This window comes from Cyprinus carpio, chromosome A15, assembly GCF_018340385.1.
Source record: "Cyprinus carpio isolate SPL01 chromosome A15, ASM1834038v1, whole genome shotgun sequence".
Classification (NCBI taxonomy): domain Eukaryota; kingdom Metazoa; phylum Chordata; class Actinopteri; order Cypriniformes; family Cyprinidae; genus Cyprinus; species Cyprinus carpio.
The window spans coordinates 5,987,870-6,059,958 of NC_056586.1; the positions used below are offsets into that span (position 1 = coordinate 5,987,870).

Below are 72,089 nucleotides of genomic sequence, written 5' to 3' on the forward strand. Positions count from 1 at the left end.
ACTGTACTCATCCAGAGTGAGCAAAAGGGCTAGTATAATCACTCTGGACCCCTCACATCCAGCACACTTCCTCTTTGAACTGTTGCCATCTGGTCAACGCTACAGAGCTCTGAGCACCAGAACAACCAGACACAGGAACAGTTTCTTCCCTAAGGCAATCCATCTCATGAACACCTGACAATAATTGTTGAACACACACTATTTATACACTTACACACTTATTTATCTAACACACATACTTAGTCTACATTTCAATTTGCACATAATATACCTGTACATACAACTGTCTATTGTTAAATATCTGTACATACAATTGTCAGTTTGTATATATTTTTTTATTCCTGTCACTGTCATTCTGTTACACTGTGGAAGCTTCTGTCATGAAAACAAAGTCCTTGTATATGTAAACATACCTGGCAATAAAAGCTCATTCTTATTCTGATAACAGGACATTACCTCCTCCATGATTTACTGGAGGAATGGTGTTATTTTGATGGTGAGCTGTATTGGATTTCTGCCATACATATCGTTTGGTGTTGAAAAATTTTAGTCTCATCTTCCTCAGAATCTTCAAGGTGTGTTTTGGCGGACACTAGCGGACTCACGGACGCGGAAAATATAACACAAGCTTTAGTCGGACTGCATGTGGCCTTTCTTGATGAGTGGCAACCCTCCCCTATAAGTCACATTTCTGTAGAATTTGTGATATTGTTGTCACATGCACACAATGATCACTCTTTGTCATAAATTCCTGCAACTGCTTCAGAGTTGCTGTAGGCCTGTTGGTTGACTCTCTGACCAATTTCCTCTTTCATCCACTTTGGAGTGATGTCCTGTTCAAGGAAGGATCTGTATTATACCAATTACCTTCCCCTTCTTAATAATAGACTTCACTGTGCTCCAGGGCATTGATAAAGCCTAAGATTTTTTTTGTTTTTGTATCCATCTTCTGAATTGTGCCTGTCCACAACTTTATCCTGGAGAACATTTGACTGTGCCTTGCCACCAATAGTTGATTGTTTGCTTCAGTTGCACTACTAAGGACTGAAATGCTCACAGTTGAAAGTCAAATGGCTTTGTGTGCCATTGAGAGGGTGATCAGCTGCACCTGACTGAGTTTACAAGTAATCTTTGGGGGGGGGGGGGGGGGGGTGAACCTTTTTCCAACTCATTGATTCTATTTTTTTTTTTTCTGCCATGTTGGTGTTATATCGTTCACTTGGGTGTTATATGTGTAAAGAACATTCTGTGAATATATAACCTTGATATTTTTAATATTGACTGAGCTAAGCCATGTCAAAGATTTGCTTAATTTCAGACTCAGACAATGGTGTTTTTGAGAAATTCCAATGCAAATAAAAGCTTATGTTTAAAACAGCAACACATTTGAACCATAATTATACTGGCTATATGCCATATAACAAATTAAAGATGAGATTCTCCCATTTTCAGTGATATATGACACGATTATGGGAAAATATCTTATGGGATATTAAAAATCTTAAGGATTTGTAAAACAGGTCTATTTATTATTATGTGCAGGTCCAAAAAGCACTTTTTTTTTTTTTTTTTTTTTTTTTTTTTACCAAGTCAATTCACTGAAATGATTTGTATAACATTATTATTGGTGCAGGTACATGTCAGTCAGTTTTAGTGTTGGGCAAGTTACTCTGAAAATGTAATCAAATTACTGATTATTGATTACTCCTTTAAAAAGTAATCATGTTACTGTTCTGATTACTTTATTTCAAAGGTAATTAGTAATTAGTTACATTACTACCCAGCTAACAGAATTTTGTTATAAGAACGTTCACCAAATATTCCAAATATTCTAGTGTTTGTTCTGGGAACATAAAAAATGTCCAGATTGCAGCAATGCATGCTGGGAGCCATGGATGTGTTTTGCATGCTGGCATGAAGCATGTCACCATTGTTGTGTTTCATATGTCAAATGTTGATGTCTGTGAGTGTATTAATAACACAAAACATGTTTTTAACAAAAAGTTAACAATGACAGTATTTATACACTCCCAAACATCAACATTCAGCATTTGAAATGCAACAACCGCGTTACATTATTTCTGTTCACATTGGTTGAGTTATTTAAACCACTTTAATGCAGTCATTTGTCTGCTATTAAAACAGACATGTTAAGCTGCTTTATCAATGCAGGAATGTTTTCTGAAAATACCTGCAATTGCTGTAAAAGAAGCAACTCAACAAAATCCAGGGTCAAGAGACCAACTAAAGCAAACTCTGATCTTCATGGTGGTGACATCAAATGGAACGTTTTCAATAAGACATCAACATCTAAACCTCTGTTATTTCTCAACAAGAACTTCTGTAGACGTCTGACAGAAATAAATTCAATCTGGTTAGTAATAACTGAAGCTAGTAATGCTGTTTGTGGAGTTGTTTACTCAGATCTTGAGAGATTTAATGTCTTTTATCTTCAGTTCATCTAAGGCTGTGGCTGAACAAAGTTGTAGTTTGTGTGCATTGTTTGGCATGGCAGAATCCCAGCAAAGAGTGCTGCATTTATAATCTCTAAAAGACATCTCAGTTCATCGCAATCTCACAAATCTCTGTTATAACACAATAAATATATGCATGATGAATCTTTCATAATGTCCACAATTCAGGTGTTCGTGAGCACGCAACTTTCAGCACTGCATTGCTCTACGGTGCAAACACGTGTTATAGCCTAAATAGAAACTCTGCATACGCTTGCACCTGTTAATTGTTTATATTTTATATTAGTTCATGTTGCTTTGGTGCAATAGATGAATAACAATTTATTTGATTTAGATATTTTATGTTTAGATAATTCTATTTTGCGGGGGTACTGTGAATTATCTTGTCCCACGCCACGCTCTGTTGCATAGGGTCTCACTAGCACTTGACTCGACAGTGCGTGTGCTTTTTACAATCTCTAGATTATAAAACACTGCATTCTGTCAGCAATGTAAAATGGCAGCAACATAAACAGAACTTGGCTTGTAGCTATACTTCTATTTTGAAAATTATAGCACTTTAAATTTCTCCGTTACTAAAAAAGTAATCAAATTACAGTAATTTGTTAACAAGTATTGCATTACTGCCCAACTCTGGTCAGTTCAGAGGGGAAAGAAAGGAAAGAAAGAGCAGAGAGGAAGACGAGGTATGAAGATAAATTAATGGAATAAAGAAAGGATGAGAGGTGCAGTTAATAAATTCAGGGAGCAGGAGCCATTAGGTAAAAATCCTAACGTGTGCTTCTTAGCCAGGGCATTGAATGTGACAAGGAGCATCCTCCAGAGGAGGGAAAAGGGCAGAGTACAGGGTGCTGACCATATGTCTGGGCACAAACCATACATATCAGAGGAGTTTGGAAAGGAGCTCGCTACTAACCACTCTTTGTCAAAGAGGATTTCCCCTTAAAGGATCTGATGTCGAGAAAGTTGCATATGACTTTGCAAGGGCAACCAGAATAAAAGGATTTACTTAAAAAAAAAAAGAAAGCTGGCTACTACTAGTTCAAGGACTTCATGAAGCACCATCCTGGCCTCAGCATCCAGAAAAACAGAAGCACTCTCAGCTGCAAGGGCTGCTGGAATGAACCAACAGGTGGTTGATAAATGGTTCCAAGAATATAAACGCCTTCTCAAAGAACTGAACATTAAAGATCTTCCTAGTCATTTTGGAACTGTGATGAGAGTGGGCTGCAGGACTTTTTTTTTTTTTTCTGATCGGGTGGTGAGAGAGGCTGGGAAATCCGGTTTTGAGATCACAGCAAGAGAGACTGTTGGGCTGTACACACCACCACTGATCATCTTCAAGGGAAAGAGAGTGAGGCAAGAATGACTCTATGGCTGTCCCCAAAATGCCATGGTGAGGGTCTCTTACAATGGGTGAATTAATGCAGAGCTCTTCTGTGAGTGGGGAATGATGTCCTCAGCTCCTCCTACTTGATGGCCACAGTTAGCCATGGCATTGAATGTTGACAAGGAGCCACCTTATGAGAAAACAAAAGGGCATAGGTACAGGGTGCTGACCATATGTGCTCCCCTCTCACACCACCCATGCACTCCAGCCAGCAGACAAGCTGGTTTCCAAGAGCAACACAAATTTAGCCTAAACTTGATGCTCTAAATCAAATTGATAAACATAGTCTATCAATAAACACAAATTTAGCCTAAACTTGATGCTCTTTATCTCAGAATGTACCATACAAACATTTCTCCCACACCCACTCAACCCATCAAACAAACCTCCTTCATTTATGCTCTTTATCCTCTCAGAATTGCTGCTATTCCCTCTGACTTTAGCCCTGGTTTTCCACAAACTGGGTAATTGACACACACACACACACAACACACACACCTACACTTGATGCTCTTTACTCAGAATTACATTAAACTTTACACACACACACACACACACACACACACACACATATATAAATATATATGCACAGAGTTGGGGATAATCTAATTACAATTTCTGCAATCTAATTACTTTTCTTGGTAATGCAGTAAAGTAATGAGTTACATTTTAAATTTATGTAATTTGATTACAGTTGAAAGTAACTTGAAAGTAAAGTAACTAGTAATCTGATTACTTTTTAAATGCAGTAATTTGTAGTGGATTACTTTTTTTGAGTAATTTACCCAACACTGTATATATATGGATTATAACAAGTTAGATTTTTGACCAGTAAACTAGAAAATGTCCTGGGTTTACCAGCTGACGTCATCTGACGCTAAACCAGTGCAAATACCAGCTGGATTGTGGGTGATTAGTGCACAAAACACAGCAAAGTAAATCCCGTAAACACAACTGGCACAATAGTTTAGTGGCTTCATCTCTTAGTGTTTAGAGGAACAATTGGACAATGGATAGATAAACTCACAGACAAAACCAAAGGATTTAGCATGGTGGAGAGAGATAAGGACAAGGTGATGCAAGCCAGCAGGACTGAGTTTACCAGAGCAGAGCCCAAATAAATTGAAAAAGGAGGTGGATGACTGACTGGCCACATACACATGATTGCAGCTGTCATTGTTTACGCTCTCTTATTGTTTCAAATCCATATGCCGTTACTTTAATCTCGGGAAAACAGAAGAAGAATTTCTGATAAAAAAAGACAGGAAAACACCCTAAAAGTCTCATAAAAGATCAACAGCAACTTTGTGTGAGAAACAAACAGAAATTTATTCACTAAAAAATCTTTCTCTCTGCTGCAGGTCTCAAATCTCATTCCACATGTTCAAACATTAGTTTGGTTGTGGTGTGGGAACGCTGCTACAAAGAAGGCTACTTGGTAAGTAGAGTGTGATGACAAACTTTGATATTGGCTCGACAAAGCCTGGCCTGAAACTATAATAGTTTTACAAGCTTGAGGTTTGAGGGTTTTATTGTCAGATAGGCAGAAAGAAAATCAGATGAAGAGAGAAGAATATAAGACATTTGAAGAGATGCTGGTATTTGTGTATGTGCGTAATAAAAAGAATATGATAATTATGTATAAAAAATAAATGTCATAAATGAATCATCTTCAACAATAAACAATAAAATGCAAAACAAGCAATGCATTATTTTAATCAATGTTTGTTTAAAATGTACAAAAACTGAAATCATACAAAGTCAAAATAAAGACCATAGTTAATCATTGCATTTACTAAAATGCCAAAAAGCCAAACATGTTTGGTCAGTATAATAATTTACATTATTATAATTTATTCATACAACTATGGCTTTTTACAACATAATTTCACCATAAACAAAAGCTAATGTCTTTTTTTAAATATGCATACTATTTTCTGTCATGTGCTAATTAAACCTGTCCTGAAAATATGAAAAATAAAAATAAAATGATACCAGAAAAAAATCAAAAACTATAAAATACAAACTGCAAACTGCTATATATATGTATATATATATATATATATATATATATATATATATATATATATATATATATATATATATATATATATATATATAAAGCATTAAAATGGATTTAATACTTTTTTTTTAGATGTACTAAAACTTAAATCATTCCTTTACAATAAATAATCATGAACATGAGAGTCTTAATCTGTTTCGCATCACCCAAAGGGGTTGTAGTGAGGATTAATCATTTTGCCGACATAAAAACAAGGATAATGTTGATTGGACATGGGAAATTACTTAATTCATTTTTTTTTTTTCACCCAAGTGGATTGCTCACGGTTGTGAGCTTAAAAAATATTTATAATCTTTGAGAAGCAACATATGGTATGTGCATTGGCACAACTCAAATGCTGTGAGGCACACTGTCATAATGCACCATGGTGATGTATTATAACTGGCCTTGTTTTCTTATCCAAACCCAGAGCTATTTACAAACAAAATGAGCATATGTGTTGCCAGCAAGCGCAGGTACCATTACAGCTGCTTTGCAAATAGATCTTCGATCCCTTTGCAGCACAATAGTGTGGTTCAGAAGCAAGAAATGGTTCTGCTATTTCTAGAATATTAGTGCTTGTCAGGTTGCAAGAAAGAGGCCTAACTGTGTAAATCACAAGCTAAATTACAATGGTGCCTTTTGGTGAAGACATCACTTTAGTTTTTTTATAGTCTGGGAAAAGTGCAGTCCATTATGTTGTGAGGAAATCTAATAAAAACCTGGAGCTCATGGACCACAGCCAAGTCCAGTCCGACAGCAAGGAAACATGTCTCTAAGCTCCTCACACCCCACCTGCTGGCCTTTACCACCTTTAACAACAATGGATAAGTTAATATTGCTGGTTACTGCATTTTTATATTCAGTAATATTCTTCAAAATGAGACACTAGTAATACGTTACTGCCGTGGATATTAAAAATATAGCAACCAAAGTGTCTCAGTTGAAAAAACACTGTCCAACCAAAGCGTTCTCAAGCACCACCAGCTTTTTGTTTTCAAAAGAGCGCCTGGCATTTTTTTTTTTTTCAGCTGGCGAAAAATGCTTTGGTGTACACACACTAGTTGAATATTTATTTTTAAGCATATGGCCTAATAGTCTTTTATGGAATATACTGGAGCCAAACCTGAAAGATTCTACAGCATTACTGGACACTTAACTTACCTAGTTGTATTTCATAGGCGGGGTTTATGCTAATTGTGAATGAGCGTGTACACGCATCCTATTTACGAATGATTGGAGAGGAGAGTTTTCTGGAAGGTCTGTTTTATGGGCAAATTACTCTGAATTTACTCATATATTTACGCAACTGAGACTTGCAGTACATCCACAGATGCACATACAGTCATGGCCAAAAATATCGGCACCCTTGGTAAATATGACCAAAGAAGGCTGTGAAAATTAATCTGCATTGTTAATCCTTTTGATCTTTTATTTAAAAAATTCACAAAAATCTAAGCTTTCATTGGATAATAAGAATTTAAAATGGGGGGAAATATCATTATGAAATAAATGTTTTTCTCTAATACACTAATTGGCCACAGTTAACGGCAACCTTTTATTCAATAATTTTTGGAATCTCCATTTGACAGTTTAATAGCTCTAAATGTTCTCCTATAATGCCTGATGAGGTTTGAGAACATCTGACAAGAGATCAGAGACCATTCCTTCATCCAGAATCACTTCAGACCCTTCAGATTCCCAGCTCCATGTTGGTGCTTCTTCTCTTCAGTTCACCACACTCATTTTCTATATGGTTCAGGTCAGAAGACTGGAATGGCTATAGCAGAAGCTTGGTTTTGTGCTCAGTGGCCCATTTTTGTGTTGTTTTTGAGGTTTGTGTTTGGATTATTGTACGGTTGGAAGATCCAAACATGGCCCATTTTAAGAGTCAGTCACTTAGTGAATTTTTATCTGTTGGTATTTGATAGAATCCATGATGCCATGTGTCTAAACAAGATGTCCAGGACCTCCAGCAGAAATGTAGGCCCACAACATCAAAAATACAGCAGTATATTTCATTTTACACATGGAGTACTTTTTGTCCCTGTGTTCACCAAACCCATCTTGAGTGTTTGCTGCTAAAAAGCTAATTTTTTAGTTTCATCTGACCATAGAAGCCAGTCACATTTAAAGTTCCAGTCGTGTCTGATAACTGAATATGCTGGGGTTTGTTTTTGGATGAGCTAGGAGAATTATAATTTAAACCCACCCAAACAACAACTGTTTACTAAAGTTCTCCAGCTGTGGTCTTTTGAGTCTTTAGACACAAAGACTCATGCAATTCTCCAGCTGTGGTCCTTGGAGAGTCTTTAGCCACTCAAACTCTCCTTCTCACTGTGCATTAGGATGATATAGAGACACATCCTCTTCCACGCAGATTTATAACATTTTCTGTTGATTGGAAATTCTTAATTATTGCCCTGATGGTGGAAATGGGAGTTTTCACTCCTCTAGCTCTTTTCTTAAAGCCACTTCACTAATTTGTGAAGCTCAATTATCTTTTGCTGCACATCAGAAATGTATTCTTTGGATTTTCTCATTGTGATGTATGATTAAGGGAATTTGGACTTTGTTTTCCCTCATATTTATATTTCTGTGAATCAGAAAGCCTTGGATGGATAATTTCATGTTCATAATCACCCTGGAGTGCTCAAAATTGTGAATATGAATGGGAATACTTCTGAGTTATTTTACTCATAAGAATGAGTGTCCAACGTGTATTTGAGAAAAACATTAATTTCATAATGATATTTCCCCCCATTTTAAATTCTTATTATCCAACGAAAGGTTAGATTTTTGTGAATTTTTTTAAATAAAAGATCAAAAGGATTAACAATGCAGATTCATTTTCACAGCCTTCTTTGATCATATTTACAAAGGTTGCCGATGTTTTTGGCCTTGACTGTATAATATATACATATGAAATAACCCCCATTTATAACATACATGAAATCATGCGGTAGCAGATCTATACAGGTGAAGCTGGGGAAGGTGGAGGGTTTCTGAAGCGCACTGCAACTGCTACAACAAGCACTAGTCGAGTATTATTTGCTTATGCAAAAAGAAACCAATCAGCTGTGCCATGTGAATAATGATGTGATTATATCAGATTGAGTTAGAATCTTGTATTTTCGCTCATTCTTTCTTTATGTAGTGAACTACATGATCAGATTTGGACATAGTATGAAAGTGTAAAATAGTTCAGGCAGTTACATTCTCTTATGCCTCTTCTTCAGCACTGTGGTGAGATGTCATGATGGACATGAGCACAGCTTAAATTTCCTAATTTTCCATCTTTTCTTTGCACACTGACAGCTGCTCTCAGTCTCTTGATGAGATGAGAAAGTCTCTTGGCATCGTGCTGCTGACACTTATACCATTACTATAGCAAAGGTGCTATATTGGATGCTTAGTACATGACCTGAACAAAAGGATCTTATTTATTTATTCCAAAATGACTGTTGAAAGTGAATAACTGCTCAACCTAGACTTATTTCAAGAAAATAAAACCTATAACTGCCTCTGTGTAAAGCACAGAATCTAGCAATGACCTTTATAAAGTGAAATCTGCTGAATACAAATCTCTTTCACAAACTGATTTTGTCTTTGTAGGCTTTTTGTATAATGTTTCAATTAATCAGATATTGTCAGAAATAAGTTGTCAAGACAAAAATCAGAGATTGTGAAGAAAATTCAGCAGTGTCTGAATGAGTAAACAGCTCACATTCTGGCACAATGCCCTATAGCTAACAGTCATATGGCCAAGCTGTGCCCTTCTATCGGACAAATAACATCCATATTCATTTATGGGCACTGTGGTGGCTAATTAATTAAGGGTGAGATTACTGTAGAAGGTTATTGTTGAGAATATGACAGTAACAGTCAGTGAGAGCCCTTCCATTGGCAGTGTGTAATATGTCATCATGAATACCATTAAATAAGTGTGGAAAATAGATAAATAGATGCCTTTCAATTTACAGCTACAAATGTCAGAATTCACAAGGATGTTGTCATCAGGAATGCTGGATTGTGGCACTGTAAATTTACATACTCTGTTTAACACTGTCACGGATCGTAAGAGGCGAAGACTCAAGTGCATGCAGATGAGGATTCTTTATTTTGTAAATCACCAAAGTAAACAAAAACACAACTGAAACCACCCACGCATTCATGGTTACAACTCGTCATAAACTGAACACAGGGCAGCCAGACATCAAAGGCACGAACAGGTACATACGTGAGACAAACAAGCCCAGAACAGAAAACACAGGAAGCTTATAAAGAAGAGGCAATCAAGTAAACTGCTGGGACAAATTAAATCAAGGAATAAGGTAATGAGAGAACAGGTGAGTGGAGTTTAGAGGAATGGAGTCCAGAGGAAAGGGAGAAACACAGGTGGAGCAACTGAAACAATAATGACGTAACAAGATGGGCGGGGTCAGAAAATAGACAGGAGAGAGCACATGGCACCAAACAAACACAACACTCACAAAAAAGACAGTGTCATCTGGTGGCCCTCCCGGGCACACCAGCTGAAGACTGTGACAGAACCCCTCCCTTAAGGAGTGGATTCCAGACACTCCAAAAGTAAGAAATCATGGAGGGAGGCGGAACGGAGGTGGATCAGGGGGAGGGATGGAGGGCCAGGCCCATGTAGTGGAAGAAGGCCTGGAGAAAGAGGTAAACAAAGTTGCCATGGCAGAGCCGGCAGCTTGGCAGGCAACAGGAGTGGAGCTTGCCTCAAGGAGGGAGCCGGCAGGGCGAGCAGCTGGGGTAGAGCTGACATCAAGGGCGGCACCGGCAGGGCAAGGAGCTTGGGTGGCTCTGGGACGGCACCAGGATCTGGGAAGGCCTCCAGGCCTTGAAGGATGGAAGAAGCCCTCTTCCTCCTCCTCCGTTTCCGAGAGGGTGGCACTGCAGCTTCGTCTGGCGCCTTTGGGGAAACTGTGAGCGGACTGCGCTGCCGTCTCGTGGGAACTGTGAGCGGACGCGGCCGCCTTGGGGGAACTGTGAGCGGACACCGCTGCCTCAGGGGAGCTGTGAGCGGACACCGCCACCCGGGAGGGGTCGTGGGCGGACGCCGTCACCTCTGGAGGGTCGTGAGCGGACGCCGCCGCCTCGGAGACCATGTGAGCAGACCATACATACAACGCTCACATACAAACAAACGCCGCTGCCTCGGAGTCCTTGTGAGCGGACGCTCACCATCGCCATCGCCGCTGAATCCTCAAATGGCTTGTTTGTACTGTCACGGATCGTAAGAGGCGAAGACTCAAGTGCATGCAGATGAGGATTCTTTATTTGTAAATAACCAAAGTAAACAAAAACACAACTGAAACCACCCCGAAGGGGAAAAAAACAGAGTAGCATTCATGGTTACAACTCGTCATAAACTGAACACAGGGCAGCCAGACATCAAAGGCAGGAACCGGTACATACGTGAGACAAACAAGCCCAGAACAGAAAACACAGGAAGCTTATAAAGAAGAGGCAACCAGGTAAACTGCTGGGACAAATTAAATCAAGGAATAAGGTAACGAGAGAACAGGTGAGTGGAGTTTAGGGGAATGGAGTCCAGAGGAAAGGGAGAAACACAGGTGGAGCAACTGAATCAATAATGACGTAACAAGATGGGCGGGGTCAGAAAATAGACAGGAGAGAGCACATGGCACCAAACAAACACAACACTCACAAAAAGACAGTGTCAGGGCACACCAGCTAAAGACTGTGACAAACACAGGCTGAAGGATCATTTTTGATAATCAAGCTGGCATGAACAAGAGTGGCTGGGACTAGTTTTCACTAAAGCTATATCTCAATAAATATAACGTTTAGAGCCAAAAGTCCATTTATGAAAATATGTTTTTTTTTCTACCGATGGTTTTGAATGCTGGTTTCAAAGATCTATGTTCAAAAATTTTCTTAAATAAAAACATTTATAATGATTCAACAAAAGTCAGATTTATTTATTTTGTTTTTTTGGAAAAAAAAATAAACCAGTAAATATAAATAGCTAAATAAAAATAAAAATATAGAAAAATATAGAAAATATATTTAAAAATAATACGTTCTTGAATACACCTCTGGTGCAACTCAGACACATCATCAGTGATGTTTCCTGGGTTCATTGGGTGTTTTGGGTCTCACAACATCATACACCCTCGCCCAGGTGACCCAGCCAGGGTTGATCAGACCCTGGCTTGTGTCTGAGTAGCTTGTATGATCCACGGATCGTCCCGCTTGATCCACAGTCACCTTGATGCCTTTTCGGCAGCATCCGTGATGTTCTTGATGGCTTTCCTGATGTGCAGTCCCTTCATTCCAAGCATCTTGAGGGCTCTGATGAGTGACTGGTCGACGAATCCTCTGCACCCGACCTCGATGGGATTGAATCGGGTCCTCCACCCCCTGCTTCAGCATTCGCCTGCCAGCTCCTCATACTTGGCATTCTTCCTCTCAAATGCCTCCTCCATCCGGTCTTCCCAGGGAACAGTCAACTCCAGCAGGACTACTTGCCTTGTTATTTCTGACACCAGGACAATGTCTGGCCTAAGCGTGGTCACTGCGATGTTTCCTGGGAATTTGAGCTGTCTCCCTAGGTCGACCCAGTGAACCTCCTCTTTGACAAATTGGGCACAATGGTGTGTCTGCCAGGCCCCAGCAGAAGAGATTGGATGGACTGGGGAGGACATCATAGACAGACTGAACCAGGTATTTGATCCGGTGTGGCTCAGACTTCCACAATTCTGTCCATGATATCTCCCGGTCTGCCACCTGCTCCCATTGGGTCCATGCCCCCTGCTGCCGCATCCCTACTATCCTACTGCAGCGGAGTTCTTCCACCCCAGCTTGGACCTCATCTTGCATCAGCTGTCACCTTTCCTTTCCCTGGGCCTTGTTAAAGCGAGGTCTTGGATTGCTCCCGAGTCCTGCCCATCCAGATGCCACTGCCCCCACCAGCTCACTGTGTCGCAGTCTACTGCCTCTTGGGCCTTCCACTTCCTGCCGGTTCTGACCTCTATGCCTGCCAAAAGACCTTGCTGTCACTGGAGTCTCTGTACAGTAGCACCTCTTTTGATCAGGTTACCATAATCTCTTCCTTCGGACTGCTGAAGGGCAGTTTTAGCTTGTTCTTCCTCCCGTACAAGGGGATATCACTGAGGCTTCATGGTAGGCCTAACCACTTCTGCAGGAAACAGCTGACTTTCCTCTAGAAGCATTCAACAGTGGTTATTGGCACGTCATAGACCAGGATGCCGTGCTGGTAGATCCAGGCTTTATATTTACCTGGCAGACCTGACTTGTCCACAGCTGTCAACCAGATTCCCAACTGTTTAGTGGTTGTCTGGAGTGATGCGGTGTCCTTCAGGGTGCAATCGTAGATCTTGCCCAGACTCTTGACAGGCTTTTCTCTGACAGATGGTATCTGAATGTCTCCAAGTGAGAAGCGGAACTGGTCTGTAACCTTCCCTTTCTTCACCACCAGGGACCTGGACTTGGCTGGCTTAAATTCCATCCGGGCCCAGTTGATGAGATGCTCGAGCCCTTGGAGGATCCATCTGCACCCCGGAACCGATGTTGTTGTCACGTCAAATCATCCATGAATGCTCTGATTGGGGGGCTGCCGTATACCTGACTTGGTGAGTGGAGCTCTGCACTCCACCTCTGCTGACTTAACCAGCATATTCATTGCCAAGGCAAACAATATCACGGAAATATTACATCTAGTGATAATGCCCTTCTCAAGCCGATGAAATGCAGATGTTTTCGCTCCAGAGATGACTCTCAAACTGAAAGAATTGTAATAATCCAGTATGAGGTTCTTGATCTTATCTGGAACGTGATGATGGTCAAGTGAGGTTTCTACCAGCCTATGTGGGATTGACCTGTAGGCATTAGCGAGATCGAGCCAGAGGACTGCCAGATCCCCTTTGCCTTCACGTGCCTCATGTAACAGCTGGGTGACAATTTCTGTATGCTCGATGCATCCTGGCATCTTTGGGACTCCGTCCTTCTGCACAGAGGTGTCAATGTATATGTTCCTCAGAAGGAACTCCATCAGGCATCAGGCAAGAATACTAAAGAAAATTTTTCCCTTAACACTGAGGAGCGAGATGACTCTGAACTGCTCAGTGGTGCTTGAGCTCTCCTTCTACGGGATCCAGACGCCCTCTGCATGTTGCCACTGCTGTGCCACCTTCCCCCTCCTCCAGATGACCTTGACTAGTTTCCATAACCTCTTCAAGAGTCTGAGGCACCTCTTATAGATGACGTACGGCACTCCACTCGGGCCTGGTGCTGAGTTGGTTCTAGCAGCTTTGACGACTTCTTCAACTTCTTTCAAAGATGGCTCAAATAAAAACTTAATAAATAAAAATCTGAATATTCAATTAAATAATTAAATAATTCAATTAAACATTAAAACATCAATATGATCTCATTTTGCTGCATCTGTTGTGTAAACATATCAGTGAACTGGACATTAAGACAATGATCAACTATAAAATGAAGATTGTATCTGAAAGGTTTAATGGCAACCTCAGGACAAGGATATTTCCATAAAGACAGATCAGGGGAAACAAGCTGTTGTGTGGTTTAATGTAGCAAGTTGTTATGTATGTTTTAAATTATGTTTTTACAGCTGTACCTTTTTGAACTTATAAAATCTATAAGAGTAGAACTCTATAAACTGTGCTTTTTCCATAGGTTTTTTTTTTTTTTTTTGTAGACTTCAAAGTAAGCACATACAGAATTTTGTTTAAGCAGCAGTTCTTTGCACTAAGTATGTACTAAGTGCCAATATCATTTTGGATTAAATTCTTTGAATTCTTTGTTTTACCATTTGTGACCTCTTGTAAACGGAGCAGCTCTTCCAGCTCTCTCATAGCTCAGGATGGCATAAAATAAAATTCTCTGCTTTTACATCAAAACTGAGTGTTTCAATGGATTTTTTTATTTTTTACTTTATTTTTTAATTATTATTTTATTGTGCTACAGCCAACAATCTTCATGTTGCTATGCCAAGGCACCATCAGAAATATTTTCACCAGTTGGCAAAGCAACTGGTATATTCAAGATTTGTCACTCTTTTATTGTGGTCTGCATAAATGAACAATATAGAGTTGATATAGGTATTTAAATGCAGTCCAGTATCAGATAGGACCATCAGTTAATTCAAGATTTATCTATTAATACTATTTTATCTCAGATGTGAAAATCTGATAGTGTTAACTCATCTCTTGGTGTCAGACCAGCCTGCCATTTACATGCTGTCACCTAGCAACAGAAAATGTTAGATCAAATTAGCATTAGCAAATGAAAAGCTTGCCGGAATTCACACACTGCTTTTACCACCTCTGAGAGCATATGCAAGAACCTGCTAGAATGCAAATTTTGTGTCAACTGTAGGAACAGAGAGGAACCAATTAATGAAACTATGGCTTCTTTGTCAAAATGACGATGATGTAAACTCAAGCGACCTGTTTCAATACATGTAGAGCTGTCTACCTAGACAGCATTCATATAATAGGCAATGACAAACGGTTGTTCCAGAGAGTAGACAGCAAAATAATTATGCTAATATACATAGAATGAGATCCACAAATAAATCTCAGAATTTAACATTAATTAAATTCACAAATAAAAAAACGAGACTTGCAATAACTTTGCCTGCCATTTGTTTGTGAATTGCGTCGACTATGCAATAACTATATATATATATATATATATATATTTGTTTTTTATTCTACAAACTGTGTTGCCTGCCATTTGTTTGTGAATTGCGTCCTGTGCATTTGTAGATCGCTGCACACATGTGTGGATAGCTTGCTGTGCATTTGTGGATCGCTGTGCTTATTTGTGGATGTTGAGACATTTTTTAGCGTCAAGACACACCAATCCACAAATGTATTGTCTCCACCCACCGTCTACCCAGATTACAGATAATCAGATTACAGCCAAACTTCGCTGACCAATCATAGCACATTCTCGCTATAACCAATCACGTTTTGCTTTACAATCAGGGCGGGAGCAGATTCATTTTGCACCCCGGTGAGGAACTGCATTCTAAGGACACTTCGTTCATATTGAGCTGAAGTGCTGTTTGTGTGGTTTTAAAAAAAAAAAGTTGGAGTGTTGGCTTCTTTATTTTTCCATCAGGATCAGTGAATTAGGATAAACTCAGGATTATACACAATTAATAATCATTCACAGATCCCGAACATAACTTTGTAATACTTTTAATTATACTTAAAATACTTTTAACATTTTAAAATACTTTTAATATTTGAAATATTATTTATAATGCTATATACATTGTTAGATCCAAATGGCTGTTCATATCCATATCCATTTCCACCTCATCCAAACTGCTTCACTGAGAATCTGGAAATTGCTGTTATGTTGACTGTTATGTGACGAAAATTTAACCTATTACACAAACTCGCATGTTTATCATGAGGTTGAATCCAGTAATTTATTAGTCAGTTAGGCTACATATTGACGCTTTTCTTTCCATTTTGAATGACACTTCCATAACGCTTTTGTATCCAGTATAGCATTGTTCCAATAGCCATGATTTAAAAGCGCTGTTTCTCTGGCATTTTCAAAGGCATGTAAAATATACTGAGGCTTGGCTTGACACAGTCAAATGATCTGACGAAATCCAATTTTAAACATATTTTATTTTGGATACTCTCCAAAATGGAGGCAAACCACAGCAGACTGGATGAGGAGGAGAAGAATTGTTGAACAAAGTCATTATTCTTGTTTTCCTTGCTCACAAAAAGTATTCTTGTAGCTTCGTAAAATTACAATTGAACTATGATGTCACATGAACTATTTTACTGATGTCCTTACTACGTTTCTGAACCTTGATCGTGGTAGTACCCTTGATGTCTATGGAGGGTCAAAGAGCTGTCGGAATGCATCAAAAATATCTTAATTTGTGTTGAATGGAGGTCTTATGGGTTTGGAACGACTTGAGGGTGAGTAATTAATGACAGAATTTTAATTTTTGGGTGAACTATCCCTTTAAGACAGTACAGAGAGAAATTTTAGAGAATGGTGTTCCCTTCTGGTAAAGCACTATTACTCTCAGCTAGAAAATGACCTGCATTATCCTCTAAATCTCCTCTGAACACAATGAAGGCATGCACTGAATATAAAGCACAGTGTAAGAAATGGGTAGAGCGCTTGAAAACTCTCTGCGACTCAAGGCCGAGGAGAACTCCAAGGTTACAGTTATTAGCTGCTGAGATCATTCTCTCAGCAGAAGCATTACAAAACGATGTCTGCTCAGTGAGATATGCTGTTGTCAGAGAAAACTTGATCTTTGACAGTAGAAGAAAGAAGAGCTTTCAAAACGAAACTGCTGTTATTTTGGGTTGGATGTGGAATTGCTTATCCAGCAATTTATGATGAAGATGCTGAAATATATATATATATATATATATTCTTATTTCTCCCAAATTTACCATTTAGTGGTGGAAAGAAAGTATAAATGTAAAAGAAAAGAAGTGGAAAGGTATATATATATATATATATATATTAATTATATTAACCTGTTGACTTCCATACTATGGAAGTCAATAGGGTAATATTTATTTTTTATATTTAACTTATCATCAATGAGATTGTTTTACTCACATTTAATACAGTTGGTTTGTTTACTTAATTTGAATTTGTAACTTTTTTTTATGTATGACTTCTGCCAACTCGTTTAAAAAGATTACATCATTTTAAATCAGACAGCACTTTGAATGCAACACATTTAGACTGCTTTGGTACTGGTTTTTGTCAGTTTGTGGAAAAAATGATTGTGATTACATTTGTCTGACTGTTTCATTTGTCTTTTTACAATACTACTATATATCACAATGTAATATCAATACATTTGTGATATGAAGGATTCACAAATAATTTATGTCTCTGTAGTAAATATGCAATATTGCTTATTTTATAGATGTTGTATTGTATCCATATTGTATGTTTTAACATCTCCCCAAGCATACAAATAGTTTATTTTTATTTATTTATTTTTTTGTTACTGTATATGTTAAATAGCTCTATATGTATACCTATAAACCTGTATAAGTGAGATCTGGCTGAATATTCCTTTAAAAATGTCCAAATATGCTACACTTTCATGGCATTACAAAGAGGATATTGCTTATATGGATAAAGTCAGCATTGCAAAGGTTAGAGGAGTGTTAAGGGGTTGGTTGATGGGTTCGGTAAACTGTGGGGAAAATTCTCACCTGAAAACTTGATTTACCTGCGTATTCATACTCACAAGAAACAGACCTTATTTTCACATTAGTAGCTTTATGCCCTATACACCATGTGCCATTGAAGACTTATTTTGCCAGTTTGACCCTGATTTGATTAACCGCTGACAGACATTTTAATATGAATCTGAAATTTCAGAGAGAAAATAAGTAATCTCTGTGTCAGACTTAACAAAAGAACAATCCAGCAAAGGCACAATTGAAATATCCATAATTTTTTCTTCCTTTGAATGAAGGTCTTTAAGGTGTTGCCAAAGAAAAGTCGACTCAAACCGTGCAAACGTCAAGAAGACTTATCAAGAGGCTGCAGACTTGGAGGCAGACTTTAGATTAATAATTAAAGAAGCCTTTATATTTTCATTCAGAGTCCTGAGGCCAGGCTGAGCGGCACACAAGACCATGCAGTGACGTCTGCAAATGCTGCCGCTTGCATACATCGAGCCACAAAGTGACCCCAGGAGCTCTTTCCACTGAATAAAACTCTTTCTCCTGTTTTTTTTTTTTTTTTTGCAAACGTGTTAGCAATTAGCACATTTCAGCGCTGAGCCACAAGGGTACCTCAAGGAGTTCCTCTGATGTCCAAGACTTCATCTACAGCATTTTTTTAAATTATTTTTTTTATAATGAAACAGTGCTCGTTGTAATTAACTGGGATGTTGCCACAGACAACTGTGTGTGCCCGCAGCGAGGTTAGGCTGAGTATGTGATGGAATGAATGAGAAATTGATGAAAAATAAGCAGGATTAATGACCTTAATTAAACTCTGTAATGGAGCAGTGGCTGAGAGTTGACGGATGAGGTCCTAAGCCTTGTTCTTGTATTGCTTGCTGAGTGCTTCAGAAAAATTACTCAAAGGCTAAGCGCTTCACGAAACACATTAATAGAGGCTGCTCTAACACAAATATAACTGTGTAAGATTGTTAATGTGGATGGTGATTATCTCTATCTATCTATCTATCTATCTATTGCCACATAAAAAAAACCATGATATAAATGTGCTAAATCATGCTAAGAATATAATAGCAATGCTAGGAATTCCTAGCACATGTACACTGCTGAGAAGTCTGTTGGATGTGTGTTTTCATTTGAAAGACATGGCATTCAGAAGAATTCTTTTTTAGAATGTTTGCTCAACTGTAATGCATCCACGAGGTATTTGCTTAGACATTTAGAAAATGTCTTTAAGATGTTTGTGATTTAAAATGTAAGAGACATTTATCAGATGTTTGTACACAGCAGATGCTTTCCAGACAAACCTTCTCAAAAAGACATCTTGGAGACGTACATGTACCATCCAGGCTGAAAGTGTTTAAAAACTACAATTTTACATACATTCTAAATCATAAACATCTTAAAAACATTTTAGAAATGACTATTTAACATCAGACAAGAAATGCCTCATTAGCCTGATTTGGACGGTTATTATTCCTCATGGCGACATAAGCGATTTTCAACATTTACAGGGGTTAGTCTGTGATTTTATTGCTATCCAAATCCAGAATGCCGGTGTTTTTTTTTTTTTTTTTTTTTTTTTTTCACCATCAGTGTAAAAATTCCCGGCCAAATTACCTTTTTTTTTGACAAACACCAAGGTTGTGTGGTAATGTAATTGCTGCCCTAAATCGACATCTCTAAGTTTACAGTTTACCACTTCAGAACACATGAATGACGTCACAACCAAGTGGACCGTGTTCCAGTAGAGAAGTCAGAAAAAAAAAAATGTAATGGAGTTCACTTATTTTAACATTAGCAGTGTTAGCAAAAACAGAGCATTACATTGCATTTTGTAACTGCAGACATCCATCTGCAGAAATCCATTTTCACTATAGCTAGTCTATTTTCCTATTTTTAAACAGGAGATTTAAATAAACAAACATTAAAAAGTATATTATTTAATATGAATTTATTCTTATTATTCCAAGCATCTGCCATTTTTATAACATTATGTGACATTTTATAGCACATGACAGCACATTCCCAATTCGTAGGATCACAAAACACTCTTCTTCACTGTGAATAAATCGCCATCCAAATCCATTAGTTTTATTGAGGTGCCATGGGAATTTATTTTTACAGACATCCACATGAGAAACAATTAATTAATTAAGTCCAAAAAGGACTATAGACATATTACAGATGAGCAAATGCTATAACAAATATTTCCAGATGAAAACATGCACATCAAATAGATCCAGTGGTGTCCTGGTGTGGTCTAGCTCAGTGGTTCTCAATTCCAGTCCTGGGGACCCACTGCTCTTCACATTTGTATGTCTCTCTTATCTAACACACTCAGTTCAGTTCATGGATCTCTCTCCTAACAAACTGATGATCTGAATCAGGTGTGTTAAATAAGGGGGAAAAGCAAAATGTGCAGAGCAGGGGGTCCCCTGGACTGGAATTGAAAACCAGGGGTCAAGCTGGTCTGATGTGGCTTCTAGGGCATCTGAGGAGGTTTAATGTGGTCTGATGGTAGTCTGTTTGACTTCATCTGACTTTTTGTCTGATTTTAAAACCTTTATCCTTTAAAGTTTTAAAATGACTTTACAAAGCCAACATCAAAGTTTGTGCCAACAAATTTTACTTAGTTTTCTGTATAAGGTTAATTTTGGCATTGTCTTTGTAACAGTGCTTGTGTAAGTTCTGTCAGACAAACAAGAGTGGTAACAAACTAGTGGACCAAACCTATCATTAATTTAAGCATACTGCTCATTCAGTGCCATGCACAGTTCATTTGCTAATATAAGCAAAAGTGTACAGTATTTTCTCTTGCAACAGTAATGTTTAGTGAATGAGCTGTGCCTGGTTGTTGCTCTCCAGAACCTTCACTCTCTCTGTTCCTCTCTGGTGAATTGAGCTGCCAACTTCCACCTGATCTGCTGAGACATCACAACGTTCAATGAAGAGCTGAAGACATCTCTTTCCTTTCTTCTCTACATTTCACCACTGGTCTAGCTTGTTTACTCAAATTTTTATTTAAACTGGAATTTTCTAAAATATTGAAATAAAAGGTGAAGACTTTTTGTGGTCTAAACCAGAGGTTTTTAAACCTGTACTGGAGGCCCTCCAGTACCACACATTTTGTATGTCTCCCTTATCACACCCAATTCAGGTCTTTTAGTCTCAACTAATAAGCTGATGAGTTGAATCTGGTGTGTTAGCTGAGGGAGACATTTAAAATGTGCAGTTCTGGGAGTGTTTCTGGGGCAGGCTTAAAACCCCTGGTCTAAGCTTCTATAAGATACCTGTAGCTCCCAGTAGTACATATGCAAATTCTAAAATATAATACAAGTTTCATAAAGTAAGAAATTTTCTTGGATTTGGGTCTTGGACTGTGTCAGTGTAACCCCCACCCTGGGTCCTGCTTGCACCCGCTCCGAATGGGACTTGACCCCGGGATGCCAGCATAGGAGGCGGGCACACTAACAAGGAAGCTAAAGACTGCAGCCCCTAGAATCAGTTGCTAGTGCGCCTCTTGAGATCAGGGAAGTGAGGTTTACCTGCACAGCACCTGCCAACTGGCCTGTGTTACATCAGCTTCTTGATTCCGGGATTTCAGCATGTTGTGATGCTGAACAATGCTGAACATTGTGAGCCCTGTTTAACGCATAATATTTAACGCATATTTGATACTAGCATCGAGTAGTACAGGGAGGATTCAGATAGACCTCAGATAGATTATACTGGCACAGTTTTCAGTAAATATGAAGCAAGATCACATGATTTATAGACAGACTGAGGTAAAAGACAAGGGGTCTGAAGGCCCCTTAAAAGGGATAGTTAACCCAAAACTGAAATTCTGTCATCGTTTACATGTTTTACATGCATAAATGTTTGGACCAACTTGAGGGTGAGCAAAAGATGACAAAAAAAAATATATATATATTTTTGGGTGAACTATCCCTTTAAATTATGTCTAACATTGCATTTGACTCAAAGACTGTTTCTTTCATATAGTTGGTAATTACTTTATAGGATGAGACAAACATATGCTTGTTATATAAGAATATGTAACAGAACATATTACAGAGGCAACAACAACTTATGGTTTAATTTAAAAGGTGAAACTGAGAGAACGGGAGAATTGAGGATATAAACTAAGAGAGAACAGCTTAAGAAAAGTGCTTAAATAAGCCAAAGCAATTTGTTGAAGCCTCCTGGTGTTTTCCTGGGGACTGTGGAACATCCAACAGAAGTGAAGAGCCAAACAAACTTCTCTTGTAGATAATACAGCATCATTTGTGTTATGTACCTACACTAGAGCATTACTTTGTAAGATATGGCTCTACCATTCTCCCCCGAGTTTGTCTGTGCGGTCTCCTGACATTTTTTTCTCTCATGCCTGTGCTTGGCTTCTGGCCTGACTCTGGGGATCGCAGAGGCTCCCTGTTTTGATGGAACATCCTGGTGGAGGGACTTGAATGTTTCGTGCTTGTGCTGGATCCCGGCTGTCAAGTCCACTAAGGGCATCTATCTCTCAGGCAGACCTCGGCCAACATGGTCCTCTACATAATTCATCAGGACAGGCAGGCAGGCCTACATCTGCCAGTTCCACAGAACCACTTGTTCTTCATCAGCCTGCCGCTCAAGCACATGTAAGGAAAATATGTGCATTTACTGATAAATTTGAATTTATTTAGTAGGACCAAATACCACGTGCCATGTAAATTTAGTGTAATTATAAAAATGTTTACTTAATATTATAATATTTGACATAATATACATATACACATATTCAGAAATATAGATCTGGGTAAATTGATCTTATTTTGTCTTCTGGGAAACATGTCAGTATCTTCTGTAGCTTCTGAAGGGCAGTACTAAATAAAAATATATATATATATATATATAAATGATATTTAAGCAAAATAAAAAAAGGTACACATATTCATTCTGTTCAAAGGTTTACACCCATGACTCTTAATGTATTGTTTTTCCTTCTGGAGCATCAGTGAGCATTTGAACCTTTCGTAAAAGTTGCACATGAGTGTGAAAAGATGGATCTCAAAATCATACATCTGTTTCGGTTAAACTTGAAAGTGTTGTGAAATGTGCAAGAAGTACAAACGCTTCCTTTAATGTTAACTTCAAGCTGAAGGAAGGAGTGCTCTTTCACCTCAGTAGCCTTGCTGCTGTTGTTCCCTGTTGTTACTTCCAGTGTGAAGTAGAGGGGTGGAAGATGAGAGAAAAAGAGAGAATGGTCAGGGTGAGATGTCAGACTGTAGTTGTGTTGGCAGCATGTGGTCATTCACATTATGCAGCAAAATAGATTATTTGGACCAAAATGACTGTTACACCTAATCAAGAAACCACATTTTATGACAGAATTTGCTTCAGGTTATCTGGTGCTTTGTCAAAGTATAAATTTGTATTATAGAAATAACATTTTGAGACTTCGGGAGCTGTTTGATGTGACCTAGTCAATACTATCCTCACTTGACTCGAATGGGTGCAAAAGTACTATTAGCAATATTTTCTCTCTCTCTTCTCTTTCTGGAGGTTTGTATGACTTTAGATTGACTTCTAAAGCCAAGCTTTTGTCTATTCAATGATTTATTCCCCAGCCACAAATAATGTGACATGTAAAAGATCATATATTTTTCAGCAAATTATATTATAGTACATAATTGATTGCAATTCATATACTCAGCATGAAATGAACCTGACTGCAATTTTTAATTGTTATAATTCCTTAAACTGTCTGCATTATTATAAATCTCATAACTTATATTCTGTGATTTCATTCCTGAGCTTGTTCCAGTAAAACATGATATTCACAGGTGACAGTAACCTGACAGAGAAGCAGTAGAAGGCTTTGACAGGCTCTCTTTTTTTTTTTTTTACTCCCAGCTGGGACATGGGTTAGTCTGTATCACAATTTAAAATTTAGCTCTGACACTGGTGTTTTCAAGCTCCTCAGAACTACCAACAAAAATCCTGCTGTAGGGGAGTCCGGGAGCGACTGCGGTGTTACATGCATAACACATTGTCATTCCTAAATCATAGACTGCATTAAATCAACTTAAGAAACATACACTGTGGTCCAGTGAGATCACATTAGAAATCTGGGAAATCTAACCCCAAACCCCACCCCACAAATGTACTTGAATTATTTTTTATTATACTAATATTCCTTTAAACCTGTTTCATGCAGTGAATAGGTGCCATCAGAATAAGAGTCCAAACAACTGATAAAAACATATTGTGAAGAGAAAAGCTGTTTGTAAGAAACAAATCCACACTTCACAAGACGTTAATTAATGGACTGGAGTGTTCTGGATTACTTATGGATAACTTATCAGCTGTTTGGACTCTCATTCTGTCGGCACCCATTTACTGCAGAGGATCCATTGGTGAGCAAGTGATGCAATGCTACATTTCTCCAAATATGTTCCAAAAGAAACAAACTCATCTGCACCTTGGATGTCCTGAGGGTGAATTGATTTTCAGCAAAATGAAAATAGTTTTTTGGGGTGAACAATTCCTTTAAAACTATGGAACAATTAAATTGCTCAAATGATACATCTCACCACAAGCATGTCAGACAGGAGGTGTTATGATTTCCCATGGCAGCTCTCTGCAGAGCAATAAATGGAGAAATTGCATTAGCTCTCAGCACATCAGTAACGCCATTTAATTTGAATAACATTTTTCGGTCACATTTTATTTTAAAGTAGTTCACTTCCAGAATAAAAAAAAATTACAGATAATGGACTCACCCCCTTGTCATCCAAGATGGTCACGTCTTTCTTTCTTAAGTCGTAAAGAAATTATGTTTTTTTGAGGAAAATATGTCAGGAATTTCTCACTATAGTGGACTTCTATGATGACCGTGTAACGAGTAGAAATCATAGACTGTATAAAAACATGGACGTAGTGTCCGTGACGTCACCCATAGACTCCTGAAGAGCGTTTTTGAAGCTGAAAGTGTGCAGAGCGGGCCGTCCGCATCTTGGCAGCGCGTCCCGGCACGACTCTCCCGAATAATCAAAAATGGGCAAAAGGCGGGAGCTGGTTGCTGAAGCCACGCCCACCTAGCGTGACGCCATTGTCAGCAGCGGCAATCCATCTGTCACTCAAGTGGCCACGCCCTTAATTATGCAGAATTTTAAAGCTTAATATAATTTAAGCGTATGAGTTTTTAAAAAAAATCACCCCCTCACAGTTGTCATGAAGGGCAAAATTAGCTATATAGACCAATATAATTTTTTGCACCAGGCTGTAAACATGTTTTTTTCTGCTGTGAAGTTGGGCATATTAACATGGGAAGTCTATGGGATTGACTCCCTTTTGCAGCCAGCCTCAAGCGGCCAGTCGATGAATTGCAGTTTTAGTCACTTCCTTATTGGCTTCACGAGAGAGAGCGGGAGGTTGCTGCTCGGTAGAAATATGGTGTGGCCCCTTTAAGAGCTGCGCGCTCCCGGTTGAACTGTTGATTCGCACCGCATGTATGCGAGTTGTTTCTATTTTTCTGTTGCTCCTTTAAAGTTATTAAAGTTATTACTTTAAAGTAACAGTGTGGATGGCACAACGTTCATGACGGACAGTTACACGAGTTCCCGAAATGTCAATCGCCTTCGTTAAGTCTGTCTGATAGCAGGCTAACTGAGCTAACGTTATCCCTATTTGTTCCGTACACACGACGTTACAACCGCGAGTTTGAACTTCCAAAATGCAGTTTAAATGCAGATTCAAACGGCTCTAAACGATCCCAGCTGAGGAAGAAGGGTCTTATCTAGCAAAACAATTGTTCATTTCTAAAAAAAAAAAAAAGATATTACAATTTATATAATTTTTAACCTCAAACGCTCGTCTTTGTCTAGCTCTGCATGAACCGTTTTTTTCCGGTTCGTGACAGTTTGGGTGTCGAAAAACTCCCATCTCATTTTCTCACCCAATTTCAAATTCATGTTGAATCATCCTACATCGCTGTTTTACCTTTGTTTATAAAGGCCGTTTGACCTTCTGTGCATGAATTCACTTTGTAAACACTGGGTCGGTACTTCTGCAACGATTTTAAAGTTGGAGTAGAAAGTGAGATGGAAGTTTTTAGACCTACCCTAACTGTTTCAAACGGGACTGCACAGAGTACGCATGCTCATTGCAGACCCACACAAAATGAGCTTTTGAGGTTAAAACGTATACACATTTTTATTAATTTTTTAGAAAATGACTGATCTTTCTGGTAGATAAAACCTTTCTTCTTCGGCTGGGATAATTTAGAGCCTTTTGAAGAAGCATTGAAACTGCAATTTGGAAGTTCAAACTCACGGGAACCATAGAAGTCCATTATATGAAGATAATTCCTGAAATGTTTTCCTCAAAAAACATAATTACTGATAATAACTGAAGAAAGAAAGACATGAACATCTTGGATGACAAGGGAAGTGAACTACTCCTTTAAGGCCCAATTCCCACTATTAACAAACCATTAATGACTTTTGCCACAATAAACTGCTTATTAGTAGTAGTTTTCTTAGTAATGTAGTAGTTGTTAGTTTTTAAGTTTATGTATTGGGTAGAATTAGAATATGCTCATGCACAATATGTGCTTTATAAGTACTAATAAACAGCCTATATGTTAATAATAGGCATGCTAACAAGCAACTAGGTAATAGGGAGAAAAAAAAAGTGCTACCCATTTTTCATCTCATCTGTCCACATGTGATATACCTCAATCAAAAGAACATTGCGTTGAAATAGTGGGAGATGTCTTATATTATGTGTTACATCTTCATCACTCCTATGTGTTGACTCCACGTTTCCTCTTGAAATGCTGCCATTTGCTTTATCCGTAAATGACAAGCAGAGGTGAGGATGAGGGCACCAGTAGAGGTGGGGATGAGTTGTTGGCCATTATCTAAGAAAGGCTCAAACAGTCTTAACCAGCCATGAAAATGAAATGGATTAAATGCAGCCACAAGAGTCAACATGATGAAGACAAATAATGCATCCAAGCCTGATAAGCACTGGCCTGAAGGAAGTTTATAAGAATAAGAATCTTTCCTTATGTAGTGTATTGATGTATAATAACCGTAGAGGGTCTAATGGTTAGGCAGTAAGGGGCTGTTCACACAGAACATGTTTTGTTTTTGTTTTTTCATTCCACTGCTCTACTTTTCCATTGTTTGTAAATGTAAATCCATGTAAATCCACACTAGAAATACATCTTTGACTGTTGCACTCGCATCTCACATAGGGCTGGGCGATATATCGCATGTGATTGTGACACGCATTTCGTCAGTAAAGCCGTTTCCTGAATACCGCTAAATCGCCATCACCTGCTTTCAAATGGAGCCGCATTTAATAGACTGACATTTAATCACTGACAAGCTACGCAATATCGCGTTCATTATCGAAGGCGATTCATCTGCGATAATGAACGTGATATTGCGTAGCTTGTCAGTGATCTACGGCTCTGTCTATTAAATGCCGCTCCATGTGAAAGCAGGTGATGGCGATTTAGCGGTAATAAGGGAACCGGCTTTACTGACGAAATGCGTGTCACAATCACATGCGATATATCGCCCAGCCCTAATCTCACATCCTTTGTAGTCTCACACATGACACAGCTTTCTTAAAACACAGAGCTTAAAAGTGCTTTGTAATTTTTTTAGATATATATATTTATTTTTATTTTATTTTTTTGACTGTGCTAAAGCATAACAATACCATATGTTTGCAGATATTTAGGAAACAATGAAAAACAATACTACAGCCAGTTATTTTACTTGTGAATAAATGTGTGTTCCATGTCAGAATGTCTGTTTTTGTTTTGGTCTGTGTGATTCCACCCACTGGCAAGTTATCGAATAGTATTTCAACATCCCAGGTTGGCGGTTGGTGGAAAACACAGCATATTACAGCCATGGAAACCAGCAAACAAACTGGGTCGGTCATCACAGATTCTACCTAAAAATCCTCAGCATCCATCTAAAATGCTCAGTGACCAGAGACATATTAAAGTGCCGATAAATCAACTATTCAGCTTTCAGTGTTGCCTTCCATTCTCACTTGCTCTTTGTTTCTGTTGCATGTCCTCAATCTGGCAACCCGCGAGAGAGTCCAGTCTAAAGAGGTCTAAACTTTCTCCAATATTTTGAATTTGGATTGCAGTACCCATTTCAACCGCTTGCTGTTTCAAATTCATCAAACTCAATTTTAATTTATTGTTTAATTAAATGTTGTGTAAAATCATGCTGTTTTTTGTAACGGGTCGCAATATGATTTCCCACTGACAGGGTAATCAGCCAATCATAGTACTATGGAGCCACCTCGCACCTGAGCTCATGAATGGAAAATGGGACTCTGCTCTACTTTGAAACGTATCCTGTTAGACAGTGTTACTTTTTTGTGCTTTAATGTTTAACACACTATTTGATTTCAAATTTTATAATTTATGTACTGAACTGGCTCGACTGCATCCTCTGAGAAATGAAATATGATATTATATCCAATGAAACATGGTAATATCACGGTAAGCCTTTTATTTCATTTCCAAGAGGAAAATCTATCATGTTGTTTCTTCCCTTAATAACTCAATAAAGAGCAGATACAGTCTGGGTGATTTTATAGCAAACAGCATATAGAGGTCAACCATGTCACAGATATGTCTCCCAGGTGCACTATGTCCTCTGTTACTCTCTTGACTGGCTTCTACACATCCCTTTACTGGAATCCAGTCTATCAATCCCCACCGGAAAACAAAGACCTTCATAACAATGTCACTAGACAGCCGTATTCAAAGGATTGCCACTTAGCTTAATTAGACTGATGAGGGAAATGCATCACTTCAGCGCTACCTACATGAGGCAGTGTGTCTCAGCACAGCCATGAGCTTTATTCCAGTCCACAGCTCGCTTTTTTATACTGGCATCCATAACAACTAACATAATAGGTGAAGAAAACGCTGGACTGTTTGGATACACGCAAGTAGAAAATAGATTCACACTGCATAAATACATATATACAGTACACATAACCATTCATTGTAATGTCAGCGTATTAATACATGTAGGGCTGTAAAATCTCTGAAATTCCTGTTTTGCTCATTAATGTGTCACAACAGTGAAATAAAATGGGTTTTTAATGCTGTTTCATGTTGAATTTAAATGTAATAAGAAAGTGGTTTTGCACTTTGTAAATGGAAATGCCCTCGGGGAGGTGGAACATGCCATCTCAAAAGCTTCAAAATCAGCCTTAAATGGCCTTTACTGGTGTAAATAGGGCACAAAGGGGAGGAAAAATCAGTTTGCTTGAATTATATAAAAAGAATGTATGGAAAGGTGCTCTGACAGAGAAACCCATTCAAGTCTCTTTGGAGATGAGAAATGAAAAACTGCTGGCTGAAGGAGGGAGGCTGATGCTATGCGTCACACTCTTTAAACAATGACAGCAACCCATTTCAAGTCCATTCAGTCTCAGTGTATTTACTTTCACCCCCTTTCTCCACTTTTGCTCATTTAATCAGATCTTGACTCTGTTTGATGGCAGAACAAGTGCTAAAGCTAAGCGCCTCAGCAGCTAAACTGTATACTAATAATAGATCCTACTAAATGCAATCACATAAAAGTGGGAACTGAGCATCCAAGATAGATTAAAGAAAGAAGGTATAAAAAGAATAGAGGTCACCTCGTTAATTCCCGGCAATAACTCTTTTCTGCCTCTTTACAACTGCAGGGAGAAGGTTGTCTCACTGACTGTCTGATGTTGCTCAACAAGAACCCTGCAGCTTTCTCAAAATGCAATGGTGTAATCTCATTGTCTGGTTTTACACATATTTCTGAAGTTTCCTGGAGGCTTTGGCTGGTCTTTCAAGAAAAAAAAAAAAAAAAAAAAAAAAAAAAACTGGGCTACTATGTAATACTGGGCTGCTACTACATTAGGCTGGTTTCTTAATGATAGGTGTGTTTGACTTAAAGTGGATTTGATTATGTGATGTTTTGTGGTACTAGATGATTTGTCTCTCTCATTCCATCTTCTGATAAAATTACTGAAATTAACATCAAAGAGAAAAAAAAAAGTAAAACAAATTTCTACTAGGATTTGAAGGACAGTATGAGTGCACTTCTTTTTCCACAAGCGATAGCCTTTAAAAAAATAATAATAAATAAAAATAAAATGTATTATTAAATGTTATTATGTGTTTTTTTTTTTTTTTTTGCCTCTTCATGATAAATCACTTGTTGTATTCCTCATTTGTATGTCAATTTGGATAAAATCATCTGCCAAATGATTAAATGTAAATTAAATGTAAATATAAGTCCTATTTGTCACACAGCAAAAAAATAAATAAATAAAGGCAAAACATTTTTTACAGTTTTAAGTGACCTGAGGAAGATGTGATAATTAATTATTTAAAATGAAATAATTATTAATCCAAATAAATTAATTAAATAAATTAATTTGTTGTCACTTTACATATCATTCTGTTGCAAAGTGGACCAGACATGCTGTTAGTCAAAAGTCTGTTTATGCAACCATGCATGAGAACCGCTCTGACAGGAAACTCTTAATGGTAGAAATTCTTTTTCTTCTTCCTGTACATTATTATTCTTCCTGTACACCCTGGAATCTCAAGGGGCAAAAGCACCAGCCCAAACGTTCTCCCATCCCATTAATGCTTGTTTAAAACCAGATTGGTAATCCATTGCCCTGAAGAGAGAATAAGACCTCCCTGATTCACAGACACAAAACAGGGCCAAGAAGCTCTCTGCAGAAAACTGTTCATTCTGGTGTACTTTAGCACCCTCACTGTAGAGTCATGTCACACTTTGACAGGCTGAGGGGTTTTATATGAGTCTCTCTCCACGTGACACTTATGAGTATGGTATCTCTAATCAATATGGGTGATTGTAGTGTTGTTTATGAAGGCTGAAAATGTTTTGCAGGTTAGGGAACATTGCATTTCATTTCATCTGACAAAAGCAGCAGCTCGGGAGAGTTATTTCTCATCATAACTGGTCGCCCTCCATTCAGCCACATTTATACCTTCATTTCACACTGCATACAGAGGTGTCTTCCATTTTGCTACTGCAGTCCAAGTCCTGCCCCCTTTCCTCCTTTCCATTCACCCACAAGCACTGCGCTTGAATACTAAAGCAGCAGGCCGACCACTTTGATTGACAGGCCGTTCGACCCTGACCATCAGTGATGGGCCGGTATGCACCAGTTCAATTACAGGATCCAGCCCGACTAGAACCCCCAATCCCATGGTTGGCTGCTTTTGTACTGACACTCTGAAAAACAGCACTCCATGGCAGGAAAGGCTTCTGCTTTATGGCACTCTGTTCACCTGAAGACATGGAGAAAACCAGGCAGAAATAGCACTTCCTTTGAGTGGGTGTGTCAGGCCTGAGGGATGCCTCTACAGACTGCGGATAAACATGGAATGATGTGGAAAGTCTTGCTTTGCACTGTCCTTGAAAGTCAATGAGGCACTAACACAAATCTGTTAATACTTCTTGGTTTTGTTTTGTTGTGGCTCATTCAATGTGTTATCTGCAAAGAAGGGGTGAAGAACTGAAAAAAAATGTCATCTAGTTTTAAACATGTGATGAGTTCTTAAACATAAAATATATTTTTTATATACCACCAAGTAAAAAGTAACATATTTCCCTTACATCTTATACAATACGCATGTACGTGGGTATTCATTTTTAATTATTATCTTCAAATGGTTTATATGTGCGTGCGTGTGTGTGTGTGTGTGTGTGTGTGTGTGTGTGTGTGTGTGTGTGTGTGTGTAAAGAGAGAGAGAGACACACACACACACACACATGGCTTTTCTTGTCATAAAAAGGTTGACTTTAATAGAAGTTTTGATTAATCCTGACACAGTCATGAGGGTCAGGATACTACATATTTCTAAAAAAAAAAAACATTAATAATAATAATAATAATAACTTCTTCCCTGCTCATGTTTATTATATATATATATTATATTTTTTAAAGAAATAGTAAAGGTTATATATATACTATCTATCCTATATATATATGTAAAGAAATAGTAAAGGATTAGTAAGATCCAAGAATTTTTTAAAGAAATAGTAAAGGATTAGTAAGATCCTAGTGTCGTAAGAAGTGAAAGATTATGGCATGATTTACGTTCAGACAAAACTTTTTTCTTCATTATAATATGAGGACAGTTGTATCAAACAATTTTATGTTGCCTAAAAATATTTAAATTCAGTTTAATTTAGAAATTAAAAACATGCTCATCATAGAATGGGTCTATGGTTTATTCACTGTACATACAGATGAATTGCAGTTTTTGCTAATTTTTTAAAATCATTAATAGATAAAAAAAAAAAAAATGAGCATCATGTCATTGACCCCTATAAACAGTTCTTATTTACCTAATCACCTAAATATTTTTTTAATAAATTAAGCAAAATTGAAACTGAACTTTATAGATTAAAATGATAACCATGTAATTTCCTTTTCTGAAAAAACAAAAACTAGCATTGCATTTGAATATTTTTGACGTTTTTTTCTATGTGGAAAGAAAAGAAGGAAAGGAAAGGAACACAAAGTGTGTGCATAACTGAAAACATTACATGCTCAGGTAGTACATAGTGTGTCCAATTACTATTAATATTGATGACGCTGTTATGATCACCATAGCATTAAGGTATGTGTAATGCATTCATTTGGTGTGCCAAATAAAATTAAGCAGGATCCCCTGGTAAATGCAAATAAGATTTCAGGCAGTGAAATTACCATCAAGAGGAGAATTAGGCTAATTGCAGGATACAGCAAAAAAAAAAAAAAAAAAAAAAAAAAAGATTCCTCTAAACTAACCTGGAGAGTAACTCCGTTATATTACAAATGGCCTTGCAACTTGCAAATAAATCACAAAATACATTATCATCATCACTACTAAGAATCATTACCTGCAATCTCAGAGATGTTACTATCTTTGTTGAGAATTATTTATGATTCTCTACTGATTTTGGAGGAAATCTTTGGAACTCAGACTTGGATTTCAACTCTGTTGTTGTGTGAATGCAGATTTCATGTGGGTCCATGTGGAATGCAGGCCAATGCATTACTATGAAATTACTAAGAAAAGCTTGCAAAGTGTGTTTCCTTCGAATCAACCTAAAATTTGCCTCAAATTTACAAGGTCAACAAAGTGGAGTGGCTCCAGATTGATTAGTCACATGTCATTTACAATTGTGTACTTTTAAGTGTCTAGAACTGACCACTACCTATGATCAAAAATGACTGAATTTAAATCAAATTCTTCAGGATAGCCTTGCGCAACTGCCATTGAGACACAATGGAATGCCAAAAATTAGCTTTCTCCATGTATTATAGACCTCCTTGATTCAAACAAACTTAGAGTGCCACATTGTTTACATTCTTTATTGAGTTTCTTGTCATATCTACACATCAATGCAATAAGTGAAAACATTAACAATAAACACTTAACCTTTCATTTAGATGGCATTCGAGACATTTAAGGGGTCATATGATGCGATTTAAATTTTTCCTTTCTCTTTGGAATGTTACAAGCTCTTGGTGCATAAAGAAGACATGTAAAGTTGCAAAGACTAAAGTCTCAAACCCAAAGAGATATTCATATTCTATGTGGAAATAGTTGCGTAATGCCACCCAAATATTCACGCAAAGAAAGAAGGCATGGTTTCAGTAACCACAGTTAGTGTTGAAGCAGGCATGTCAGGGAGATGCTGTTTGTATCTAGGCGAAAGCCAAAACACTTTATTTGGCCTTCTGAAAGTAGATGCATTTAGGAATCTTTAAAGGGGTCATATGATGCGATTTCAAATTTTCCTTTCTCTTTGGAGTGTTACTTTCTCTTTTTTGCTGTCGTATGCCTCTAGTTTGAGCTCCGTCATGTTATTCTCTATCGTCTATTTTTTATTGTTGAAATCTATTTTATACACCATCATTTTCGTTTCTATAACGTGTGAATATATCCTCTATCGTATTCTACAACAAAAACAATCAGAGCGCCTTGTTATCACTAGTTTTATTTTGATTTCCCGAGTTCACTATTAGCTTATAGCCCGTTAGCATCACCAGTGTAGTTGCCGCTAATCGCTCGTGTATTGCTAATACTCTATTCACACACATTACCATTGCTTTACTCACTGTTACTTGCTTTAATGGCGGATGTTTGTCTACCTTTGAGTGAAGGTGACGACACGTTCGAGCTGCATTCGGTGCAGCTCGAGCTGGAGGCCGTGGAGAAGCAGATTCGGGTCCTGGAGCAGAGGCAGGCCCAGCTGAGAGAGCGGAGAGCTGCGCTGGAAACCTCCCGGGCTGACGCTCACAAGTCCAGGGTAAGTATGCAGTGCGCTACTAACAGTCCCACCACCTCCACCCCGTGTGTTTCTCTGCACAAGACCTCCTCACCCATGACCATATCTTCACATACACCCCCCACGCCGGCGCCGGGACACCACGGACCCTGGGTGCATCCGCAGCAGAGGACGCGAGCCAGGCCCCGGGCGACGACCTCTCCCCCTCCGGTCTTCGAGATCTCCACACGGAACCGCTTCTCTCCCCTCCGCGAGACGGAACACGACGCTGTTAACGTTGGAGACTCCATCGTCCGACACATCCGTGCTACGTTAGCCGAAGGTAAAGTGCACACTCACTGTTTCCCTGGTGCTCGTGTTCTCGATGTTTCTGCGCAGATACCCGCGATCCTGAAGGCCGACGAGAGCCCCAGAGCGGTCGTGCTTCATGCCGGGGTTAACGACACCACGCAGCGGCAGACTGAGACGCTGAAGAGGGACTTCAGGAGCCTGATCGAGACGGTTCACAGCACGACGCCCGCGGGACGATCATCATGTCAGGACCGCTGCCCACGTATCGACGAGGACACGACAGGTTCAGTAGACTTCTTGCTCTAAATGAATGGTTATTGTCACAGTGTAAAGAACAGAAACTGCTCTTTGTTAATAATTGGAATCTTTTCTGGGAGCGACCTAGGCTTTTTCGCGCTGATGGCCTGCACCCCAGCAGAGTCGGAGCGGAGCAGCTCTCTCGGACACATCTCCAGGACTCTACGCTCCATTTGACTAGTAAGCCAATTCTCAAATAACTGCTATGATGGCTTTTGTTTCTACCCGCTTAAATGTTAGAAGTACTTGCGCTGTCCAATCTATTAAGACTGTGTCTGTTCCCCGAATAGTGAGGTCAAAATATAAATTTAATGTAGGATCTAGAAAAAATCTTATCGTGATTAAACCAGAAAAACGTAAAATAAATGAACAAAAACAATTTTTAAAGTTTGGGCTCATAAACATTAGATCACTCACACCCAAAGCAGTTATTGTAAATGAAATGATCACAGATAATAGTTTTGATGTACTCTGCTTGACTGAAACCTGGCTAAAACCAAATGATTATATTGGTCTAAATGAGTCTACTCCATCAAACTACTGTTATAAACATGAGCCCCGTCAGACTGGTCGTGGGGGAGGTGTTGGCAACAATATATAGTGATATTCTCAGTGTTACCCAGAAAACAGGATACAGGTTTAAATCATTTGAAATACTTATGCTTAATGTTACACTGTCAGATATGCAAAATAAATCTATTGTATCTCTTTCTCTGGCTACTGTGTATAGACCACCAGGGCCATATACAGAATTCCTAAAAGAATTTGGAGATTTCCTCTCAGACCTGTTGGTTACCGCTGATAAAGCGCTAATTTTCGGAGATATTAACATTCATATTGATAATACAAATGATGCATTAGGACTTGCGTTTACTAACTTATTAAACTGTTTTGGAGTAAAGCAAAATGTCACCGGGCCCACTCATCGTTTTAAAATCATACGCTAGACTTAATTATATCGCATGGAATCGATATTACTGACATAGATATCGTACCTCAAAGTGATGATGTTACTGACCATTTCCTTGTATCGTGCATTCTGCGTATTAATAATAATAACTATATAGCTTCGCGTTATCGTCCGGGCAGAACTATAGTTCCAGCCACTAAAGACAGATTCGCAAATAACCTGCCTGATTTATCTCAACTGCTCTGTGTACCAATAAATACACATGAACTAGACAAAATGAATGGCAACATGGGCACTATCTTCTCTAATACATTAGAAGCTGTTGCCCCCATCAAATTGAAAAAGGTTAGAGAAAAACGTACTGTGCCATGGTACAACAGTAATACCCACGCTCTCAAGAAAGAAACTCATAGTCTTGAGCGCAAATGGATGAAAAACGAACTTGGAAGTTTTTAGAATTGCGTGGAAAAACACAGTATGTCCAGCTATAGACAGGCTCTAAAAACTGCCAGGGCTGAGAATATCCACAAACTCATAGAAAACAACCAAAACAATCCAAGGTTTTTTATTTAGCACAGTGGCTAAATTAACAAATAACCAGACGCCACCCGATCTAAATATTCCCTCACAGTTAAATAGTAATGACTTTATGAATTTCTTCACTGATAAAATAGATAACATCAGAAATACAATAACAAATGTAGATTCTACAGCGTCTAATACTTTATTTTATCTATCGCACCCAAAGATAAACTGCAGTGCTTTACAACTATAGGACAGGAAGAGCTAAATAAACTTATCACTGCATCTAAACCAACAAACATGTTTATTAGATCCTGTACCCACTAAATTACTGAAAGAGTTGTTACCTGTAGCAGAAAAAAACCGCTTCTCAATATTATTAACTCGTCGTTATCTTTAGGTCACGTCCCAAAACCATTCAAGCTGGCGGTTATTAAGCCTCTTATTAAGAAACCACAACTAGATCATAGTGAACTGGCAAATTACAGACCCATTTCAAATCTTCCATTTATGTCTAAAATTTTAGAAAAAGTTGTGTCTGCTCAATTGTGCTCCTACCTGCAAAAAAATGATCTCTATGAAGAATTTCAGTCGGGTTTCAGGCCCCATCATAACACAGAAACTGCACTTTGTTAAAATTACAAATGACTTGCTTCTGGCTTCAGATCAAGGCTGCATCTCATTGCTAGTTTTACTTGATCTTAGTGCTCGCGTTCGACACCATAGATCACGACATACTCATAGATAGATTACAAAACTATACAGGTATCCAAGGGCAGGCTTTTAAGATGGTTTAGATCCTACCTGTCCGATCGCTACCACTTTGTTTATCTAAATGGGGAGTCATCTCATTTATCACCAGTAAAATATGGAGTGCCACAAGGATCTGTCCTAGGTCCTCTGCTATTTTCAATATACAGGTTGCCCCTTGGTAATATCATTAGAAAATACGGGATTAGTTTCCACTGTTATGCTGATGATACTCAACTATATATATCTCAACAAGACCAGGTGAAACTTCAAAATTATCTAAGCTAACAGAATGTAAAAGTTAAAAATGTAAAAGATTGGATGACCAATAATTTTTTTTCCTATTAAATTCAGATAAGACACAGATATTACTTATTGGACCAGAAAACATTACACAGAATCTCGTAGATTACAATTTGCAATTAGACGGATGTACTGTTACTTCCTCTACTGTCAAAAATCTGGGTGTTATATTAGACAGTAACTTGTCTTTTGAAAATCATATTTCCCATGTTACAAAAACAGCATTCTTCCATCTTAGAAACATTGCGAAGCTACGAAACATGTTACCTGTTCCTGATGCAGAAAAGCTAGTTCGTGCATTCATGACCTCTAGACTGGACTATTGTAATGCACTGCTAGGTGGTTGTCCTGCATCCTCAATAAACAAGCTACATGTAGTCCAAAATTCAGCGGCTAGAGTCCTTACCAGGTCAAGAAAATATGATCATATTACCCCAATACTACAGTCTCTGCACTGGCTATCTATTAAGTTCCGTATCAGTTACAAAATATTATTACTTACTAATAAGGCCCTTAATGGCTTAGCTCCTGCGTACCTAACTAGTCTTCTACCACGCTACAACCCATCACGCTCCCTAAGGTCACAAAACGCTGGAATTTTGATAGTACCTAGGATAGCAAAGTCCACTAAAGGAGGTAGAGCTTTTTCGCATTTGGCTCCCAAACTCTGGAATAGCCTTCCTGATAATGTTCGGGGTTCAGATACACTTCCTCTGTTTAAATCTAGATTAAAAACACACCTATTTGGCCAAGCATTCAAATAATGCATCTCATAATTTTGGACTGCAGTCAAATGATCAAATGTGCATTATTATTCATTAGCTTGGGTTAAACTAATTAATTTTACTTGGCTGGAACAGCAGCTACGCTAATTATGTCTCTATTTGTTTCTCTGCTTTTTAGGATTTACACAAGCTCCAGTCTGGATCCAGAACACCTGAGAAGAGATGATGCCAACCCCTCAGAGGACCTCAGATGATGCTAACCCAGAGACAACATACAGAACTACCACATTTTGCTATAAGTTTGATTGCATAATTGCTGTTAATAGTGTTAATCGTCTGTTTGTTTACAACTTTTTATTGATTTTTCTGAACATTTCTGCCATATGCACATGAACTGACAGTCACCACTGATAAGCTACTACTAAATATTGTAGAAACTTAATTTTCTGTAAAGTTGCTTTGTAATGATTTGTATCGTAAAAATCGCTATACAAATAAACTTGAATTGAATTGAATTGAATTACAAGCTCTTGGTGCATAAAGAAGATATGTAAAGTTGCAAAGACTAAAGTCTCCAAAGAGATATTCTTTATAAAAGTAAGACTTGTCCACACCCCCCTAAAACGGCTCGTTCTAACACGCCCCCACATCTTTAAGTCACTATGTGGGAAGATTTGCATAACACAGCCCAGTTGTTCACGCAAAGAAAGAAGGCATACCTTTTATTTTCGTTGTAGTATTGTTGTTGCCGCCGCCATGTCGTATAGACGCTGTGTGTTTCACTGTGAAAGCGAAACTACTTTGTTTGGCCTTCCAAAAGAGGACGATATCCGCTTCGTCATGCCTGGGGCTGATCTGTGCTGGTCGCTGAGGAAATACATCAACTTTGCACTGTGGATCGACGAATCGGCTTTCACCATGGACGAAATGGAGTCCAGCCAGGGGTCGTCACATGTGGTTGCTGCAAGCCCAAGGAACGCTCCTTCGTAGAATCCGCCTGCTGCGCCGTTCTCAAGCCGCCCACCTCTGCTCACTCAAGCCGGCCTCCGCTCACTCTAAGCCGCACGCGGCTCACTCTAGGCCTCTGCTCACTCAAGGTGTGTGACGCTGTTTCGTTGAGAAAGCGAAACTACTTTGTTTGGCCTTCCAAAAGAAGACATAATGGGTTTTATGTTTACGTCTCGTCGCTCAAGCCGGACAAGGCATCACAATATGTTGAGGGGCATGGCATTTCCGTCACACACTTGAGACATTCGGCCAATCACAATGCACTGGATAGCTGGCCAATCAGAGCACACCTCGCTTTTCAGAGCAATGAGCGTTGTAAAAATCAATGTGTTTCAGAAGGCAGGGCATAGAGGAGAAACAATAATGTACAGTATGTGGAAAATAATGTGTTTTTTTAATTTTAAACCGCATAAACATTTCCTTACACCAAATACACAAAATAATGTTCTTTTTAGCAGCATCATATGACCCTTTTAAGATTACTTACAACAGAACAGCAACGCATTATGGATGACCGTTTCGTGAACCTAGGAGAGGGGGTAATTCTGACTTTGCTACGACAATCTGCCGCTTCTGAATCAGCTACTGAAAGTATGTTTTGTTATTAAAGTATTTGCTATTGACTCTTCAAATGCGGAGTTTTGCGTGTCGTTTGTGTGTGTGTGGGCCGGTCGGATTGGGGTGGGGGGGGGTTTCTTTAATGCTTTAATGTCACGTCTATTGATATAGTTTTAATATCATATATTTAAGGCAATTGTTAGGGTTGTTTGTTATTGTTGTGTTTGTGTTTTCTTCATTTTTAATATGTTTTGTACATATTTTGGAACTATTTAGTAACTTTATATTTATATGGATAAAAATGGTTAACATGTTTATTTTTACATTCTCTTTTTGCATTTGTATTTTTTTTTTTGACCCCTTAACAGATCTTGTATCAATTAAGTAACTTTAGATTTGATAAAAAGGGACAGTTCTTTTAAAATAACTATTTACATCAACTAAAACAAACTTGTTACAAACTAAAAATGTTAATTTTATCTGAAATGCTGTTTTTCTTAAGAATTATTCTCACGTCTGTTAATATAGTATAAAATTACAGATTTTTGGCCATTGTTATTTTGTACATTTTTATTTATTTATTTATTTTTATTTTATTTTTTTAACCACACAATAGATCTTGTATCAGTTTAGTGACTTTAGATTTGAGGAAAACAGGGCAGGTCTTAAAAAAGATCTACTTCTGTCACTATAATATTTACAGCATTAGCTTTCTACTCATTTTAGAGAATTCTGTTACAAACTCATCCATGACCAGTTTATGTGTTATTGCTTTTTCATGAGCTAAAAGCACAAGGTTTTTTTTTCCTCTCATGAAGCATTGTTCGGTGGAATGGTGTCAAAATTCTTGCCAGAGTAGAGAATGAGCTCTCACATGAAGCAGTAGAGACACCCATGACCATAGCAGATACATACAATTTATGAAGACCTGCAAATGCATCCTTGTATTCCTGCAAGAGTTTGCAAACAGCAGAACATTCAGCATCAAGTTTTTTTGGACAGCATTGGTCTGGCAGTAAGAATTTCATTCTGGAGTTCAGTTTTTGCAACCCCTGCAAGACTACAGAGAGGTTCAAGCAACTGGATGTCAAGAAATTTGTTGGATTTTGGCATTAAACCTCAGAGGGCTTGCATCAGCTGTAAATTCTTTGTAGAAAACCTCAGAAATTTGCCAATTTTAAAAAAATGGTGTCACTTCAGCTGAGAGAGAAGCCCAGATGATTCTTTTGCAAGGTCAACTGATGCATTATCATCATTGGAAACCTTAAAAAGAATGTCAAGAATGACTTCCTCATTATCCACCTCATAATGACTTGTCCAGCGGATTTCCAACAGTCTTTTGAGATACGGGCAATTGTATCTCTGAGAGACATAATGATGCCTGAAAAAAAGAGTGCAGGGAGCCTGACAAGTCAAAGAATCTTTTAGCACAAGGTTCACTTTGAATCACATGTATGACAATGAGGTGAAGCTGGTGGTTATAGCAGTGGATGTAGGTGCCTGCCCAACCTTTGTTGTAATAAAGCCTGAACACCACCTCGCACCCCACTCATCACTGATGCTCCATCATAACACTGGCTAATTATATTATCAGCACTGTATCCTGATTCAGACAAGTGTTGTAATATTTCAGTAGTGATGTAATCTGCATCAAGCTGCTGGAGTTCTAACAAGCCAATCAGATGTTCCTCTGGCACACCATTGCACACCAAACGAATTATAACGGAAAAATTTTCAGTGTTGCACCGATCCCTTGTGCCATCACTTTTCAAACAGAATGTAGCTGAATCAGCAGTGTCATATTTCTGTTTTATTTTTTTCAAAACCATGGATGCCAAAATTTCAATCACTTCATTCTGGATGGTTTTGGAAGTGTACTTTGCATTTTGTGGGATACCTGATGTAATGTCAGCCAGGTATTTATCTTTTTCCAACATGTATTTAAACAACTTGGCAAAAAGCCCCGCAGCTATGCAATCTTCCTCACTGTCACATGTTTCACAATCCCCGCGTAGTGGAAGCTCATTGACTGCTAAAAACTTCACAACACCTGCCATGCTTTTTATGTAATAGTGATTCTTTTCTATCTGTTGGGGGCCGAGCAAACATGCTACGGTCTCCCCTGACACCGATCGGCGGCAAAACTCTGTCCATGAGGTCGAGGCTTGTAAATGAGCTTGGCTGCACACATGTTTTTGAAGACCACGGTCACATTCTAATGCTGCTTTCCAGTTTTTTCCAGTCGAAAACCTGTCGAAATGAACGTGTCATTTTCAGAGAAAGCAACACCGAACACTCGACACGGAAAACAAAAGCATGCATCGCGATCTACAGAATATTCAAGCCACGGCTGTGACTGATACCAAGCGGCCGAAAAACATCTCTCTCTCCCTCCAAAAAGAGTTCGGGGGTATGATTTCAGAACCGGCTGGTAAGGATTCGCCCTGTTTAAATCATTTGGGACAGAATTGCTGCATTTTTGAGTGGGTGTATTTGTGCTTTTGACACCATCGGAAGCTGCTGATGAACTCGACTCCATTTCTTCGACCTCATTGCCGCAAATGGGTGAGGAGGTGGTAGCTGTGTCCTGGTGAGCTAAAATGGTTTTCTTTTGTCCTTTCGGAACAAGAAATCTGTACATGTTGTATTTTATTAGGCTACTATAGTGTGGTAATTGAGTTCACTAACAGTTCTAATAAAATGAATTGGCTGTTACTGTCGTTTATTGCTTTATAATTCAGCACGTCCGTTTACCTCAAAGGTTGCGAAGTGAATGAGCTAAGTCTGTCTGTCTCGGAGGGAAAAAAGAGGGGGTTGGGCAGAAACTAGAAAATAACGTATCTGGAGCTGAATTGAATATTGCACTAATTTTGTGATTGGCTGTTATGTGGTGTGGGGCCAGGGTGGGCCAAGCCTCTGATTGGGTGATCTTTAAAAAAGCATCATATGACCCCTTTAATGAAAGGCTGTTTATCTTTCATAAACTTATCATCTCTTGTTCCAAATGGCTTCAGGTTTATATTTATTTCTTCATATACAATAAATTTCATAAATTAGCCTTAATGCAGACAAGGGTGCAATTGACTGTAAGGACAGCATGATTTATTTATTGTGAAACATAACAGAATTAATGGCTTACGATGTCAATAATTCACTGCAGTAATGTTGTACTCAGACAACAAGGATTCTGGAGGTGCACGGATCAATAACAGCCGTGGCTAATGGGCCTCCAGGAGAGAGTATGCAAGTACAAGCACATTCCCACTTGTAGGTTATCAGCAGTAGAATCACTTTGGCTCTGCTTTGTAATCCAATAGAAAAATATCTCCGTCAATTTCAACGTATGACACCTCGTAAAGCTAATTTTCAAAGCACTGCTCATTTTCACATTTGCCCTCACTGCACCTCATCCACTCCACCCCTACAGCTTTCCTGTCAAACTAGCCAGTGACAGCTCAGCAGCCCAAAATAGTAGCACTCCTGATCTAACAGCATGTTGCACACACTGCTGCATCGCCACAGCAGTTCTTTTTGTGTCTAAGCCATACAGAGCGGTCAACCCTGTTTGTGACTAGCCTCAATTTCCCCCACTCATTTGTTGTAACCACATTAAATCAAAGTAATTTCTTTGGATGGAGGGAGAAGGGACCTTTTTGAAATTATTTTTCCACCTAGAAGACTGTGATTTCACCAAGTAGTGTGTTCCATGAAAAAAATACCAAAATCAAGCAATGCCAGCTTCATACACAAACAATCATACACTATCCAAAAACCATACACAAAACAGACTCCAACCACCGTTGCTGGTATAAACAGTGGTAAAAGTGAGAACTGCTTGCTTTGTATATCCACAGTTCCAGCTCTTCCACTTTCCCTGTTTGAATGCTGAACATAGACTACTCCCACCTGCTGATATGGGAGAGTTATGTTCTCGTACGCAAGCGCAGAGCATACACTCTAGTTGGCCGTTGACTGTAGTCTGTCCGGTGTGTTCACTTTTTTTGCCCCAACACAGGTGGCACGAGGCGATACCACAGTCAGCTTTACCGTTCTTTACCAGTGGTTTGGTGTGTCCCTACTCTAAGACTTAAGGCCCCAATTTACTTCAAGCAAAATCAAAGAACAAACTAGTGTGAAGTCATTACGAACAGAATTAAGTTAAAAGTTCATTTGGAGATTTGCACTGACCAAATTTAATTAATTGCCCATGTTTCAATTATCACTTTAGTATCTATGAGGCTTAGGGTTTATGGTTAAGCCTTCAATTTGATCAACCTTTTATTTCAATCTAATTTTAATTGTACTTTATCCCTGCTGACAAAAACAGTTAAAACCACCCTATACTGCTTGGCTGGTCTTAGCTGGTTTAAGCTAGACATAGCTGGTTTAAACTGGTCAAACAGGTCTTTTAGCTGGTTGGTCAGCTTGTCTCCCAGCCTGACCAGCTAAGACCAAACTGACTATTTAAAGAAGTGGTCCAAACCTCTTTAAAACCAGCCTGGTGAATCAGTTAAGACCAGGCTAGAAGACAAGCCAAAACCAGCCAATCATTTTAAGCTGTTTTTAGCTGATATTACAGGGGTCATATGATGTTGCTAAAAAGAACATTATTTTGTGTATTTGGTGTAATGCAATGGGTTTATGCAGTTTAAGTTTAAAAAAAAAAAAAAAAACCTTATTTTCCACATACTGTACATTATTGTTTCTCCTCTACGCCCGCCTTTCTGAAACGTGTCGATTTTTACAAAGCTCACCGTTCTGAAAAGGGAGGTGTGCTCTCATTGGCCAGCTAACCAGTGCATTGTGATTGGCTGAATGGCTCAAAGTTGCGGCCCTTACTATTCATAGGTTTCATGTGATGTCACACAGTGGTCCGGGCGCCTTTCGTAGGACCGAATTGCAATCTGCTGTGCTCTGGGCTGTGATAACAGCAAATCACAATGGATTATTTACCAAGAGATATGGATGTATGGAATTTTTATGATTAAATATTTCTCGTAAGCATAGATGCGTATTAACATTTTAGCATTTTAGTTAGCAAGTTCATAATTAAACTTGCAAAAGGTTAAATTCACGTGCAAGACTGCTGATTTGCCAGAAGACTTTAGTTATGCTCCACTTAAGGCTAAATAATCAACAAGTTGTTTTTTATCTGTTTATCTTTGATGTAAGTGCAGTTATGTGAGTCTAGAATGTTTACACTGCATTAAACTTTGACGAACAACACTCCGATTAGTATTATAATTCTATAGAAGAACATTCTTTTCAAAAAACTCAGTGAATTAAATACATAAGCTAGTTGCAGGGATTTTTACGATGACAATGTACTGCAGTCAAATTTATATGCATCAATATGTCTGAGATCATTTGCAGTAGCTGTGTCCTGCTTTTACAGTTGCTATGTAAGCAGACTTATATGTACAGGTGCTCACCACTACCAAAACACATGTAACTGACTACAACAAAACACAGAATCACAGCTGTGTTGCATCTTTAGTTGCTTCTTCACTTAGCATGTAGAGACATACAGGAATAACTGAATATGTCTCTTACATGTACCACAAATTTCTTTTAACCTATGTTCTGTAGTCATCCCAGAAGAAATGGCAGAAGTTCCTGTGAACACCGAGCAGTGGACATCATCTTTATTATACTTCTCTGACTGGACTAGCAAGGAGCAGTTAGAGTTGATGAGAAAGTAAGTTCAAGTACATGTCTGCACTGCGACTGACCATGATTATACTATGCAATATAATGTTTTCTGCAAAACAAATCGGGGGAATCTTAAATGAAGAGACAAACTGACCAACAGGAAGCTATCGATCTACTGAATTATTTTTCAAGCATTTTATTGTGGCATTCACCGTTATTTTTCTGCACAGTGATGACTAGTGAAAAGTGTTTCTACTAATTTACTTAAAAGTATTATAAACCCAGAATTCTGTCATCATTTACATTATTACATCAATTCCCCCTCATTTGACCCCTTCTGCTCAGAACCAAAAATAAAAAAATAATAATAATAATCATAACCAAAACCAAAATCACATTCACATGAAAAAAACATAAAAAATGATTAAAATATTTACATTTAAACTTAAACTATGTCTTTATTTAGGATGATACACACTTTAAATTTGAATCATACTGGACACAGCCACTTAATGTGCTAAAATTAAATGGGTAAATAAGTAAATAGTCTTTCAAACCATATGTGCTTTAAAACAATATATTCAATTTCATTCAGTTTGGTGCATTCAGTTAGACCATTAGTAATAGATACTTGTGCATTTTTTGCTCTTTACAGGTGCAGAAATGAAAGCTCCCAAGCAAACAACTCACTAGACTAAGATGTTGAAAGACATGCTGCACAATGAGCAACAACCAAGAACAGTATTCACTGATTACCTTTAAAAATGATTCATAGTGTAACAGAGCTGATGAGACGTGAGGCGAGCGGATCCAAGTGCAAGCTTTTATTTATAAACATGGTCAAAACACAGGCAGGGTCAAACAATGGGAAACAGGTATGGTATGGGCAAGACACAAGAATAATCCAAGGGCAGACAAGGGTCTCCGATCAGGGAACAACATCCAGAGGGCTAGACAGAGAGAGATAATCCAAGCACACGATAATAGTCCAGACAGGGGCAAACAGAGTCCAAACAGCAAGACGACAAGGCAATCCAAAAAACAAAGGCAGAGATCGATACACAGGAAAACAGGCAAGGAAAGACTAGACTAAACTAGGAACTATGAAAGTCAAAACTAGGACAATAGACTAGCTCGGTATCACGGCTAACATTGGGAGAGTGAAAAACGCAGAACAATACTCGGCAATCTGAGCAGGAACTGAACAGGTGTTATATAGGGAGTCTGATTGATTGCAGCTGTGTGTCATTAGTGCAATGGATCGTGGGATATGTAGTCCGGGGTATAGTGTGTAGTGTGAGAGTCTGTGTGGTGGATAATGACCTCTGGTGGTGAACAAACAGAAGTTCGTAGACCGGATTCATGACACATAGTAACAGTTAGGTAATAATTATTTAAATTATTTTACCATGTACAAAATGTTTAATTCCAAAACTTTGCCATTTACTAATGTTTTTTTTTTTTCAAAACACCTTTAAATGTTTTAATGTTTTAACCTTTATTTATTAAATGCTACAGTCCAAGTGTACATATAAATGCCTCATTCATTTAAGTAAATGCATGGGTAATTTTACAAAATGTTAAATATTTTATCTACACTTATTGTAAAACACTTATTTTTTTGCTGTAATTGCATGGTTTTGTAAATAAATTTTCTTCATGCCAGCTTGGTCAGTCTAGTAATTTAATTAAAATTGCTTTCATAATGAGATGTTTACAGATTTGTTATGTCATGTTATTTATGTATTATAATCTATATAATAAAAAAATGAAAGTAAACCTTTTGTCTAGGTAACATTATCAATTTTAAATGAAATATTAATGAACAGTACAGTAGATATAGAAATGAAACTGGACTAAGTCTGGTGAGTTCTGTGTTCTGTCGATTTGTGATACCTTGTCAGATTTTGCTACCTCCCATTAAAACAGTGTGAAGTACAATTTAACAATGAAAAATGCTACCTGTAAAGTTGTGATTTATAATGATCTACACCTACCACAACCCTAAACCTACCCTTACAGTAATGCAAATACAGTAAGTATGTGTTATATTCACAGTTGTAGCTAGAAGAGGTACATATACAGGAAACCAACAATAAATTATTTTTTCTACTTATTAGATTGTGTTTTATTAAAGTCTATACCTACCCCAACCCTCAATTCCAGTCCTCGCGCCCCCCCCCCCCCCACCCCCAATCTGCATATTTTGCATGTCTCTCTTTGTTAACACACCTGATTCAGATAATCAGCTTGTTAGAAGTGAGCTCTGTGCATGAACTGTTTCCCAATTGACATGGTCCCTACACAGTGTTCATTGCTCCTTACTCCCAGAGCAGGGGAAATCTGTTGAAGTTTACTTCACTTGTGAACATTCATTCATAGATTCACGCTGCGCAACATCTTCACACACAAACAAGTGTGACATCATATACCTCTGTAAATTAACACAATTTAAATTCACGTCTCGCACACTTCAATGCACTTTGAATGGAACATATACGTTTGCTTCGGACTGGAATTATGGCAGAATATCCTGTGATGCACACTTCAAATATCTAATAATATAAAAAACAACAAAAGCAATAAGAAAAAAAAAAAAAAATACAAAATGCACAAAGCAGCAAGGACTCAAATACTAGAACCGAGAACCGCTGACTACGGCTGTCTTTTTAAGCTTTTGGAAGAACAAACAAAGTAGTTTTGCTTTCACAAGGAAACACACAGCATCTCCACAACATGGCGCTGGTGGCAACAGCGAGAATATAAGTTATGCCTTCTTTCTTTGCGTGAACATTTGGGCGCCGTTATGCAAATCTTCTCACATAGTGACGTAGACATGAGGGGGCGTGTTAGAATGAGCCGTTTTAGGGGGGCGTGGCAGAGTCTTAACTTTTATAAAGAATATCCTTTTGGGTTTGAGACTTTAGTCTTTGCAATTTTACAGATCTTCTTTATGCACCAAGAGCTTGTAACACTCCAAAGAGAAAGAAAAACTGAAATCGCATCATATGACCTAGTATATGACCTATATGACTATATGACAATATGAATCCTTAGCAAAAGTTGTTGATCCAGGAACATGTCATACTTTCCAACATCACATTTATGCTGCGATTACTGCAACAGAGTCTGGGGTTTTGACTGTAAGTGGGCTAGCTGAGGTCTGTTTTGGCCTACCCATTGCTCACAATGTGTAAAGATCAATGACAAGTGCCACTTTCCAGCTTCTTCATTAAACTCTCCTGATACTAACTTCTTTTCCCCAGGTATTATCTCAACCCCTGCTGCTTGAGATCCCAGAGCAGCACAAGGATAACAGAGTGTTTTCAAACTACAGCTTATGCCTGCAGCACCGACAGCAGCAGCTTGATCACATCCTCCCTCTTCTCATGATGGCTGATTTGAGGAGAGTTTTCACACATACACCAGCAATATGGCTCTCAGCTACTTCTATATTACAGTGAGTGATCATTACAAGAGAACTTATGCTGCGTTCCATTCAACTCAGAAAGTTCTAACTTCCTACTTGGAAAAATACATTAGAATGACATTTTAAGTAAAACTTAAAATGTAAAATGGTGAGTCAAGGATCCTATGCATTCACTTCATGTCAGAATTATGGAACAACTTCAATTACGGAATTACCATTATTGCGAGATGTAGTCATGAGAAATCACTCATCCTCATAGAGCTCATAATTACAGCTTGTAAACTCAGAATTTTCTGTTCCTTTTCTTTTTTGGGTGTGAAACAAAAGGCCAGTCTAGTGTTGTCATTTTGTAAACTAATTAGTGCAATAAACAAAGATCAAGAATTCCTCTTTGGAAAATTGCAACAGAATACCATTTTAATTCAAACTTGGAAAGTCCAATTGTGATGTCAGGCAAATCTTGAACATCAAAGTTGATCACAAACAACTCTTCCACAAGCAATAGAGGGAAATACTAATATATAGAAGGTGCACGGTGTCATTCACACAAATATTAAACACTATAATGGTTACACGCATAATAATGAAATAATTTAATAAACATTCATTTAACAACATTAAATGTAAGATAAAACACCTAATAAATAAATATAAAACTAATAAGAAACAGTTATTTAAACAACAACAACAACAAAAAATTATAACAACAACAAAAAACATCAAATGTGAAGTCATGCAGGGAATTCTGAGAATGTCAATTTACATTTTTTCATTATAATGTGTTATTTTTCATTTCGTGTTTTACTTTAAAATGTCATTCAATTAAGAGATTCATTAACCAAATAACAGGTTTTTACTGTAGCATTTTACAGTTTTCTTTACTGTTACTGTTATTTCTTTTTTTTTTTTTTCAGTGGGAGAGCTTTTGCTGAGAAGACACAAAGACAAGAGATTTCTAATGGGGCAGTATTATTTCATCAGTATTAATTCTCCTGCAAAAATTATACTTCCATATACAGGAGACATTTCTGGCTGTGAAGTTTGTTTGATGAGAAGATTGTGAATTAAGCTTCAGAGGGGAAAAGTCTCTTATGGTCACCAAAGCTGCCTTTATTCTCACCCAGGCAAACTGATTTAATTTGACAGAAGTGACAATATGAGGTATCCTTGTGTATAGCATGGCAAAGTATGCAGTACTCTTTCCGTATCTAAGGGAAGCGAGGTTATGTTAGTAACCGAGTACGTTCCCTATCAATAATAGGATGGTCAATGTAGGCTTTTAGGGTTCAACTCCGGATCATCCAGAGAAGGAGGAAGTGCGGAGAGAACAACAGTCTGGTCTCTGTACGGAATGGAGAGAACCTTCGGGACACACCCATGCCTTGGCTTCAGGATGACCTTGGAGTCGCCAGGCCCGAACTCAAGACAAAAGAGGGGCTCAAGGAGAGCGCCTGTAAGTCTCCTACTCGCTTAACGGATGCTAGCACCCCTAGCAGAGCAGTTTTCAGTGACAGAGAACATAAGTCAGTAGTCTGAAGCGGTTCGAAGGGCGGCTCTTTAAGGCCTCTAAGAACCATGGATAGGTCCCATGTGGGGATTGTGAAGGGGCAAGGAGGGTTCAGCCTTCTGAACCCCTTCAGAAAACGAACAACCAAGCATGAGAAGCTGCCATAGCCGTAACATAGACTTTAAGGGTAGAGGGAGTACGGCCCCTATCCATTAAGTCTTGGAGGAAGGACATCATCTGAGATATGTCACAAGTGAATGGGTCTTCGCCCCGGGCTGTGCACCAGGTGGTGAAAACCGACCATTTAAGGCTATAGAGGCGCCTTGTGGATGGAGCTCTAGCCTGTAATATGGTATTCATGATGCTCTATGGGAGGTCTGCTGACTCCCGTCGAGAGGCCATACATGGAGAGGCCACAGCTTGGGTCTGGGGTGCCATATCGTTCCGTTCGCTTGGGAGATGAGGTCCCATCTCCGCTAGCGACAGGTCCGAGAGCCACGGTTGGCTCCTCCACAGAGGGGCTACCAGGAGGACCTTGTGGGCATCTTCCCTGATTCATCTGATGACCTGGGGGATCAGAGCGATCGGGGGGAAAGCATAAAGGAGGAGACTGGGCCAGTCGTGGGCAAGACCAACCTTGACTTTTAAAAAATAGATTGGGCAATGAGAATTGTCTTCAGAGGTGAAGGGGTCAACCTCTGCCCTCCCAAAGACATCCCAAATCCCTTGAACAGTCTGAGGGTGGAGCCTCCATTCCTCTGAGAGGAGATTGCTCCGGGACAGCCCGAATGGAAGGACTGTGTATTGATATGCCACTCCCTCGAAGGCGAATCTCAAGAAGCACCTGTGATGGGGGGCTATCTGGATGTGAAAGTAAGCATCTTTTAAATCCAGGGAAAAGAACCAGTCCCCTGGGCGTATTTGAGCAAGGATCTGCTTCAAAGTGATCATTCTGAATGAGCACTTCATCAGGGCCCAGTACAGATGTCTTTGAATGAGGATGCGTCTGAGACCACCATCCTTTTTGGGGATGAGGAAGTACCAGCTGTAGAAGGCTGACTCGCTTTGTGCTGGGGGGACCACTTCTATGGCCCTTTTCGGCAGCATAGATTTTACCTCTGAGTGAAGGGCATGCACATCCTCGCCTTTCACAGAGGATAGGACCAAGCCCGTTGAATAAGCGAATTGCAGTACGTAACCTTGTTTTATCCTTTTCAACACCCATTCTGACACTCTGGGGATGGCCTGCCAGGCCTCGGCCCGCGTGGCTATGGGTTGTATCGGTTCAGGCACTGAGTCGCTGTAAGGAACTTTGGTGCCCGTAAATAGTGGAAGAGGAAATTTTGTTCTCTTTTTGAGTATGTTTTTGTTTTATTGAATCCACTATAACAGTGGCGCACTGACAGGGCGGTATGCAGAGCTCTGTGCAGTCAACAAACACATCACTTCGAGCACCCGGAACAGATTGGGGTGAAGGGAAGGCGAGACGAGGCAATTTGGAGGGTGGACCGACTGCAGCGGGACTTAGCCTCCCCCTCTTCCTGACTGGTGCATCAGGCTGACTTCTTGGGGCGACTCGAGGCAGATGGAGGCAGGTGCAGACAAAAACTTCTAAGACTTCCATAGACTTCCATCCAATGGCAATTTCGTCCACTGGAGGGATTTTTTCATAGCCCTTCTGCCCCGCACCGTCAACCGCAGTGAGGGCATGAGAGGCAGATGTTCTGAGGCGGGCAGAGTAAGGGGCGCCAAGATTTCATAAGTTCCTCGTGGACCTCAGGGAAGAAGGATGCAGCCCTCTGGGGATGGGCCTGGTGGCGTCCCGGGTGGAACCACTGATCTAGGCGGCTGCATGAGGGCTCCTCAGGCACAGACCACTCCAGCCCGAGTTCAGATTAGCTCGGTGTCCACTGAAGTCCTGGCATCGACCGGCTCAGTAGTCGGCAAAAGGGCTGGGTCCTGAGTCGAGCCCGTCCAATCCGTCCAATCGCTAGCATCAGCAGAAGGACGCTGGTCTAGGTGGGAGAAGCGGACGGGTGAAAACTCTCTCTGAGGAGAGACCGATGCACACGGGGGCTTGAGCCGAAGTGAGATCGATCTCTTCCGAGCACTGGGATCCTCTGCCCCGCTGTTTCTTCCTCACAGGCCCCTGGGAGGAGAGAAACGGGAGGGTGTGAGGGGCGGAGTCACTTTCTAAAAAGAAAGTTATCCGCGAGTGCAGAGAGACCAGACTGATCATGTCGATGAGCACGGCTTCAGTGTGGGACTTCCCCAGGCATCCCACTCACTCATCGTTCCCATCATCAGTGGGCAGGGGTGCCCTGCACGAGCCACAGGTGAGGTGTGACATTTGCAACAACGCTGCGAAATTTGCTCTTAGAAATTAGCTCTTTTAGAAGCAAACGCAGGTGGAAGCGCCGGCGCGTTATCGACACTGCAGGCAGCTTGCGAGCGTTGCGCTGACCAGGCTCTGTGAAGCGGCGTGGGAGCAGAGCTGCTGGGGAGCGGCGAACTGATCCGGCTGGCTTCTCGAAGGTGAGCTGCTTGAGAGCGGAGAGCAGGGAGAAGTGAGCAGAACTGCTGTGCTGAGCGGCGAGTTGGTCAGCTGTGATCTCGGCTGCTTGATCGGCTTTAGGCTTGATCAGCTTTAGCTGTCAGATCCCGCGAAGAAATATCAGTAATCACTGAAGGAGAATGAATCAGTTTGCCTGGGTGAGACGGCCTCTTATATAGCCCGATGCCCTGCCCCTTTTGGCAGGCTCGGGTGGGCTGGCTCACCATAGGCTTGCACGGCTCTGCCGTGCCGCCATTGGTTCATCTCTATCGAACGCCATGAACCAGTGGTCGTGCAGTTTCACTGCGTGATTGAAAAAGGCTTCAGAAATCGGAGAAAAAGGTATTTTCCCCATAGCGCAGGGATAGGCAACGTCAGTCCTGGAGTGCCGCTGTCCTGCAGAGTTTAGCTCTAACCCTAATCAAACACTCCTGAACAAGCTTAATGAAGGTCTTCTGGATTACTAAGGCAAGTGGGGTTTTTTTCAGGGTTGGAGCTAAACTCTGCAGGATATCAGCACTCCAGGGCCGACGTTGCCTCCCTCTGCCGTAGCGTCTTAGCAGACGCAGTACTAGTGTAGTATCGATAGGGAACAAAAACTGTAAAATAAAGGTAAAATATCCAAATTTATTTTCTTATTCCTTCTTAGATGTTTTACAAAAAAACATTGTTACTTTACAGGTATTTTCTGGATTATCATTGTGAAACATTCTTTGTAAAATGTAAATATTTTGCAGTCAATCATTTGCTAACAACAGCACACATGCATGAACTAATATAACTATCTCTGCATCAGCAACTACACAGTTACTGCTTTTAAATAAAGTAACACACAGCATAACATCAGTGTTTCTTGTTCTTCTCTTGGACTGAAGAACAGACTCCACTCTTGAGACCAATGGTGACCCAAAAAACTCAGACAACAGAAACCCTTTAAACCCCAAAAGAACATTAATCACTAACAGATCTCTCTGGATCTCAGCATCTTCACTAATTAAAATCCAGTCTGACTTTATTTCTTTCACACAGAAGCTCTTACTGAGTTTTAGATATTGATGTTTTATTGAAAACAATAAAGTCACCGTTGTGGAGATAAGCGTTTGCTTTAGTTGGGATAGCCCCCCCGCCCCACAAAAAAACTTTTCATTGTTAAGGATGATGTGTTGATTCTTGTATATCTGACTGTCTTGTTCTGGTTGGCCAGCTACCCAGTGCGTTGTGATTGGCCGAATGCCTCAAGTGTGTGACGGAAATGTTATGCCCCTTACCATACTGTGATGCCGTGTCCCGACGTGACGAGACAAAACCAATAAAACCCATTACAAACGAGGCATTTGTGGCATCCAGTGGGGACCTAATTACTGGTTATAATGACTTATACTGTCTTTTTACATGTTTCCATTGCATCATGCCGCGTAAACATAAAACCATGTGTGCATTTGAGATTGGAGAAACAACAAACAACAATGGCTACTCCACACTGTTCAAAAGATTTTTCCCACGACAGTGCTTCCTTGGGAGGTCTCAGCTTTAAATCAGAAGATTTTGTCACTCCTAGATAAAGGGGCTATAGAAGAAATACTCCCCAATCAGATGGAGTCAGGCTTCTACAGCAATTATTTTGTAGTGCCCAAGAAGAATGGGGGTTTACGTCCAATTTTGGACACCTAAATCCTGTGCTCAGAGTGAGCAAATTCAAGATGCTGACATTAAAATCCATTTTGTCTCATATCCATACCAGAGATTTGTTTGTGACTATCGATCTAAAGGATGGATACTTTCACATCTAGATCGTCAAGAGACACAGAAAGTTCTTCAGATTCACTTTCAGTGTTCTTCCATTCTGACTGCCTCTGGCTCATCGAACATTCACAAAGTGTATGGATTTTAGCTCAATCGCAGGATCTGATGATAGCACATTGAGACTTGGTGCGCGATCATTTGAGGAGCCTAGGATTGTGTGCAAACCTGCAAAAGAGTGATTTGCTGGCATGTCAGCAAACAACTTTTCTGGGTGTGGACTTGAATTCTCCCACTTGTGTTCAGTCATTGTGAACTTGTCACCTCTCTGCCACCCATTCTGAAGAGTTATGATGATGTGCAGAAGCTTTCGCTTGGATGTCCGTGGATGAGGCTCCATTTTCTGAATCGCCAAAGCAGACTATGTTATCATCCCCTGTGCAGGTTGGCAAGACATGTCCTTCTTTGGACGCAGATCAAGTTTCTGTCAGTCAGAGCAGTTCATGTCCCAGGATTATCTGAATCTAAGTGTGGACCTTCTCTCGAGGCAGGGCTTGAAAGCCAGAGAATGGAGGTTACACTCTCAGGTGGTGAGCCTCATATGTAAGAGGTTTGGCTAAGCGGAAGTAGAGTTGTTTGCTTCTAGCATGACTACGCATTGCCCACTCTGGTTCTCCCTGTCTCCTCTGGGTGTGTACGCTCTGGCCAAGAAATCTCTAGGACCAGACTTTATGCCTTCCCGCCAATCTGTTTGCTCTCAGCGGTGGAACATCTGTTGTTGGCGGCCCTATTCTGTACCACGCAGATGTGGTTCTCGGACTTGGTCAGTCTGCTAGCCAGCCCTCCTTGGGAGGTTCCCCTCAGACACGACCTGGTGACTTAGGCTCAGGGTATGATGGAAGCCCCTGCCACTCTTAAGGTTTATGAGTCAACAATATCTGCTGAACATGTGCCCTTGGGAAGTGTTTCTCAGAGGTGGGTAATCCAGGGCTCAGAAAGTAAAAGTTCTGCCTTATGTTTATTCCACCCATGAACTCAGCCAGCTGATTTCATCATAGGAAAACCAAGCACAAGCAAGTCTCAAGTCAAATCCCAAGTCCTCAAAAAAGTTTATGAGATAATTAAGTGACTAATTAAATGATGATTGTGCATTAGTGATGAACACCTGCTGTTATTGAGAATTACAGAGGATCAGATGTTGATGTTTTATTGGTTAAAAGGATGCCACCATCATAGAGATCAGTGTTTGCTTTAGTTGGGCTCTTGACCGTTTTAGTAATTCTAAGCAATTACAATATTATTTCACAGCAAGCATTTGTGCATTACTGAATTAAAAGCTTGATTTAACAGATTAGCTTACACTTTTTGCTTTTAAATAATTTGACTAAACATCATTAAGTGGTTTGTCTTTGGTTTATTGACTGTCATTCAGCAAACACAAAATGCGGAAAAAAAACCTTACTGAAAAAATGCCAATGTAATGCTTAAATATTGGGGTAAAAAAAAACTGTATTAGCTCAGGCTTTTAGACATTGGGATCAGAATAGAGCACATTTTAACTTGTATGTTTATATGTATATAATTTATTGCCGAACAAATGAATGTTGTGTTATTACTCCACTCCTACGTAACGTCATTTCAGAAGTGTAGGCTATTGAATTTGAGTAGAAGAAAAGAGAAAATAAAACCAAATTACTGTAGGTGGCGGTATGTGCATATGGCACCAGTCAGCCATTAGATCGAAGAAGAAGAACAACAACGTCATAAGGACAGCTGAAATCACCGTGGTTTAAACGATGGATCTGCGACACAGGTACCATGGTTTCAGGAAACAGTCAAGACTCGTTTCCACAACAATGCATCATACTATGGTGTTTAATCAGCTAGTTACATTGTTGTATGGGAAATGCACCCCAGATGGGGTCTAAGAGCTGAGGTGGCAGAACTTCTATAGCCTTCTCACCAGGAAGAAAGGGGTGTTCTTTCACTGCTGCTGTTTGATCCAATCACAGTGCTTGTGTCATTATAACTGGCTGTCAATGAGAGTATTTGAGCAGAGGAAATAGTGTGACCATTGCACATTGCAAAGGATAGCAGTGTTTTGTCTGTAGACTGCTGTGCCATTAAAGTCCTGAGGACAGACTGCATTAGGGTTGCATTTAAGTACAGCTCTTACAAACTTAGTCTGTATCAAGTTATGTTCTATTTTTAATGTCAAACTTTCATCTTTATTTACATTTACATTTAATCATTTAGCAAAAAGATGAGTCTTTAGATGTTTTTTGAAAATGAGTAAAGACTGTTCGAATTGAGATTGGGAGGTCATTCAACCAGCTGGGCACTGTCCAGGAAAAAGTCAGTGAGAGTGATTTTGAACCTCTTTGGGATGGCACCACAAGGCGTTGTTCACTTGCAGAGCGCAAACTTCTGGAGGGCGCATAAGATTGAACTAATGAGCTTAGGTATGTTGGCGCCGTGCCAGTGTTCATCTTGTAGGCAAGCATCAGTACCTTGAATTTAATGCGAGCAGCTACTGGTAGCCAGTGTAACCTGATGAGGAGAGGAGTAACATAAGCTGTTTTTGATTCATTGAAGACAACCCTCGCTGCTGCATTCTGAATCAGTTGTAGAGGCTTGATAGTACATGCAGGAAGGCCCGCCAGGAGAGCATTACAATAGTCCAGTCTGGAGAGAACAAGAGCTTGGACAAGAAGTTGGGTGGCTTGCTCTGACAGGAATGGTCTAATCTTCCTAATGTTGTATAAGGCAAATCTGCAGGACCGGGCCGTTGTAGCAATATGGTCGGGGAAGCTTAACTGATCATGCATCACAACTCCTAGGTTTCTGGCTGTCCTGGAAGGAGTTATGGTTGACGAACCCAGCTGTACAGAGAAGTTGTGATGAAACGATGGGTTAGCTGGAACCACCAGCAGTTCAGTCTTAGTAAGGTTAAGCTGAAGGTGATGGTCATTCATCCAGCTAGAAATGTCACTCAGACAGGCTGAAATGCGAGAAACTACTGCCGGGTCATCTGGTTGGAATGAGAAGTAGAGTTGAGTGTCATCAGCATAGCAGTGATAGGAAAAGCCATGCTTCTGAATGACAGATCCTAATGACGTCATGTAGATGGAGAAGAGAAGTGGTCCAAGTACTGAGCCTTGAGGAACACCAGTAGCAAGTTGTTGTGACTTAGAAACTTCGCCCCTCCAAGACACCATGAAGGATCTATCAGAAAGGTAGGAGTTAAGCCACTGGTGTGCAGTTCCAGAGATGCCCATCTTTCTGAGGGTGGACAGGAGAATCTGGTGATTAACGGTGTCAAAAGCGGCAGACAGGTCCAGCAAAATGAGTACTGAGGATTTTGAAGCTGCTCTTGCCAGTCGCAGGGCTTCAGTAACCGAGAGCAGGGCAGTCTCAGTTGAGTGGCCACTTTTGAAGCCAGATTGGTTGCTGTCCAGGAGGTTGTTCTGTACAAGAAACATAGAGAGCTGGTTGAACACAGCTCGTTCAAGTGTCTTTGCAATGAATGGAAGAAGGGATGCCGGTCTGTAGTTTTCTAGAAGTGCTGGATTTAGAGATGGTTTTCTTCAGCAGTGGGCTTTCCCGAGCCTGCTTAAATGCTGAGGGAAATGTTCCAGAGTGAAGAGAGGAGTTGATAATGTGAGTAAGTGAAGGTATAACTGAAGAAGAAATCGCTTGAAGGAGGTGAGTGGGGATCGGATCAAGTGGGCAAGTAGTAGGATGACTGGACAGGATAAGTTTGGAAACGTCCGTCTCTGAGAGTGGAGAGAAGCAGGAGAGAGAGTGTGCATTAGTCGTTGTGAAGTTATCATCAGTCTGTGGTGTAGAGAATTGGTCGCTGATGGTTCTTGTCTTATTTGTGAAGAAAACTGCAAAGTCGTCAGCTGTAAGAGTCGATGGAGGAGGAGGAGGAGGCGGATTAAGAAGAGAAGAGAAGGTTTTGAAGAGTGACAGAGTGTCACAACAGTTGTTAATTTTGTCGTGGTAGTATGATGTTTTAGCAGTGAAGACGTTTGCAGAGAAGGAAGAGAGGAGAGACTGATACACTTGTAAATACTGTACATATTCCAGCAGGTCAATTTTGTCGGGGAGTAATAGCGTCATGCACTCAGGCTACATTTTCCCAATCCTTATTGTTGTGATGGAGTCAATAAATGGCTTGTTTTTTTTATACACATTCCTGGTATGACAATCAATCTATTGCTCGATCTGATTGCACTTCAATTACGTAACTGTTCTGGCATGCATATGAATAGGTGATTAATGATCAATTGCCATAATCAATTAACAGAACAAAGAAGCTCAGCAAGGGGGAAGAAGAGTTAATGACTTTCTCTCTGCTACAGGACCATTCTTTCCTTTCCATGTCATTGCATATGCAAATCCACAAAAAATGTCATACTTCAGATATAGACATCATTACCTTTTTACAAATAAAATTTAATTTTACTGTATGTATTTGTCCGGTTGAAGCATACTTGATACATAAACATGAAAATCACTGAACCTGGTCACAAAGCATTCAGATATACAGATCATGGCCTTGGTTTCACATTACAAATGCCACAGAATATCATGTGCAAATCTATGGTCCTTTTCAAAAACAGATACGTATTAAAGCACTGCCATCTGTTGGTTGAAGTTTGAAAATACATCTTGTTTAAAGGAATAGATCCCTCAAAAATGGTGTTCCAAAAGTTTTCAAAGGGTTAGTTCACCCAAAAATTCTGTCATTAATTACTCACCCTCATGGTGTTCCAAACCAGTAAGACCTTAGTTCATCTTCAGAACACTAATTAAGATGTTTTTTTATTTTTATGAAATCTGAGAGCTTTATGACACTGCATATAGACAGCAGTGCAACTGAAATATTTTATGTTCCAGAAACATATTGAGTAATTAATGACAGAATTTTCATTTTTGGGCAAAGTATCCCTTTAAGCACTTTGCTATACACAAGTACACTACCAATCAAAAGTTTTGAGTCAGTGCAACTTTTGTTTTTTAAAGAAGATTCCTGTGTTCACCAAAGCTACATTTATTTTTATCAAAATACATTAAAACAACATTGTGAAATATTTTAAAGGGGTCATATGACGTTGCTAAAAAGAACATTATGTTACGTAGTTGGTGTAATGCAATGTGTTTATGCAGTTTATGGTTAAAAACACATTATTAATTTCCACATAATGTACATTATTGTTGCTCCTATTTGCCCCACCTTTCTGAATTGATTTTTTACAAAGCTCATAGTTCTGAAAAGCGAGGTGTGCTCTGATTGGCCAGCTATCCAGTGCTTTGTGAATGGCTGAATATCTCAAGCGTGTGACAGAAATGTTACGCCCTTACCATACTGTGATGATGTGTCCCAGTGCGACTAGACAAAAACAATAAAATCCATTAAAATCCATGGCGGCATAATTACTGATTATAATGACTTATACCAGGGGTCTCCAAACTTATTTCATTCGGAAGCTACTATTGTAAAAATGAAAGCGGCTGAGCGCTACCAATGTTATACAGTACTTAAATCTCTTAAATAATATATCAATCCAAACTGTTATACACAGCGTTGTTAAAATGTGCTGGAAATATTAAAAAAGTAGCCTACTAATACACACACTGAAATAATTTTACCAAGTTTTATGACAAAAGCCAACAAATAAAATTAGCAGCACTATGCACTTTTTATTCATCTGAACAGTGAAATAAAACATTTAAAAAATCATGGCCAGATTTTAAACTAACAAAAAATATTCATAACTGATATGTACTACATGTTCAAATAAAGTTTTGACCATTTTAAAAAATAAAATTGTAATGTATCAGCCTTTAATTATTTATTTATTAAATAAAAGGATGAGACAGAATGATAAATAAAATTTTATCTGCTCCATAAACAGTTCTACATAAGCTAATGTGCATTCTAAAAATCTCAACACCTCTGATAACAAGGTAGGCTATTTCCCATCGACCGGTTAAGATTTACAACAAAAATCTGGTCTGATTTTGCATTGGTCTGAACAAAAACACAGTTTGACAGCAGAGGGTGCTTATGAACTGCAGAACAGAGCTGTTTCCACTGTAACCTCTGTAAACAAAGCTGCTGTGCTTATAAACACTACTTTATCACGCATTACACGGAGGGAAGATGGAAACCAAATGCAATCAAAACTTTTCTGAAGACATTCAGTTTCCTATTATTCCTATTCCGTACAAATAATGAAATCATGTATTCTTTCGTATAATTTCCCTCAGCAGTCAGCCTTCAGTCATTTTTTCACGCAAATGAAACTATTCTGTGTTGCGTCTGCGTGAGACTTTTAATAACTTTGATTAAAACTTTGAACTGTATTTACTGTGAGTTTTTCAAATCGCGATAATCAAATACGGGTTTAATGATAATTAAAATAAATAACGGGATCATTAAAATAACCTAAAGGCCCATATGTCAATATGTCTTGGCAGGGGCGATTCTAGGATTTTCATTTTAGGGGGACTCAGCCCCCAACAAGGGAATATTATATACTATATATATATATAGTATATATCTATATATATATATATATAGCTATATATATATATATATATATATATATATATATATATATATATATATATATATAGCTAAATTTATATACTAAAAAGAGCAGTATTCCACTGTATTGCATATATAGGTATAACAACTGAATAAGCCAAATACAAGTCTTCATGATCTCACACACACGCACACACACACACGTATACACCTGTTTACTGTACACACACAAAATTTTACTGTTTGCATTTCTAGTACAAACCTCTTTCCTTAGCTCAAGAATGCAAAACTCTTTGCCACATGCACTGGAAAATGTATTACACTGAAAGTTACATTTTCAAATGAAAATGGCAACATGATCTTTTATAAAGTATGCTTTCATATGTGCTTAATTTTCACTGAAGGAAACACCTGTGTGAACGCCGTGAAAACTTAAGCTACAGTGGATGGGGAACTGATTGATATTTTGTAAACTTTTATTTATGACAAAGAACAAAACTGCACAGATACAGATATTATAACAATATATTGTTAAACACACACCTTAAAAGTTGCGCTATTTTGAACTTTGACCGTGGCGTGCGCAGAAGCCTTCCGCTGCTGCGCTCCACTGCGTGTGCGATTTCGTTGGCGCAGCAACAAAAGCCCTAGCATGGCACAAGTCATTGAAATTAATGGATTTCATAGCTATAGTCCCCCTAAAAATGGCCTTGCGACGCCCATGTGTTTTGGCGAGCTACCTCCAATCAGGCTGCGAGCTACTGGTAACTCGCTAGCGACGTGTTGGAGACCCCTGACTTATACTGTCTTTTTAAGCGTTGTGTTGCGTATCGCACTGCATAATAATAAACCCATGTCTTCATTTGGGATCAGAGAAATGACAAGCACTATTCTACACTGCTCAAAACTTGTGTTTGCATCATCAGTGGCAAATTCTTTAAATATGTAAATGTACTTACAAGCTGTGAGCCAGACTATCCTTGCAAAGTTGTTATTGCCTCAATTTTTAGAAACAGACACCATATTGTAGGCTACTTTTCCAGGAAACAGTCCTTGTCCTCCATAAAATGTGCAGCACATATCTGAATATTTGGGTTAAACTGTTCTGGAACAGTGTTGTAAATACAACTTAACCAAAGATTTCTACACAGCAAAAAATCCACAGTGAAATCAACTCTGCTGGGAGTACATGTGAGACCACACTCAAGAGTGTGAAAGTGTTAAAATAGGAGTGTTAAATTAACACTGAAGTGGAGTTAAAGTTAATGAGATAATTAAGTGATTAACTGAGTGATGATTGACCATTATTGAGGGGACCTGATGTTAACAAGCAGAATCAACAAAGACAAAAATCACAATTTTTTATGTCACCATTATAGTGGTCAGTGTTTGATTTAGTTGGGCTCTTGACCCTTACGTTTTTAAAATTAGATTTGGTTTGGCTGTTATAACTCAGTTGTAATAGAGAGATGATGAGCAAAAATAAAAACATGATTATGTGATGTTAGTTATGTTTTTACATAATAATTATTTGACCTGAATCACCAAACTTATTTAAAGCCTAAAACATTACGACTGAACGTTAGAAAGCAAACTACTAAAAGTAGCATTGAAAACAAAAATAGAATAGTAAGAATAAAGGAAATTACTAAGACAATTCAGGTAATAATTTATTCATGCCACAGTACATCATGGGAGCCATGGATGAATTTTGATAGCATGTCTAAATGAAAGACTCTTTTGAAAGATTTTTGAACAAACAACTTTTAAGAAATTCCACAGATTGTAGTTAAAATGCCAGCAATCCTATGCTGAAGAATCATTCCGCCGCAAAAATCAACAATGAAAGTTTAACTCAATGATTTCAGGAAAACCAATATTTTTTTGTTTGCCCGTCTGTTTTATAACTCCATTACAACAGCCAAACAAAATCTGACTTTAAAATATTAAGGGTCAAGAGCCCAACTAAAGCAAACATTGGCCACTATAATGGTGACATTAAAATAGTGATTTTCGTCTTTGTTGATTCTGCTCATTAACATCAGGTCTCGTCAATAATGGTCAATCATCACTCAATTAATCACTTAATTATCTCATTAATTTTAACTCCGCTTCAGTGTTAATTTAACACTCCTATTTTAACACTTTCACACTCTTGAGTGTGGTCTCACATATACTCCCAGCAGAGTTTATTTTACTCTGGATTTTTTGCTGTGTAGTTGTGTCCTCTTTTGAAAGGCCAAACAAAGTAGTTTCGCTTTCACAATGAAACACACAGTGTCTCCACAACATGGTGGCGGCAGCAACAACAATACTACAGCGAGAATCAAAGTCACACCTTCTTCCTTTGCGTGAACAGTGGCATTATGCAAATCTTCCCACATCGTGACATAGACATGTGGGGGTGTGGGGCAGAGTCGGACAGCCCGAAGTTACCATTGGGCTTGAGTGGGCTGCAGCCCATGGGCCCCGCCTTGTAGGGGGGCCCCGCCTTTGCCCGTTTATGTTTGTTTAATTTGTTCGTTATTATACGCTATTCAGAATTCATTAATTATAAACCGCATTTCCACTGCGCACGCAAGCAGTGTTTGCCAAGTCAGAGGCGGTTCCCTCCCCGCGGAATTGGACTGCTTTAAACTAACACTGTTTCCTCCGCGGGACTGTTTTTTCATGTCCGCGGGTTTTAAGCGACCACAAGAACGTGATATTTAGTCCCTAAAATTAGATTTTTACAGGGGGACCCCTCGAAAAAACGCGATTGGGCTAGTTTAGGCTATTTTTGAGTACCAATAGGGAGGGTTTTGTCATGAAAACCTGGCAACCCTGCGACGCTAGATCTAAACGGGCCAGCCGAGGCTACTACAGCTTACAACTACGACCTTCGAGTTCACAATCAAACAGCATAAACTGGTATTTATGATTATTTCACATAGAAGGACACTGAATCGCGTTTGCACCAATTGGTTTGTTATCACATGGCTACTTCAGCTCCATTAAGCCTTTAGCCCCCGAAGATTGCACATTTATAAAGATAATCATAAATTCTCAAATGTTCAAACCTCATTTCTTTACAGAGGATGATTTTATGTTAATATATTAATGTTCCACTAAATTATGCGATCATCTAATGAGTTTTGAGCGCTCTTTCTTGTCTTACTGCCATTACACATAGTGGGGAAAATATGTCATTAAAATGATTTTAAATAAAAAATGGCTATTTAATGAGTTTCTGTTTTAAAAACATAGCTATCCGTATGATGTAGGACTTAGCCTATCACACAAACAAGTCCGTTTTTTTTTTTAAATATCTGCAAGATCGCAAATGTACAGTAAACAACAACTTTACGGAATTCCGTTTTGCTATGTCAGAAAGAAAATAGAACAAACAGCAGAACCGCTGAGTCTCCAAACAAGTGTTTTGTTCTTTAGGGTTACACGGACCAGTAAATGATTCAAAGTAGTCATTTGCAAAGTTAAATGAATCAGCTTTTTAAAAAAGAATTGGTTGATTCAACTCAATCATTAAGACAGTCACTTGCTGCCATCTACTGGCGGTTGTAGTTTCATATTTAAATACAAGTAGCTTATTTTATATTTTTTTTGCAATCATTTAATTTTTCTACATTAAAATGTTATATTTAAACTTAACGTTTATGCACAATCCATCTATGAATTTTGTTGATAGTGATTTGATTTCTATTGTTAATAGCCAGCATTTAATCAATGAATTTATTGATTAAATAAGAACCTGACATAAGAGGACACAGATATGATAACTTTTATAATACTTATAAGCCAACATCTGTTTTTATTTTTTTTATTTTTTTGCTCAAAGTTATTTCAGTGTTTTGATCTCTCAACTGAGAGAACACATCTTGTTTATTATATTATAATGAATATTTAATATTACATTTTAACTCTGACTATAGCCTAGACATGTTGCATATTAATTGTACTGTTTATAAACCTCAAAGCATGTTTGTTCAATTCCATAATGATGTTCTATTGAGGGCATTTGTAGTGTAGGTATAGGGCCCAAACATAACCTCAAGCCCAGGGGCCCCCCACCCCACTAAGTCCAATATCTCATGTGGGGGTGTGGTTGATTCTTAACTTTTATAAAGAATATCTCTTTGGATTTGAGACTTTAGTCTTTGCAACTTTACAGATCTTTTTTATGCACCAAGAGCTTGTAACACTCCAAAGAGAAAGGAAAATAAATCAAATCGCATCATTTTAAATGACTATTTCTGTTTTAATGTCTTATGATGCAAAGCTGAATTTTCAGCATCATTACTCCAGTCTTCAGTGTCACATGATCCTTCAGAAATCATTCTAATATGGTGATTTGCTGCTCAAGAAACTTATCACAGTTGAAAATGTTTGTGCTGCCTAAAAATGGTCCCTAACAAAGTGTTTGATGAACATATTAATAGAAAAAAAAAAAAATATAAAAAACAGAAATCATTTGTAAAAATAAAAATATATAAACATAATAAATATATACATATAATCGTTTTATATATATATATATATATATATATATATATTTTTTTTTACTTTTGATCAGTTCACTGCATCTTTGTGAAAACAAAGTATCAATTTCAACTACTTTCAACAATTTCAACTATCTGTCAACCTCTGACCATAAAATCAATATTTGCAAATTCACACTAAAGCTTTGTGTGAGGAACAGACTGAAATTCAAAGCTCATTATTCACTGGAAAACTCCACCACAGCTCATAAATGAAATGTGGCACCTATGAAGTAAGAGACATCAAATATGATGTAGAATAACACACAAGTTGTGCTTTTTTGTGAGTGTTAGTGCTTGACAACTGTTGTTGACTCTGGGGTGGGGGGTGGGAAAGAAAAAAGCTGTATGATTCTTCAAAAACTCTGCCACAGAAAAATATCAGCAAACTGGTTTTGTCCCAGGGTGAGTAAATATTGACAGAATTTTAATTTTGGTTTGGACTGTCCCTATAACTCAGAACCTAAGAGCTTTCGTGTCATGCAATTTCAGTTTATGGTTATTTTATGATGAAAATGAAAACACACAGAACTTTTTGCTACCAATCAAATGCAGAAACGCCATCTCCCATACCAGCCACAAAATCATATTTATTCTCTGCTTCAAAAGGTGAAATTTCAGCAGAGGCCTCAAGGACACACATCCTCTGTGGAGGACAGGATGTGTAATTGAATTTAGCGGGCATCCTTTTGCTGCTTGTTCACTCAGTGCCACTGCAATGATCAGAGGAAAAAACACCTATAAATCACAGCTGGTCCACCACAGGCCTGACAGAATATAAATCATGTTTATAAAAATGGAGTATTTACAGAAAGCTGCTCCAGAACATAATTACAGCTTGTAAAATTTGGCACTGTTGACGCCGAAGAGTTTACCAATTTATAGTATTTTCCAATTGTAGTATTTTCTAATTTGTAGTACAATTAATTTTAGAATAACCAACTTATAGTTTTCCTCATTTTATATTGCTTTTCGACAATTGTTGTCCTGAAATGCAACCACAAGTCTTTGGATGGAAGATGCCCATTTTATTGCTTTCCTACTGATGTAACCCAGCAGAAACTCTGGGTTTGTATCATAAAATAAGCTCATATTACGATTATTCCATGTAAACACCACATTTTCCCTGCCTTACATGGTCCCAGTGATGCATAGTGCTTAAAGCCACGCTAAAATTAAATGCTTATGGCCACATGAAGCTCTTAGGAAGCAGAATGATTGAGGATTTTCTAGAAGCAAAGATAAAATAATAATTTGTATAACCACTATTTCAAAATGATAGCTGAAATGTGGTATTTTATTCCCTAAAATAAATTTAATCTTACCATATCCAAAAACTTGCTCACTCTGCTGTTATTTAGTAGATTAAAGGCACTAGAATTTTATTGAATACTACGTGGAGACACTTTTTTTTATTAAAATATTCATATTAATAAATTATTATTGACTTTTAATACATGAAATTCCTAAATGTTCTATGTGATTTAGTTACGATTATTTCATTTATTCACTACTTACTATTTCTTATTAATTTGTTTCATTTCAGTTTTAGTTTGACTCTAGTTTTCTATTTATTCCAGTTTTTATATGAACAGGTTAATCTAACACTGCATAAGTCCAGTGCCCATTTCCAGATCTGTATCTGTAAATTCATGTTAATGGTTGACAATTATAATTTATTTTAATAAAACAATTTTATGATAATGTGTGTTTTATATATATATATATATATTTGAAGATACTGCTTGCTATGGTGCATTCTTTCTCTCTGGTCAGCCATGATAAAGGTTGAATTTTTATAACCAGCTTGTGTTATTATACCACTGGTTCTCACATTTGGGGGTGTGGATAACAAATAAAAAAAAAAAAAAAAAAAAAAAAAAAAAAAAAAAAAAAAAAAAAAAATAAATAAATAAATAAATAAATAAATAATCAGGGGAAAATAAAGACAATAAAGAAAAAAGAATTGAAAAAAATATAGTTGCCGTTGGGATAATAACTATTTGCTTATGCTATTGGCCTGAGATTGTTTTTTTTTTTTTTTTTAGTTGTAGTAAAAAAACTGGAACTTTCTTTCATTATTACATTAACCTATAATAATAATTCTAAATGACTGTTAATTTTGTTCAACTGTATATATACATATAAATTCAGTTGAACACATTCAACGTATATAACTATTATATGTTATTCCTCCCTCCTTGACTGCACTTATAGACACTTGATAGAGTTTGTCCCTCATGCTAGCCCTGACAACACTGATATGTAGACCAGCATGTAGACTCTAAATGCCCAAACTTACAGTAATTCTTGCCCATCTATGCTTTTTCTGTCATCTATGAAAAAGTACATGAGACTGGAAATTGACAGAGCCATAGCTAGGGATTCACACTCCAGAGAAGGAAAGCGCTGTACTGCAGGGGTATGCATGCACACACAGTAAAACCCCCAGTGTTACATTAACACTCCCAGTGTTTATATAATCCACACTCAGAATGTTAAAAAGTAACACTGAAGTAGTGTTAAAGTTAATGAGATAATTAGTTTAGTAATTGAGTGATTATTGGGCATTATTGAAGAACATCTGCTGTTAAAAAAACTGAATCACTGAAAGAAAGAAAGTATTTTGAGCTGAATATCCACAGACACATTCTTTTAAAAGGAGCATAATAGCAACATGCTTACTACACATCCAGAGTACTGATGAATAACATGTAAACAACCCATAACATTTTGTTTAGAAATCAAGAACATAAGGGTGTTGAAAGCTTATCCGTGCTATTAATAACTACTTTTACTTTGTGGAACACAATCCAGGAAGATTTTTACAATTATTTACATTCATGACCAATCAGGATCTTAGTATTTTGACCTCAATTAATTTAGCACATTCCAATTTATTATTAGTGTTTTCACATTTTACATTAGTTTAGGTCCTAAAATGTATTGCTGTATTGAATCACTTCTGCCTTTGGAAATATGAAGAACGTTAACTCCTGTTCTCACTGTTTATATTGTTCACTCACTCAAGCTACATTTCTCAACAAAACGCATGAAGAAAATCTGTTTGGTCATCCACGAACAACAATTTTGGTCCATGCCATTCTTTGAAGCAACTTTGTTTCATGAATACTGCAAGCATGCCATACCATTCCCATCTGACAGCAGCACTGTACCATGGTACCACCACAGTGTTTTTTTCAGGAAGTTAAAATAATAGCAATAGTAATTTTTAATAACAATACAAGCACATATTCATTCACTTGAAATTATTTATACATTTATTAATTATACGTTAATGTGCAGTTAAATTGTTCAGTAAAGGCTTCCAGCAGTTTTGGTATGGCTTCCTCAGTTGGGACGTCCCGCCCCAGCTCTCGGCTCAGTGACGTCACACCTTTACCCACAATCCCACATGGCACAATGTTGTCAAACCAACTCATGTCTGTGTTGCAGTTAAGAGCCAGTCCATGGGAGGTGATGTATCTTCCACAATGAATACCTGCAAAACACAACAATTACCTTTATTTTGCTGTCGAAATGTACTTTTTAAAACCTGGAAATAGTAAATAAACCTGTTTTATAATTTTAAATAAATAAATGATATACCAAAATGAAATTAATACTCTGTATATTCTGCACTGTTTCTAGGAGACCAGTGAACACTACCATTCAAACGTTTAGGATCAAGTAAGATTTTTTCTTTTTAGAGAAATTAGTTATTTTATTTAGCAAATATGCAGCAAATTGATCAAAAGTGACTGTAAAGGCTTTTACAAATAAACAAATAAAAAACAAAAAAAAAAAAAATAAAAAAATACTAAAATTTATAAACATATAAAAAATCAAAAAACTCATGATACGCATCATGACTTCCACAAAAATATTAACATTGAAAATAATAAGAAATATTTTGTGAGCACCAAATCAGCATATTAGAGTGAATTCTGCGGAAATATGTGACACTGAATTATATTTTACAATTTATTAAAATAGAAACAGAGCTAAGTTAAATTAAAAAAAAAAAAAATCACATTTTTATTATTATTATCATTCTATCTATTTTTTCTTTCAGTTTAGGTGCTGTTATTCTAAAATGGGCAAATTAATATACTTTAAAGTTATTTTAAATAAATGCTTAGAAACTATATTTTATTAAGAGCTACAATTTTTTGTTTTTGAAGAATTCATTTACTTTAAAAATCACACAAGCACACAATCTATCTATCTGTCTGTCTGTCTATCTATCTATAAAAATAATAAATAACATACAAATTAATAAAAATAAATATCTATCTATTTTTTCTTTCAGTTTAGGTGCTGTTATTCTAAAATGGGCAAATTAATAATAATAAATAACATACAGAGGTGTCAAATTTTTGACCAGTAATCAAAAAAAAAAAAAACACTAAAAAAGTTACTTACCAATTGCACAGATTTTGTGGTTGCCCACCCAGACACCTGTATCTGGAGAAGTGGAGGCTTCAATCCCAAATTTACTGCACATCTTGATCACCGTCCTTTCCAGTTCACACACATACCATCTCACACTCTTCTTAAAGCAGCCCAGGTTGAGGACGGGATAACACACCAGCTGACCAGGACCATGAAACGTTATTAGACCTCCTCGGCTGGTTCGGAAGAAGTCTGCGCCCAGGGCTTTGAGTCTCTGCTCCTCCTCAGGAGGGTAAGGAGCCTGTCTGATGCCGATGGTGTACACAGGCTCGTGTTCACACAGTAATAAAGTGTTTGGGCTGGTGCTGCAAGACTCCAGATGCTGCTTTATGTGCTGCTGCTGGACCTTCAAGGCACTGAGGTAGGAAATCCTCCCTAAACGCACCACCTTCACAGCTGCCTTACCGACTGTCATTGTGCTTTCAGATGAGTTTTTGAAGCATCAACTAAAGAGACGGAAGACAATGTCACAATTATTTCCTGTATTTTATTTGTATTAATCCATAAAACATAATTCAGTGGATATAAAGCAGGCTGGAATGACATTGTGAAATAATGATAGATGATGATTAAAAAAAACAAAAAAACTAATACAAATGACAAAAGCACATAACAAACTTACTAAATTAAGCTAATTCAAATGTTACTACTTTTTTATTAGATCATAAATAGGGATACGCTTTTATAGATTCATATTATGTGTAGGCTATATTATGTACAGGAAAAGAAGAGAAAAAAACTTAAATCATGTATGTTATTAAAAAAAAAACTACCATTATATTATAAAAATGTAAATATATAAAATAAACATGGTAAAGTTCACTGATACCCGGTGCAAATGTTCTAGAAATCTGGCAAGGATACATTTCAATAGGAATTCAACACTAACTGTAATGTCCACATTTTACACCAGCTTTAACACCAGATCCACTGAAAACAACAAGTACAAACACAGAGTGATGTTAGAAGCGCAGAGAGCTTGATCCATCTGTTAAAGGAGAGTCATTTCTTACCGGACGCTGCCATACTGCCAGTGCAGAGCTTGCTCTACTGTAACTGACTGTTACGCGTGGTGCACTACTGACATCTACGGGTTCGGCGAGCTACCCGCGTTACAAAAATGTCATCATTTACTCATCAAGGTTATGAGTTTCTTTCTTCTGTTGAACACAAAAGAAGATATTTTGAAGAATGTTGTTAACCAAACATTTGATGAACCCCATTGACTTTCATAGTATGAAAAAAAATAAATCATCAACAACACATGAAAGTCAATTACTATTATTTTTTTAACAATGCATTGTCAAATTAAAATGCAAATCATCTTTTGATATTTTGAATTGTAGTATATATAATAATATTATAATGGTTAATTTTTTTGTGAGCATTTTTAAGAGTATACTAGCTTTATGGCCTCTGTATTAAATAAATAAATGAATAAATAAATAAATAAATAAATGAAGGAAGCGGTTATTGTAAATTAGATTTTTTTAAAGTGCTTTATTAATCAATGCCACAAGAACACGATGTATTACATATACACATTATCATATTAACATTAGCGGCCAGAAAGAAAAAAAGGGGAAAAACCCCACCAAAACTACATAATAATAATAATAATAATAATAATAATAATAATAATTATATATATATATATTATATATATATATATATATATATATATATAAATATATATAAATATATATATATATATATATATATATATATATAAATATATATATATATATATATATATATATATATATATATATATATATATATATATATATG

At 38.2% G+C, this 72,089-nt stretch overlaps 1 protein-coding gene and 1 pseudogene across 5 annotated transcripts in view; both read right to left on the reverse strand.

Moving 5' to 3' along the window:
• Positions 1-12,340: 12,340 nt before the first annotated feature.
• On the reverse strand, positions 12,341-51,014 carry LOC109045002 (annotated as a pseudogene).
• An 18,092-nt stretch (positions 51,015-69,106) lies between these two features.
• Positions 69,107-72,089, reverse strand: part of lipt2 (lipoyl(octanoyl) transferase 2) — a 3,276-nt gene continuing 293 nt past the window's right edge. The window contains exons 1-3 of one of the 5 annotated variants that reach the window (XM_042770861.1): positions 71,312-71,445; positions 70,269-70,744; positions 69,107-69,345 (exon numbers count right to left, since the gene is read on the reverse strand). In XM_042770861.1, the coding sequence (XP_042626795.1) occupies positions 69,128-69,345; positions 70,269-70,713 (663 nt within the window). In that variant the 5' untranslated portion in view covers positions 70,714-70,744; positions 71,312-71,445 and the 3' untranslated portion in view covers positions 69,107-69,127. Of the gene's footprint in view, positions 69,346-70,268; positions 70,745-71,127; positions 71,446-72,089 lie in introns of those variants that run through there. The other 4 variants (XM_042770859.1, XM_042770858.1, XM_042770860.1 and 1 more) reach the window with 4 other exon arrangements.